The 72,089-nt window shown below is 36.4% G+C and overlaps 1 protein-coding gene across 1 annotated transcript; it reads left to right on the top strand.

Moving 5' to 3' along the window:
* Positions 1-34,391: 34,391 nt before the first annotated feature.
* On the top strand, positions 34,392-64,004 carry Frzb (frizzled related protein). Its single transcript, XM_047545389.1, has 6 exons — positions 34,392-35,593; positions 42,519-42,566; positions 54,165-54,230; positions 58,952-59,156; positions 59,549-59,612; positions 63,055-64,004. Exons 1-6 carry the CDS (start codon positions 35,113-35,115, stop codon positions 63,169-63,171), a joined length of 981 nt encoding a protein of 326 aa, XP_047401345.1. The 5' UTR covers positions 34,392-35,112; the 3' UTR covers positions 63,172-64,004.
* Positions 64,005-72,089: the final 8,085 nt, after the last annotated feature.

Here is a 72,089-nt window from a genome sequence, read left to right as displayed (position 1 = left end):
CTTTGATGTTATAGTTTTAGATAACGTAAAATTTAACAAGTGAGTTGGTTTTTTTTTTTTTTTTTTTTTTTTCCCTTAAGAAAGCTCACAATCATTTTTTTTAAAGACAAAATGATTAAATGTCGACTCAGAAATACAAACCAGAGATTTCACAATACACAGAAGGTAATGGTAGTTATAAGCAAAACCAAAGTAAAACAACAACAAAATATCCCCAACTAAAAAAAAAATACTATTCCCCTTTCCTTTCTTTTGTCTAAATTCAGTTCAAGCAATTATTAAAGGAAGTCAAAATTCCCTTGTGTTTTGTCTACCTGTGGGAACTATAACAAGAATTTAGCGGAAACAGGAAATGTACAATAAATCCCATTTTTATTACTGTAAGTGAATATGTTTTATGGTGTTTGCAATAGTCACATAATTTTGTGGAGAGAATAAGTAAATTAAATTGTAAGTTATGTATTACTAAATAGCCTCTGCGGAATAATAACCTGTTTTGTTCATTTACCCCTCCCCCCCTTTGTAATAGTAGCATGTGTCTGCACTGGAGTAGCAGTTAATCACTGTGATATTGAAATGAAGAGAAAGCAGGCATTTGACAGGGAGTATGTGAAAGGTTAAATGCAATAGGGTGTCCCTAGTGAGCAGATTAAACAACAATGACATTTTATATTTTATTAGTTGGAAAGCAAAAAGGTGACTTAAAAACTAGGAAAGCTTTCAGAAATATGGTTTATTAGCTCAGCAGTTTTTCAAGATGTCTCTAATCCATGGAGTTGGACATTAGGGAGAGGAGAGGGACATCCACTGCCCTAAATAATGTCCTCTTCCGTCTTTTGTAATCCATGCAAGAGAAAGTCGTCAGAGTTATCCTTTAATTACAGTCATCAGAAAGCTACCTTTTAAAAAAGAACAGAACGAGGAAACAGTCTTATTTTCTGGGCCACAAACCAAATTCAAGAAAATTAAAGAACAAAGAAGGATCTCCTCCCATGAGCCCTCATGTTGAAATCCTCAGCTCTGTGCATTTCTAATCCACGTGCTGTTTTCTAAAGACTCTCATGTGGCTTGAGTAAGAATGCAAACAAGGACTCAGGAATAGTTTCTGCCTGTATTTTTCAGGTATAACGTCTATGTCTTGTGTCATCTATCTGGTTGAATCCCAATCTTCTTGAACTGAAAAAGAATTTCCATATTTATTTCTTTAAAACATTTTACATAAGAGCTGGCTTTCTACAGAGAGCGTATTATACCAGAAATATTCAGCTCTAAGGTGATATTCCCTAGAGGAGGCAACCATATTTCCTTCTTTGTTATTAAACTGAGAAGGCAGCCCCAGAAGGATAAAGCAAGAAGCAATTGGATGCCAAAACAAATTTTCCTGTTCCCTGTGCTACCCAGCCTTTAGCATTTGGCCTGATAGATTGGATCCCATTTCGCTTGCCATATAAAAGGTACTGTCTAAAATTGGATTCCTGTTTACTTTGAAAATCTGAAAATCTGAAGATGTTTCCAAAAAGAATACATTAAAGTGACCTTTAAGTGACTTTTTAATCATATTTCTGATGATGGGTGGCTTCAAGCCCTAGAATTGGTGTGAAAAGTCAGATATACCCCAAGGGAGCCTAGGAGAGCAAAGCTGCTAGTGCAGTTGTCCCCAAGTAATTTTCAGGCCAAGACTGTAATCATCAGCTCGTGTGGCACTGGAGATTCAGCTCTGCTTGCAACAAAACCCAAAGGGCACCTTTGTAAAATTGTGGTCTGAAAAGCATAAGCACATAAAATATCTATAATGATTTGCTTTTTTCTATAGTCTACTAATTGGTTTATATGTGCTATTTTTTCTTAGAGATAGGAAAAAATGAAAATGATATTTTCATATTAAGAAGTAATTTATTGTAAAAAGCTGCATATTTATTAAGGAAAATACAAGTTTAGTCAGGAAAAATACAGAAAAGCATAAAACATACAAATGTTAAAATTATCCCAAATCTCATCACTCAGTCATTTTTAACTTTGCTTTCCACATCTATGCATGATGGTATACTATATGGGATGTTATACATTTAACCATATACATATACGTAGTTAAACCTACACTTATTTATCCTCTATCATCTGTCTCAGTAGCTATTTCCATATGTACTTACCTGAGATCATATAGTACCCACTGCTTGATGACTTTTTAAAAAAATTTATCTTGAATATTTTCTCATGTCATTCCTTTTCCTACTGTATGCTCTATTCATCTTTAATGGTTTAATGCATTGTAGCCCATATAGTGTATTTCAAACTCCGACTGTTTATCTGGGCAAGTTCTTGAAGGTGGAGTCATGAGTTAAGACTGCAAACTTCTCTCATAGTGACACTGTGTCCTCCAGACAGTCTGTTCCTGTTTCTACCTCCTCCAGCAGGGTGTGACAGGGCCTGCTACCCTGCCTCATGCCAAACATTGCTTTCAGTTTTTATAGGCTGTTTTTTATCTGAAAAGTTCAAAGTGCCACACAGACAGGCACTTAACCATGTCTTCTATATTAGGAAGGGGAGTGAAAAAGGTCGTTTATGCTTGGTTTATTGTAGAATCCTCAATATTTGAAGAAAGAAACTAAGATTAGATGAGTGAAGAACAAGAATAGATTCCTGGTCATAAGACTTCCCAATTAGTTTTATTTCCTTTGGTTATATTGCCGACATTTCATTTAACTATATAATCAGAAAAACTGTTATTTTAGTTAAGGGTGGCATGGTTAATTTTATCCCATTGTTCGGGAATTTCATTAGTTCAGGATTTCAAAACAAATTCTAATATATGAGAGTTTAGTGCAGGACAACTTCTTGTTACCAGGAGAAAATGGGTTTTAGAAGAGACTTGTAAAAAGAAAATAAAATAAAGCCAGGCCCAGTGGTGCACATCTGTAATCCCAGCAACTAGAGAGGTTGAGGCAGGAAGAGCGCAATTTCAAAGCCAACCTCTGCAAAAGCGAGGTGCTAAGCAGTTCAGGGAGACCCTGTCTCTAAATAAAATACAAAATTGGGCTGGGGATGTGGCTCAGTTGTTGAGTACCCTGAGTTCAATTCCTGGTACTCTCCTAAAGAAAAAAGAAGCTAAAATAAATTTTTCAACATCAAACTATTCTTTAAAATAGAATTAGTGATTACTAATAAAAATATAGATGAAAATTTTTGAGAATACTCATTGACTTAAGGGAATTACACTGGTTTGTAGTTATAAAATGAATTCTGCTAAACACAAAATATGGGGAAAAAATAGTTTTAAGTTTTGCCAAGTCTATAATAAGTCAGAATTTACCCCTGAACTTTGTTACATTTGCATGAAATAATGTGACATAATAAAAATATAGATTTCTCTTTGGTCCTAGTTCCTGATACAGAGCTCCTAAATCCCTTGAAAGTTCCTGAGAGACAGGGAGGTCTTTTGTTGTAAAGAGGTAACTCTTGGTGGCCTCCTGGATGGGGTGGTCACCAGAAAGACCAAGCCGTGACGCAAAGATTAGAACTCTCAGCCCCAGACCCCAGCTTCCAAGAATGAAAGGGACTAGAGTTTGAGTTAATTATCAATCATGCCTATGTGAGGAAGTTGTTTCCATAAAAGTCCCTGAAGTTCAGGGTACAAGGGAGAGCTTCTGGATGGTGAACACATCTGCATGTTGGGAGGGTGGTCATCCCCAACTCCATGGGGACTGAAGTCACCATGTTCAGGACCCCATGTACCTCTTCATCTGTCTGTTCATCTGTACACTTTAGAGTATCCTTCATATGTAGTAAAACAGTAAAAATTTCCCTCTGAGTCCAGTGAGCCATTCTAGCAAATGATTGACTTGAGGAGATGGGCGTGGGAACCTGTGATTTTAGCCAGGTCAGACAGAAGTTGTGTGTAACTGGAGGACCCAACAATTGTGATTGGCATCTGAAGAAGGGGTCAGTTTCTAAAAGGTCTGGGATAACTCCAGGTAGATAGTGTCAGAAGTGAATTGAATTGTAGTTCACTCAGTTAGTGTCTGCAGAGAATTGGAGAATTGATTGTTATGGGAAAATACCTCCATATATTTAGTGGCCAGAAATGTTGATATTAGTAGCAAAAGAAAAGACAGTTTTGTTTTCAAATAACCTGTGTTATTTAATAGCATCTTAAAACATTAACTATCTGCATGTAAGAGGTACTAGGACAAAAGGATTGCTATATAAACTATGTGATACCAATGCCACAGGATTAAAGATAGATTTGCTTCAGGAATTATTATAAAATGGGATAATCTGCATTGGACTGATGCAGAACACCAATGGCATATGGAAATGTAGTATGTAAAGAGAGCATTTATGATAGGGTTGGCTTGGTCTGGGCAGGGACTAGCTTCTTAAGGTCTCCTCACCCGGAAGTGACACCTGCCATTGTTGCATATGCACTTTCTCTGTTCACTGTCTTCTTTAACATTCTTTTCTATGTTCCTTCCTTTATGTTCTCTTTTCTATAAATTTTAATACTTTCTTGCTCTATCTCTCTTCTTTTGGTTTGGGCTCATAGAAATTTCCTTATCCTGGTCCCATGGGGGATAAAGATTCTACTTATAATTATAATTTCTTATATTGACTTACTTTATCTCCAGTGAAATGTTGCTGTGAACAGGTTAATACACAATGAAGGGAAGTCTTTAGCTGTAGGTGGTGAAAGAGAATGTTGCACCTAGATCTGGTGCTATTGAATGAACTGGGTCAGGGGTCTGAAAGCCCTGGATTCATATGCAGCTCCACTATTTACCAGATTTTTGTCATTGCTGACTTACAACTGTTTTCATGAGTATTAAATAAGACAACGTATCTTGAGCACTTGACACATATTGAAAAAAAAAAAGGTAGCTGTTTTTAGTATGATGTTGGGATAGGAGATTATTTGGGACTCCATTAAGTAGGTTAATTCTTCTAGGTGTTACTGGAGGTTACTTTGCATCCTTAAGAGTCAAATATCAGGTGGACACATGTGCACAGGCCTGTGATCCTAGCTACTAAGATAGGAGGCTGAAGCAGGAAAATTGCAAGTTTACATCCAGTTGGTAACTCACAATAAAAAATGAAAAGGGCTGGGATGTAGCTCAGTGGTGGAGTGCTAGCATAGCATGTATGTGAACTTCAGTTCAATCCCTAGTACTAAAAAGAAAAGAAAAAAAGTCATTCTACCAACACCATTCTACTCACTGTGGAAATCCAACACCCTTCCAAACAATGTTATAGATTCCTGAGAAGCTTAAGTTTGGAATCATCTATCACTCCAGTCTCTTACTTCTGCCAAATTATCTTTGTTAAGAGATTTTTTTTTATTTGTTCTTTTTTTGTTATACATGACAGTAGAAAGTATTTTGACATATCATACATAGATGGAGTATAACTTCCCATTGTACACGATATGGAGTTACACAGGTCATGTGTTCATATATGAACGTAGGAAAGTTATTTCATATTAATTCTACTGTCTTTCTCATTACCATCCCCTTCTCTTTACCCCATTTCACCCTGTCCAATCCAGTGAACCTCCACTCTTCCCTCACTCCTGCCAATTGTTAGTCAGCATCCACATATCAGAGAAAAAGATGTGGTCTTTGGTTTTTTGGATTGACTTTTTTCACTTAGTATGATATCCTCTGGTTTTATCCATTAACCGGCAAATGCCATAATTTCTTTCTTCTTTAAGACTGAGTAATATTCCATTGTGTATATGTGTCACTTTTTCTTTATACCATTTATCTATTAAAGGGTACCTACGTGGATTTCGTAGCTGAGCTATTGTAAATTAAGCTTCTATGAACATAGATGTGGCTGCATCAATATAGTATGCTGATTTTCAGTCTTTTGGGTATAAACTGAGGAGTGGGACAACTGGGTTAAATAGTGGATCCATTCCAAGTTTTCTGAGGAATCTCCAGTGTGGTCACACCAATTTGCAGTCCCACCAGTGATGTATGAGTGTACCTTTTTCCCCACGTCTTCACCAACATTTATTGTTGGTTGTATTTTTGATGATTGCCATTCTGACTGGAGTTAGATGAAATCTCAGTGTGGTTTTATTTTGCATTTCTCTAATTGATAGAACTGTTGAACATTTTTCATATATTTGTTGACCATTCATATTACTTCTTCTGTGAAGTATCTAGTCAGTGCCTTTGACATTTATTGATTGGGTTATTTTCGTGTGCGTGTTAAGTTTTTTGAGTTCTTTATATATCCTGGAGATTAATGCTCTATCTGAGGCGCAGGTGGCAAAGATTTTCTTCCATTCTGTAGGATCGCTCTTCATGTTCTCTATTGTTTTCTTTGCTGTGAAGAAGATTTTAGTTTGATACCATCCCATTTATTGATTCTTGATTTTACTTATTGAGCTTTAGGAGTCTTGTTGAGGAATTTCATTCCTGAGCCAACATGATAGAGATTTGGACCTACTTTTTCTTTTTTTCTTCTAGCAGGTGTAAGGTCTCTGGTCTACTGCCTAGATCCTTGATCCACTTTGAGTTGACTTTTGTGCAGGATGAGAGATAGAGGTCTAATTTCATTTTATTACATAAGGATTTCCAGCTTTCCTAACACCATTTGTTGAAGACACTATGTTTTCTCCAATATATGTATATGGTGCTTTTGTCTAGTATGAGATAACTGTATGTACATGAATTTGTCTCTGTGTCTTTTATTCTGTACCATTGGTTTTCATCTCTGTTTTGGTGCCAATACCATGCCATTTTGTTACTGTAGCTCTGTAGTATAATTTAAAGTCTGATATTTTGATGCCCTCTGCTACACTTTTCTTGCTGAGGATTATTTTGGCAATTATGGGCCTCTTATTTTTTCAAATGAATTTCATGACTGCTTTTACTATTTCTATGAAGAACATCATCAGAACCTTAAGAGGAAATGCATTAAATCTGTATGCGTCTTTGATAGTATGCCCATTTTGACAATATTAATAGTGCCTATCCGATCCAAGATGGTGGACTAGAGAGTGAATGCATCTCCTGTCTCTCCAGAATTCAGGATTCAAGAAGGGGAGGCATTGAGAGACTCAGACTAACATAGAGCTGCGGGGTGAGTCTCTCTCACTGAGTGAAGCTCGGCCCAGGCGGCAGGCCTGGACAGGGGCAGCTTCTCAGAGCAGGGCAGGGCCACCAGAGACTTCCCCAAGCAGCTCTGCTCCCTCCGGGGGCAGGCACAATCTACAACCAGCTCCTTGGAGCAGACCTGCCCAGTAAGAGCTCTTCTGCACAGAGCCAGCTCCCAGCCCTGGAACTAATAGGGGGCTAGGGGCAGCTTTCTTCGAAAGCACTGCATTATCAAGTTCCTCCAAGACTTCAGGCTACTGAAGGATGAGAGGTGATATACTGGAAATCTACAGGGACACTATAAGCCAAAGAGGAAATCTGCAATATCTCAGAGTCCCACTGATATCTGACCAATATGAGAAAACAAGGGAAGAAAATGTCCTAAACAAACTTAGATACTATATCAATAAAACCCAATGACAGCACAGCAGAAGAAATGTCAGAAAGGGAGTTCAGAATGTACATAATTAAAACAATCAGGGAAGCAAATGAGGAGATGAAAGAGCAAATGCAGGCACTGAAGGAGGAGATGAAAGAGCAAATGCAGGCATTAAATGATCACACCAATCAACAGTTAAAAGAGCAAATACGGGAAGCAAGAGATCATTACAATAAAGAGTTAGAGATACTGAAAAAAAAAAAAAAAACGGAAATCCTTGAAATGAAGGAAACAATAAACCAAGTTAAAAACTCCATAAAAAGCATAACCAATAGGATAGAACACCTGGAAGACAGAACCTCAGACATTGAAGAAAAAATATTTAATCTTGAAAACAAAGTTGACCAAACAGAGAAGGTGGTAAGAAATTATAAACAGAATCTACAAGAATTATGGGATATCATGAAAAGGCCAAATTTAAGAATTATTGGGATTGAGGAAGGCTTAGCGAAACAAACCAAAGGAATGAACAATCTATTCAATGATATAATATCAGAAAATTTCCCAAATCTGAAGAATGAAATGGAAAACCAAGTACTAGAGGCTTATAGGACTCCAAATATACAAAATTACAACAGATCCACACCAAGGCACATTATAATGAAAATACCTAACATACAAAATAAAGACAGAATTTTAAAGGCCGCAAGAGAAAAGAATCAAATTACATTTAGGGGGAAACCAATACGGATATCAGCAGATTTTTCAATCCAGACCCTAAAAGCTAGAAGGGCCTGGAACAACATTTTTCAAGCCCTGAAAGAAAATGGATGCCAACCAAGAATCTTATGCCCAGCAAAATTTACCTTCAAATTTGACAATGATATAAAATCCTTCCATGATAAACAAAAGCTAAAAGAATTTACAAAAAGAAAGCCGGCATTACAGAACATTCTCAGCAAAATATTCCATGAGGAAGAGATGAAAAACAATGATGCAAATCAGCAACAGGAGGAACTAGCCTAAAGGAATAGCCAAATAAAGGAGAAACCAAATCATGTCAAAAAACAAAAATGAGTCAAATGACTGGGAATACAAATCATATTACAATAATAACCCTGAATGTTAATGGCCTAAACTCATCAATCAAAAGACATAGACTGGCAGATTGGATTAAAAAGAAAAATACAACAATATGCTGCCTGCAAGAGACTCATCTCATAGAAAGAGATACCCATAGACTAAATGTGAAAGGATGGGGAAAAACATACCATGCACACGGACACAGCAAAAAAGCTGGAGTATCGATCCTCATTTCAGATAATGTGGACTTCAAGCCAAAACTAGTCAGAAGGGATAAAGAAGGACATTACATACTGCTTAAGGAAAGCATAAATCAGCAAGACATAACAATCATAAATATCTACGCCCCAAACATTGGCTCATCCATGTATGTCAAACAAATCCTTCTCAATTCCAGAAAGCAAATAGACCACAACACAATAATACTAGGCGATTTTAACACACCTCTCTCACCACTGGATAGATCTTCCAAACAAAAATTGAACAAAGAAACCATAGATCTCAATAACACAATCAACAATTTAGACTTAACCAACATATACAGAATATACCATCCAACAAAGAACGAATACACTTTCTTCTCAGCAGTACATGGATCTTTCTCTTAAAAAGATCATATTTTATTGCACAAAGCTACTGTTAGCAAATACAAGAAGATAGAGATACTACCTTGTACTCTATCAGATCATAATGGATTGAAATTAGAAATAAATGACAGAATAAAAAACAGAAATTTCTCCAATACCTGGAGATTAAATAATATGCTATTATATGATGAATGAATAACAGAAGCCATCAGGAGGGAAATAAAAAAAATTCTTAGAAGTAAATAAGAGCAAAGACACATCATATCAAAATCTCTGGGACACTGTGAAAGCAGTACTTAGAGGAAGATTTATTTCATGGGGCGCATTCAACAAGAGAAGTAGAAATCAACAAATAAACGACTTAACACTACAGCTCAAAGCCCTAGAAAAAGAAGAGCAGACCAACACCAAAAGTAGTAGAAGACAGGAAATAGTTAAAATCAGAGCCAAAATCAGCGAAATTGAAACAAAAGAAACAATCAGAAAAATTAACAAAATAAATAGTTTGTTCTTTGAAAAAATAAACAAAATTGATAAAACCTTAGCCACACTAACAACGAGAAAGTGGGAGAAAATTCAAATTACTAAAATTCGGAATGAACAAGGAAATATCACAATAGACATGAGTGAAATACAAAACATAATTAGAAGCTATTTTGAAAATCTATACTCCAACAAAACAGAAAACCTCGAAGACATCAATAAGTTCCTAGAGACATATGAATTACCTAAACTGAACAAGGAGGACATACACAACTTAAATAAATCGATTTCAAGCAATGAAATAGAAGAGGTCATCAAAAACCTACCAAAAAATAAAAGTCTGGGACCAGATGGGTTCTCAGCCGAGTTCTACAAAACCTTTAAAAAAGAGCTCATTCCAATACTCCTCAAAGTATTCCATGAAATAGAAGAGGAGGGAACCCTCCCAAACTCATTCTATGAAGCCAATATCACCCTGATACCTAAACCAGAAAGAAACACATCGAGGAAAGAAAATTTCAGACCAATATCCTTAATGAACATCGACGCAAAAATTCTCAACAAAATTTTAGCAAATCACATACAAAAATATATTAAAAAGATAGTGCACCACGATCAAGTGGGTTTTATCCCAGGGATACAAGGTTGGTTCAACATCCAGAAATCAATAAATGTCATTCACCATATCAACAGACTTAAAGTCAAGAATCACATGATTATTTTGATCGATGCAGAAAAAACATTCGATAAAATACAGCATGCTCAAAACACTAGAAAAAATTGGGGTAGTGGGAACATTCCTTAACATTGTAAAGGCCATCTATGCTAAGCCCATGGCCAATATCATTCTAAATGGTGAAGAACTGAAAGCATTCCCCCTAAAAACTGAAACAAGGAAGGGATGCCCTCTTTCACCACTTCTATTCAACATCGTCCTTGAAACTCTAGCCAGAGCAATTAGACAAACCAAAGAAATTAAAGGGATACGAATAGGAAAAGAAGAACTCAAACTATCCCTGTTCACTGATGACATGATTATATATCTAGAGAAACCTGGAAATTCTACCAGAGAGCTTTTAGAACTCATAAGTGAATTCAGTAAAGTAGCAGGTTACAAGATCAATATTCATAAATCCAGTGCATTTTTATACATAAGTGGTGAATCTTCAGAAAGAGAAGTTAGGAAAACTACCCCATTCAAAATAGCCTCCAAAAAAAATAAAATACTTGGGAATCAATCTCACAAAAGAGGTGAAAGACCTCTACAATGCGAACTACAGAACACTAAAGAAAGAAATTAAAGAAAACCTTAGAGGATGGAAAGATCTCCCATGTTCTTGGATAGGAAGAATTAATATTGTCAAAATGGCCATACTACCAAAAGTGCTATACAAATTCAATGCAATTCCAATTAAAATCCCAATGATGTACCTTACAGAAATAGAGCAAGCAATTATGAAATATATCTGGAAGAATAAGAAACCCAGAATAGCTAAAGCAATCCTTAGCAGGAAGAGCGAAGCAGAGGGTATCACAATGCCAGATCTTCAACTCTACTACAAAGCAATAGTAACAAAAACGGCATGGTATTGGTACCAAAATAGACAGGTAGATCAATGGTAGAGAATAGAGGACATGGACACAAACCCAAATAAATACAATTTTCTCATACTAGACAAAGGGGCCAAAAATATGCAATGGAGAAAAGATAGCCTCTTCAACAAATGGTGCTGGGAAAACTGGAAAACCATATGTAACAGAATGAAACTAAACCCCTATCTCTCACCCTGCACAAAACTCAATTCAAAATGGATCAAGGACCTCGGAATCAGACCAGAGACCCTGCATCTTATAGAAGAAAAAGTAGGTCCAAACCTTCAACATGTCAGCTTAGGATCAGACTTCCTTAACAGGAGTCCCATAGCACAAGAAATAAAAGCAAGAACCAACAACTGGGATAGATTCAAACTAAAAAACTTTCTCTCAGCAAAGGAAACTATCAGTAATGTGAAGAGAGAGCCTACAGAGTGGGAGAATATCTTTGCCAGTCATACTTCAGATAGAGTGATAATTTCCAGAATATATAAAGAATTCAAAAAACTCTACACCAAGAATACAAATAATCCAATCAACAAATGGGCTAAGGAAATGAACAGACACTTCACAGAGGAAGATCTACAAGCAATCAACATATATATGAAAAAATGTTCAACATCTCTAGTCATAAGAGGAATGCAAATCAAAACTACCCTAAAATTCCATCTCACCCCAATTAGAATGGCGATTAGCAAGAACACAAGCAACACTAAGTGTTGGCGAGGATGTGGGGAAAAAGGTGCACTCATACATTGCTGGTGGGGTTGCAAATGAGTGCAACCACTCTGGAAAGCAGTATGGAGATTCCTCAGAATGCTTGGAATGGAACCACCATTTGACCCAGCTATCCCACTCCTTGGCCTATACCCAAAGGTCTTAAAATCAGCATACTACAGAGATACATCCACATCAATGTTCATTGCTGCTCAATTCACCATAGCCAGATTGTGGAAGCAACCTAGATGTCCTTCAATTGAAGAATGGATAAAGAAAATGTGGTATATATATATACAATGGAATACTACTCAGCTATAAAGAATGATAAAATTATGACATTTGAAGGCAAATGGATGAAATTGGAGAATATCATGCTAAGTGAGATAAGCCAATCTCAATAAACCAAAGGACGAATGATCTCGCTGATAAGCGGATGATGACATATAATGGGGGGTGGGAGGGGTTAGCGTTAGGGTTAGGGTTAGGTTTAGGGTTAGGGTTAAGGAGGGTGGCCAGAATGGAGGAAGGAAGGACTGTGTAGAGTGAAAAGAGGGCTGGGAGGGGTGGGGGGGACGGAAAAAAATAACAAAATGAACCAAATAACATTATCCTATGTAAATTTATGATTACAGAAATGGTATGCCTTACTCCACGTACAAACAGAGAAACAACATGTATCCCATTTGTTTACAAAAAAAAAAAAAAAATTAGTGCCTATCCAAGATCATGGGAGGTCTTTCCATCATCTAAGATCTTCTTCAATTTCTTTCTATAGTGTTCTGTAGTTTTCATTGTAGAGGTCTTTCACCTCTTTTGTTAGATTGATTCCCAGATATTTTATTTTCTTTGAGGCTATGGTGAATGAGATAATTTTCCTAATTTCTCTTCTGGTTGATTCATCACTGATGTATAGGAATGCAATTTATTTATTTGTATTAATTTTATATTCTGTGACTTTGCTGAATTCATTTATGAGTTCTAAAAGTTTTCTGGTAGAGTTTTTTAGATCTTCTAAATATAGAATCATTTCATCAGCAAATAGGGATAGTTTGAGTTCTTCTTCTCCTAGTTTTTTGCCTTTAATTTCTTTCTTCTGTCTAATTGCTCTGGCTAGTGTTTCTAGGACTATGTTGAATAGAAGTGGTGAAAGAAACCGTCTCGTTCCATTTTTTAGAGGGAATGCATTCAGAATCATGTTGCCCTTGGATTTAGCATATATAGCTTTTGGAATGTTGAGGTATGTTCCTACTATCCCTGATTTTTCTAGTGTTTTGAACATGATTGGATGCTGTATTTTGTCAAATGCTTTTTCTGCATCTATTGAGCTAATCATGTGATTCTTGTGTTTAAGTCTATTAATGATGAATTACTTTTATTGATCTCTGTATGTTGAACCACCCTGGTATCCCTGGGATGAACCCTGCTTGATCATAGTGCATTATTTTTTATTATGTTTTTGTATGTAATTTGCCAATATTTTCTTAAGAATTTTTTCATTTATGTTCCTCAGGGATATTAGTCTAAAATTTTCTTTCCTTGATGCATCTTTGTCTGGTTTACTAGCTTCATAGAATGAGTTTGGAAGTGTTCATTAAGGAATTTTTTTTGCCCTTCCATGAATTTGTTCATGTTTTGTACTACTTCAACACTGTCATGTCTCCCAGTGATTTTTGTTTAATTTACATATAAACAAAAATTTACTCACAAAAATACACTTATTTGTATGTGAACATTTGACAGGAGTTTTAGAAAGATGGCATGATTTATATCATTGAAAAGTCAAATGTCATGTATTTCCAATGTTGAAAGCCCTTGCTGAAAAGTGAATGCTAGTTTCTATAAAATGCTATTGAATAATAAAACTTAACTCATAGTGTTGTTGTGAGGGTTAAGTGAGATAAACCATGAAAATCACTTAACAAAGCCTAGCATGAAATAGCTAGCCCTTACTCTTACTCCATCACAGTTTAGTTATCTGGCCTGTCACTGGTAGTTTGGCCCTCCTCTCTTCCTTGTCTCTTCTCTTTCTTCTGCCACCTAAATTCCTGTTTTTTTTTTTTCTTGGTGACCACACACCTTTAGCTTTGGCGTCTATCTGACGCTAAACAGAAAGTTTCCTTTCCAAGAGTTATGGTGCCAGGTGTTAAGATAAAACATCTTGTTGTTTTATTCTATATATTTCAAGCTCATTTGATAAGTTTATTTAAGACTTATGTGTACTTGCAGACACATAACCTGAATTGGGATTAGTGTTCAACCCTTTGTCCTAGATGTTCTATCTCTGCTAACTACTACCTGGTTTGCTTGTTGGCCAAGTAGTATGTTTCTTATCCCTGTTACAAAAGAATATACTCCTCAGTGGCAAGACTGTTCTAATACATTTTGCTCTGACAAAGGGACTTGCATGTAAATGGATGAATTAAATAAAAACTGATTTACTCTCTTCTATTCTCCACCATCGTGGTGTGTGGTCGAGTCCTTTACTCTTTCTGCCATGTCTCTTCTTTTAAGATTCTCAGGATCAAATGACTTCTGATCAATAAACAAGCAGAATCATCCCATACTCTGGTGAATTCAAATGAAAACTGGTAATAAAATCAGATATAACTCCAAGAAGAGACAATGGAGAAGAACCAAGCTAGGTTTATAAGGAATTGTACATGTAATGGCACATGTATTTAGGCTGTATCAAGGTCACTTGAATTTATCCTCTTAAGTTGAAAACATTGCCACTATTAGGAAAATTGATCTGTTTTATCAGAAAATAATTGTTTTCCTTATGCTTCTTCACTATTAGGTTGTTTTAGTAATAAATATGTGACATCAATTGGAAGAAAAATCAATTGAATTAATAGATTGAATGATATTAGTATATACAGTTCCCAGGAAGGTAAATATGTATAAATATATATGCAACATATATATGAGGTAAATATTAATGAATGACAGTCTTCTTAAGGTGGTGGAAGAGGTGATAACAGTTAATGGAGACCACCTGCCTGTCTCAATTTACTCTGCTGGAATGGAAGAAGGGCATTCTGGGAATGCTTCACTGAGGTTCAGCAAGCAGCAATTCAAATGCCAAAGAGACCACTGTGGGAGTACGAGCTCTGGAAGGCATGCAAATGTGTGTGCATGTGTGTGTGTATGCATAGAATGTGCACCTGCATAGCAGGAGAGGCTACCTGTGTATGGCAGAGGCAGGGTGGGCTGGAGGAAGCATGCTCTTGTCTTTCTTGTGTCTACCTGAGCCACCTTCTGTAAGGTCAGGTGTATTTGGCATTCTATTATTGTTATTGTTGTTGTTATTATTGCTGGGGATTGGACTCAGGGATGCTTTGCCACTGAGCTACTTCCCTGGCTCCTTTTTCTTTTTTATCTTGAGACAGGGTCTCATCAAGTTGCCAAGGCTGGCCTCAAATTTGGAATCCTCCTGCCTTGGCCTTCCGAGTCACTGGGATTATAGGCGTGTGCCACTGTACCCAGCTTGTTTGGCATTCTAAACAATCTTATACATGTCCATCCTTGAACATACTACAATTTAGGGCATTTCATATGAAATGGGCATTTATAGAATTTTTAGATCTTAAAGATCAATCTTCACTATTGGTAGAACCTATGGATTCAACATCTATTCTACTTTTCATTATGTTCATAAAGACAGATAACTTTATCTGTGTTTTCCATATTTTAAAACAGATGCAAAATTCTTTCCATCCAGAATGGTAACATATTGGGGCTGGGGAGATAGCTCAGTTGGTAGAGTGCTTGCCTTGCAGGCACAAGGCCCAGGGTTCGATCCCCAGCACTCAAAAAAAAAAAAAAAAAGAACTTGCAGAATGGTAACATATGACTGAAAGGACTGAACTGACAGGGCTTTTCTGGAATCTCATACCAAGGTGGGTAACCAGAACTCACTTGATCTCCACTTAGATGGAGCATAGGTCATGGATCTGCCTATACTTTCCAGTCCAGAGAAGCAAACAACAAAAAGTCAAGAATGAATATAAATGCATTCTACTGTCATATACAATAAATTAGAATGAATTAAAAAATTTACAACAAAAAGAGTGAGAATTTCTAACATAGCTGTGCAAATCCCTCTACACACCATAGGTAGAAACTATGGTGATAGTCTCCCTAGGAAAGGTGCCACCAGGCAAGCTGTCTTATTCAAAGGCAGAATTGCCTCTCTGGCACCCACCAGAACTATTATTATGTGGGAAAAACCTGTAGGTGTGTCCCTGAATTTCAAGGGGAGGTAAGAAGCTCTTCTACAGAGAAAGATGGCAATTATTAATTTTCTATTTCTTTGATGAGAAAATATAAGTAATAAGGGGGAATACCTAGGTTGTGTCTGGGTGGAGCAGAGGCCTTGTGCATTGGGTACCAAGAAACTTGGAATGCTTAGACCAGCCACATGCCCATGTGCAAAGGAACATAGGGTTGTTCTTTAGCATGGGAGTAGATGCTTTCAAGAACAAATAACAACAGTAGCTAATATTCATTAGGCTTTACTACGTGCCAGGCACTGTTTTAAGGGTTTACACATATTAACTTATTTAATCTTCACAATATCCATGAAGGTCAAGTACTGTTATCATTGTCTTTTGTGGGGTGAGGAAATACAGGCTGACAAAGAAGACCCTTGCTCAAGGTCACACAGAGAACTGGTATCTTCTCATATGATGGGAAGAGACAACAGCAGACAAATGGAAGGCCAAAATCCTAGCAGACCTACTGCCATTCCAGAGGTGAGTCAGAAGTGTAAATCTCAGAGTACAAATCTGAGTAGTTTACTAACTTTGTAAGCTCTTCATGTTGGCTATCCAGGTTTGTTTCTCCTAATATTCCTGTAAAAATTCTCCTTATAACATTTTAGGGGAAAATAATTTTAGGTTCTTATCTTCAAAGATGGTGGATGGAATTGAGTTTGTTAGCAAAAAATAGTTAGGAAAACATTGACTTGTTGCAAAAAGGAAAACACAAGACACAGGTTTGGGTATGCACAGAGGCCTTGGTGATGACCAGAGTATTTCAAGAAATGCAGATTATGTAAATTGTAAATTGAGGAAATGAACTCAAGTCTTTACTGAGGGAAGTTATGGGATATTATTTTCTGAAGGTGTTCAGATTTTGGAAGTTCCTAAGCTTTGTTTCCTAGATCTATTTTTATGCTACCATAAAAAGGTGATGCATTTTCTTGACTCATCACCACATCGCCCAAAAGATTACATGCCCACCCCTGCCAGTCACTGCCAACCTTGGCAGTTTGGCCTACAGCAGATTTCACAGAATAGAAAATTATTGATTTTCATTTAAATTACAAATACTAATCATTTACTATGGGAACAGCATACTGAAAAGGATGAGACAGTCAGATGGGTGTGGAGGTGCATGCCTGTAATCCCAAATACTCAGGAGTCTGAGGCAGGAGGATCATAATTGAAGACAACTTTGGCAACTTACTGAGAACTTGTCTCAAAATTTGAGAAAAAAAAAAAAAAGAAAAGAAAAAAAATTTTGGAGGGGCTTGGAATGTAGCTCAGTGGTAGAGAACTTGCTGGCATGTACAATGCCCTGGGTTCAATCCCCAGTGCTGGAAAAAAATAGAAGAAGATGGAGGGGGAGGGAGAAGAAGAAAGAATGATGAGGCATACAAAAAATTATAGCTGGGTGTGGTGGTGCCCACCTGTAATCTCAGTGACTTGGCAGTGACTTGGCAGTGACTTGGCAGTCTGAGTCAGGAGGATCACAAGTTCAAGGCCAGTCTCATCTACTTAGGTCTTAAGCAACTTAGTGAGACCCTATCTCAAAATTTAAAAAGAAGATCTGGGGATGTGTCTCAGTGGCAAAATATCCCTGGGTTCAGTCCCTAGTATGAAAAAAAAAATTACAACATGTCTCTTGACCTGAGTTACCAGAGATCTACACAGGCAGATACTAGAAAAGGTGATCTAATTAAGTGATAAAGTACTGGAAAGGTATAGTCACTGCAGGAAGCCAAGGCTAGGAAAGATTCCTGAAGTTTATTCTTATGTATCAACCTGGTTGGAGCAGAGACTATATATTGGGAAACCCTTCCTGTTGCCTTGGAGAGAAGAATGGTGGGCTCTGTGGGAGGGAATGGCCAGCCCAAGACCAGGGGAAGCCCTGAGCCGTCGTGGTTGTGGAGGGAAACATGGCCTAAGTGGTTGGTGGGACAATGTCAGGGGTCTAGTGAGCGTGGGACCAATCCTCAGAGGGCTGTTACTAAGTCTCCAAAAGGTAAGTCTCAGCCCCAACCCACTTCTTGTATATCTTGGAAGAAAAGTATTTGGGAAGGTTGGGCACCAGGCCTCTGAGAACCTTCTCATGCTGGGGATTAAGAATGAACAATCTTCCTCCCTGAAGCACTGGATGTGAGGGGCATGGTGGATTACTTCTAAGGTCTGACTTCTTTTTCCTTTCATCCCATTAGAGTTGAATTTAATCTTACTAGGAAAATGTGAAATTTTAAAAATATTATTTTTATATTAAAACATTATTTTTTAAAAAATAACTATTTTTTGTGGTGCTGAGGATCAAACTCAGTGCCTCCCACATGGTAAGCAAATGCTCTACCACAAAGCCACAACCCCGGCCCTGAAAATGCTCTTAAACAACAGTTGTTATACTAAGATAAAAAGGAAAAATAGTTTATTTAATTTTTCATTCACTCATTAATTGATTCATTCCCATAATTCACATTTTCGAACATCAAGTATATGTATGGGCCCATGTACCCATTATTCAGCCTCCTTCTTCCTGTGTCTGATTTATTTCACTTAAATGTCCTCCATGTCCATCCACTTTGCCACAAATGACAGGATTTCATTATTTTTAAATGGCAGAATAATATTCCTTTGTGAATATACACCACATTTTCTTTATCCATTCATCTGTCAGCCCCTAGGTTGATTCTATATCTTAGCTATTGTGAATAATGCTGCAACAAACTTGGGAGTACAGGTGTCTCCAGTATGCTGATTTCATTTCCTCTGAATATGTAGACTCAGAAGTAGGGTACCTAGATCATATGGTAGAACTTTTGTTTTTATTCAGTACTGGGAATTGAACCTGGTGTATTCTACCACTGAACTACAACCCCAGTTCTTTTTATTTCTAGACAGGGTCTTGCTAAATTGCCCAGGCTGGTCTCAAATATGTGACCCTCCTGCCTCAGTCTCCCAAATTGCTGGGATTACAGGGGCACACCACAGTGCCTGGCTTGTCTTTAGATTTTTGAGGAACCTGCTTAGTGTTTTCCATTAATGGGTGTACTAATTTACATCCTGTCACCAGTGTATGAGTTTCCTTTTCTCCACAACTTCTCTAGTATTTGATATTTTATGCCTTTTTTTATAATAGCTATTCTAACTGGAATGAGGGTCAAAGTGCAGTTAGATAGAAGAACAAGTTCTGATGGTCTATGGCACAGTAGGGATACCATAGTTCACAATGACCTAATATATACCTTAAGAAGAACTAGAAGAGAGGACCTCAAAGTCTAGAAACACAAAGAAATGAGAAAGAGAAGGAAATGTTGCTCATTCTGATTTGGTCATACATTGCATACATGTATAGAAATATTACACTGGATCCCATAAATGTGTGCAGTTACTCAAAGTTTCCACACTGAGGACACAGGATGGATGAAACTTGGTTCTGGCCTTCTCCAGAGGTCATTGACTTGTGCTTACATCATGTTATGCTATGATTGGAACACCTTCTGGTAGGAAAAAGTCATTTAAGTGTGTGTAGCATCACATGCACTCTTCATAACCTCAAAGCGTGGGTTTAACTTTATTTAGCTGTTCCCTTGCACCGGTGTGCCTCAGAGCAGAAAGGAATGTCCAAACACTTTGTTAAATAAGGTCAAACTGTTCTCCTTGCAGTCACAGGGCTGAAATTGTCCATGTGCTCATTCTCCCAGAGAGTGGCTTACAGAAAAGGCTAGTGCTAAAGTGAATTAGTTTTATAATTTTATTCCAATAACAAGTGATGGTTTGCACTGGGCAGGAAAGAAGCATAAGGCATTTAGTGGGATAGTCAGTTTTATGACTTTTCTGGTCAAACCAATTTTATTTCATTATTAACAACATTAGATTTTCCTTGGAAAAGTCGAACATCAGAATGTATCTGAAGTGTTATGATCACTCGAATAAAAATAGATAAACCCTGTGACTGTTTACACACATTTTAATGTTTGCTTCATATCTTTGCTGCCCCACAAAGCCAAAATGGAAAGAATGAGCTCCAGAACTTTTGCTATAATTTATCTAAATTTTTTATTTTTTTGTTTCCTTAATGTTTAGGACTATAATCCCTAAATTATCCATTTCATATTGGGTAAGTACAGCAACTTGCATTTGGTTTAAAATAAAACTCACTTTTTTAGGAAAGTTGAAATTTCTGGAACATTTTCAAAACATTACACTAAGGATCATCTTCTCCTCCTTTTTTTTTTTTTTTTTTTAGTGCTGGGGAATCAAACTCAGGGCCTTATGTGTGCTGCACAAGTGCTCTGCCTCTGAGCTACATCCTCAGCCCCTACACTAAGGAATCTTTAATTTTGGTAGCCATAAGGTTTTGAGTTTAGCCATTCATTTGATACTTAACTTTTGGGAAAAAACCAACACTGCTTAATATGCTTCTATCAAAGAGCATCAAATATACAAAATAAACTAAATTTGTGGCTCCATATGCCTGTTGAAACAAAATGATAGTATAGGAGAATTTCCAAGTCAATGTAATGTTTTGTGGGTTTCCGGGCAATACTTCACATGAATCAGTTATTATAAATTTATAATATATTTATAAATCTCAAATTATAAATTTAAGATTAGAAAAGTATCAACTTGCAAAGGAAAACCTGATTCTTTAAAGTTTTTCTTAGTTTACTTTATAACAATAAAAATAGATTTGAAATTTGTTGCTGGATCTTTTTCTTTAGAATAGAATGCCTTACTGAAGAGTTGGTCTTTTGCTGACGTTTTAATCCAAATTCAGTTGCAAAGCCTTCTTCTGTCTGGCAAGCTGTGCCGCAGGGATAAAGGCTAAGGTCAGATCTTAGCTAGAGTTGATTGCATTATTCACAAGTATGGATGAGCTTGTCTCTTCTAGAGGCTACGTTAATGAAACTAGGAATCTAATTTGAACCTTATAGTGATATGTTTGTCAGATCAGGATCATTTCATCAAGAGCTAGAAGGAGGAGAGAGGCAGTGTTGACAAACAGTTGATGACATAGCCTGGGAAGGCTAGCTCCTTCTCCCTGCTGCTCCTGCAAACTGGTTCCCAGCCCTAGGTAGTTTCTATACATTTCTCCATATCCTGCTTTTATTTCTCCTTCCTCTTTATCACTAAATTATTATTATTATCAATGAAGAATTTAATATTCTGATCAAATAGAGTGATTTAAGCTACAAATATTTCATTGGATGTTAGTTTATCATGTAAAATAGTTTTGGAAAACCCCAACATTTCCAGCAAATAACTGGCAAGTCAAAATTCAGCTATATTCAATCTGACTTTTTGTTCTTAACTAGTCTAATTTATTTATTAACATATTAATTCAGTAATAAAATTGGGTGGTTTCTGTCTTTTAATGGTTTAATATGCATATATAGCATTGATCTAAGAATAGAGAACATAAAATAGTGAGTTTATGTATCTTTCTACATATATAGGAAAAGAAAAAGATGAGGGGGATGAAAGAGAGACACAGAAGGAGGGAGACAGCGTGAGCAAGAAACTTGGTGAGAGAAGGAAGTTTAAAGGTCACAGATGTGAAAGGATTTTGCATCCTTTGGATTATCTGCAAATGGGATTCATTTCTAGGGCATGTTTACTCTCAAATGTAGAGATATATTTGAAGATCCTAGTTTCATTTTTTCTCTGCTGCTCTTATATGTTCTTCTAAAATTTATTAGTTTAAATGTATGTGATATGCTCTATTGCTATTTTTGAGGTGGCTACTTTTAGACACTTTTTTTGTTAAAGGACACATTTAACCTAACACAGTCTAATGTCAATAATTAGACAAGCAAATAATCCTTCCTAACAATATAGGATTTTAAAATGCCTTAATGCTAATCACTACCTTCTTTGGAGTTGGATATTATTTTTGTCTAATGAGTACATATGTTTTAAAATAAAATAGAAATTTCAAGAGCTCAATTAAGGATCCATTGGATATATATTATTATGAAGAATTTATAAACTAATTAATGAAAATGTATATAAAATTTGACTCTTGAAAGCATCACTATTTTGTGACTATTCCATGTCACCAGGAAACATATTTATGACCTGATTTGTTGTTGGTCCGCAGGCCTATGCGAACATGCTCCAAACCCATTAATTTTATCAGTGGGGAGTTGCAAGTAAAGCAGGCAGGAGAGTCTAGGTGACAGCAGATGATAAACCTGGTAAGACACACGTTGAATTACAAGCAGATTCACACAGGAGCTTAGCAGTTTCCAAGGATCTTGCCTCAGAATCTTATACTATTGTATGGCGTTAACCACAGTACAGATTAGGTTCCTGAATAATATTCATATTATAAAAACATGTAACACAACTTTGGCTTTATAAAAACATATAGTATGTGAAAAGCACCTTCAGATCTGAATTTTCTTGGGGGAAGGGGGTATTCAGCCCATCATCCTTCTGTTCCATCTTAAATTTATGTAGTGTTTAATCTTCAGGATATTTTTATTTATAGATAGGCAAAGAACATGCAATTTGAGAGGAAAATTGGTTGGGGGGGGTCATGGCATATATGAGAAAAATAAAAATTGTGAGTTGAAGCCCTGTGAACAATATATATATTCTGTCATTCTGTGACTTATTCATTCTTTGTGATTTAATTGATAAAAATAACCAGTAATATTGTTAAGAATAGTACATTGGGTTAGGCATAGTGATACATGCCTGTAATCCCAGCAACTTCAGAGGTTGAGGCAGGAGAATTGCAAGTTTGAGGCTAATCTGGGCAATTTAGCAAGACCCTGTGCCAAATTTTTTTTTAATTAAATTTAATTTTTAAAAAAGAGAGAGAAAAAAGAAAGAAAAAACAATGACTGGAAATTTAACTTAGTGGCAGTGTGCCCATGGGTTCAACCCCAGTACAAGAAAAATAGAAAAAGAAGGAGGGAGAGAGGGAGAGAGGGAGGAAAAAAAGAAAGAGAGAGAGAGAGAGAGAGAGAGAGAGAGAGAGAGAGAGAGAGAGAGAGAGAAAGAAAGAAGAGGAAGAGAAGAGAAGAAGAGAAGAGAAGGGAAGAGAAGGGAAAAGAAGAGAAGGGAAGAGAAGGGAAGAAGAGAAGAGAAGAGAAAGAAGAGAAGAAGAGAAAAAAGAAAAGAAAAGGAAGGAAGGAAGAAAGAATAGTACTTTAGGATCCATCTATCCTTTTGGGATTATACCCTTTCTGGTAATGAATTGCCAAGAAGCCCTGCACAGAGTTCTCACTACTATCCGTGTCATAGAGAAACTAGACCCTAGGGACTCTAGTGGTCCCTGAGGCCAACCAGACAAAATTAGATTCCTGGTAAATTTTGAAAGAATCCAATAACTAAATTTACCAAACTGAATTAGAAACTAATTGGAAAATAAGTTACAAAAGACAAACTGATGAATATCACTAATATAAAGTCATTGGAGAATATGGTTTTAGATATATGCCTGGCAGGTTTTACTAGTTTTTGACCTCAGGATTAATAAGAATTAAATACACAGGCAGGAGAGTGCTAGACCACTGTGGACCCTCCCTGCAGGGTGAGCCACTCCTAGACAGGAACACATGGGACACCTGAGAAATCTTAGCATTTTAAAGGAGAGGGCAAAGCCCAGAGAACTTTCTGCACTCAGATTCTCAGGTCAGAAAAATTGCTCCTCCATTTAGGCTTCTCCCATGTTGCTCGTCATGAGGAAAGAGTGGGCGTTTTGTCCTCTCAGAGGAAATGCATTCTTCCCCATTGACATTAAGTTCATCCCCAGCATCCTTCCTGCATTTCCCCTGCTTCACCTCTTCCTATTTTCTTTGTTCTTTCCACATCTCTGTCTCTCTGCCTGGGGGCTTCATGTTGTATTGCTCATGGGTAGTCATCAGTTTTCTCTGTACTTTCTCCTAATAATTTATTGCAATCATATCTAATAAACTTAGTAATATAATAGTAATATTAGTTGCAAAACTTTACAAATGGAACTGTGTGATTTACATATTTTGGAATCTATATATGAAACAACACAAATTTTCATTCTCTATATTCAGGAAAGAAAAAGTATGTTTGCATTTAGGTTGAGAACTTGAAATGTATGAATACCTAAGGAATATAACATGTGTTAAAAAACAAAACAAAACAAAACCAAGTTCATTCATCAACAGAACCTAGGAATTCGTGTTTCCTCAAGAGATAGTTAGATAGGAACAATCTTTTGGCTATTTGGATAATTTTTTTCTTCTCTAAATGTGGTTGAACTCTTTTCTTTATAGTTACTTGATTGCCTTTTTCATAGTCTTACTATGAATTGAATATTTCGATTTTATGGTTTTTCTGATTGGTTCTTCTTGAATACTTTCAGGAAAATCTTAGGCCATTGTGGGCTTGACCATATTTTTTAGAGAGAAACAGGCTTGAAAACAAAATACACAATAGATATAAAGCTTTGCAAAGATCCCTGCCTATCCTTTCACCATACATGGTATTCTTAACACTGGACTCTATCTGCTGAATTGTTGATGTGGCCCAGAGTGACAGGGAGTTCTGTGAGGGCTGCACAAACCTGGCAATTGTGGTCTTACACATACTTCTAGTTAAAACTGTTTATATCTAGAGGAGGAAATGCAATTTTCTGAAAAAAGCTTGTCCATGGATGATGTGGGTGGAGAAACAAAAATAAAATAAAAATATGGACCTCTAATTTGTTGAAATGAAATATCAACTGTGTCACCTGCAGGACAAATAGTTACTTCAAATGTACACAGGCTCTTACTAGATGAAGACTGACTAAATAAATGTACACTAACATTGAAAAATGTCAGTGAAATGTAAGCAGTTTTTCAAAGCAGTTTATATGTACCTTGGAGAATGCCAAGTTAATCATTTTCCACTTGCCAGTTCTATAGAAACCTTACTTTCCACATTACATTTAGAGCCTGTCTGAAGAAAACAGGGAGGTATATGGCCTGGGTTGTAGGGCAGTGTCATCTAAACCCTTTGGAAAGAAAAGGAAAGTATTCTTTCTACATAACTAAATTTTAAGTGACCCAGTCAAGGCTCTACCAAACTCTACATTAGAATGTTCTTCAGATTCAGTTTAAATATTCTTGCTGCAACATTAACAAAGGCTGAGTAAGTTAGTCTTCCCTCTGTTAAGATGCCAAACCAATCATTATACAGATTTTTCCATATTGTAGAGAAAACTTATTAGAACTTAAGGTTTAAGATGGTCCAGACCCAGCTTTGCTTACGGCATTTTCTCTGAAACCTGAAATTATCTGGTTTTTAGGAGGTAAGGAGTGTTCACTGAGTGAATGAATGGATGAATTGTCTTTTCTAGATGAAAATACTCTTTCAAGTCTTCAGAAATTACATCCTACCTTTCTCCAGAAGAAATTTCATTGTTTCCTCCATATCCTGTTCAGTTTGTTTGGTCCTATTAGATACAACATTCTGGACCTGAATAGCTATATGGTCATGGGTCAGTCACCACCATTGTCACCATAACCCAAACATTAAAATAGAATCATACAAACGGACTCTAATGGACACTCCACATCAAGTTCTTCTAGAAAAACATATACTCCTTTTAATTCAAAGCAGATTATATTTTATATAAAAATTAAAATTGTTTTAGTTTCAAAATTGGGAAGAAAGGAAACCTACCATATTCTTTACTCTTACAAAATATTTAAGGAATTATAATTATTTCTGTTGTCATTTATTAGAGAAATGTCAAAATGTGAACCTCTATGAAAAGAGGATCAAAGAGTTTATGGAGATTCTGTACTTAACTTGAAACTTATGTGTTGTTGTTTTAATTCCTTCAGGTTTTATCTTTTTCAAGCTAATTTTTTGTCTCCATCTCCCTTCCCAACTCAGTAGAATGACTGAGTGATGTCAGTACATGTGACTCCTTTTCCTAGTTCTTTCTCTGGGATCCAAACAAATATTATTTGTTATAAATTATAATTTTCTAAAGAGTCTTGGAAACTATCCCTTATAGAAGAAATAAATAAAAGAAAGTTTTAGAAATAGTACATTTCTCCCCTTGATGTATTCCAGAAATTTTTGTGTATCATGAGATTGTGGTAATTATGGAACTTGACTAGATCTTTTTATTTTAGGCTCAAGAAATTACTTATTTTTGTGTTCACTTAATAGTATTTCCCAGCAACTCCAGAGGTTAAGGCAGGAGAATCACAAGTTCAAGACCAGCCTGGACAACTTAGGGAGACCCTGTCTCAAAATAAAAAAAATTAAAAGGGGTTGAGTTGTGGCTCAGTAGTAAAACACTGTCGGGTTTAATCCCCAGTGCCAAAAATATGTGTGTGTGCACATGCGCAGGTGTGTGTGTGTGTTTAAAATAAAAATGCAAAAAATAAAAAGGTCGTGGGGTGTAGCTCAGTGATAGAACATCCCTTGTTTCAGTTCCCAGTACCACCAAATAATAATAATAATAATAGTAATAATAATAGTAATCATATTGCATCAGTCACATATCTGTCATATATTCAAGATAGGATCTGGAAATTATGGTCTTCCTGTCTTTTCTAACCATTTCTGAGAGCTTACTCAAGGAAGATAGGCTTTACAAGACAAATTTCCTACGACAGAACTAACCTAGTTGTCAAGTTCTTTATAAATTATTATCAGATTGAATTATGGTGTCAAGGGAATCAAGGGCTGAGGTAAAACTCAAGGGTAGAGTATGTACTTAGCATTCATAGGCCTGGTTCAGTCTCCAGCACCAGTAAACAAACAAAACAACAAAGAAAAAAAAATCAGGACATAGATGGACTAGAAACTATCTTTTAACAAATAGTGCTGAGACAGCTAGACAACAAGAATGAACTTGAACCCCTTCATGAAGCCATGTCTAAAAGTTAACTCAAAGCAGACCACAGTCTTAAATATAAGAGAGAAAATTGTAAAATTTTTAGAAGAAAACACAGAAGTAAATCTTTAAGACTTTGGGTTTTTCAAGGACTTCTTAGGTATGACCCTTAAAGTATAAAAACAAGAAATACAGGTAAATTGGACTTTACCAACAGTAAAAACATTTGCACGTCAATGGACACGAGAAAATGAAAGACAATCCACAGAATGAGAAAATATACTTACAAATCATATATCTGAAACCATACTTGTATTTACAACGTATACAGAATTCCTAACCCTCCTCTGCAAATACAAGACAACCCAATTAAAAAGTGGTAAATGATCTGAATACACATTTGCCCCCAAAGTTACAGAAACAGCCAACAAGCACTTGAAAAGATGTTCAACATCATCCATAATTAAGAAAATGCAAATCAATATCAATAAGCTGTGACTTCAGACCCTCTAATATGGTGACAATAGAAAAAAACTATAATAAATGTTGTATATGTAAGTGCTGTGAGGATGTGGAGAAATTAGAACCCTTATATATTATCTGTAGGATTGTAAAATGGTGCTGCTGCTTTAAATAGTTCAACAGTTTCTAAAAATGTTCAGAGTTACCACATGACCCAGCAATTCTACTCTGGTATATAACTAAGAGAAATGAAAATGTACACAAATGTTCATAGCAGTATTATTCATAATAGCCAAAAAGTAGAAATAACCAAAATGTTCATGAATTGATACATGGATAAGCAAATGAATTATGTTCATACAATGGAATATTATTCAGCAATACAAAGGAATGAAGTTTTGATGCCTGCTATGACATAGATGAACCTAGAAACTTTATGTAAAGTGAAAGAAGCCAAAGACCAGAGATTATCTAAGTCCATTGACATGAACAGGCATATCTATGTCCGGAAGAGGCAAATCCAGTGAGAAAGAAAGTAGATTAGTGGCTGTCTAGGGCTGGAGGTATTGGGAAATGGAAAGTGACTGCAAATGGGTCCAGGGTTTGTTTTTTAGGGTAACAAGAATATTCTAAAATAATTGCGATGACTGCAATAACTATGTGACTAAGCTAGGAGTCTGAATTGTGCAGTTTAACAGGGTAAACTTAATGGTTTGCAAATTGTTTCTCAATACAGCTATTATTTTAAAAGCTATCTAAGAACTTGGCATGCAGTTTAATAGGTGTTCATATTAAACATACAAAACTTTTCCTAAAGGAACTGGTTCAAGGTTAGAGGTGTGTGCTTTCATGCAGTCATGTAGTGCTAGATGAAGAGCATAGGACTTGCCGTGGGATTGTTTGGGACTTGAATCCTGACGTGACCTCTTAGTCAGTGGATCTTGGGAAGATTATTTCTTTATTTTGTAATCTACTTTCTTTGTTCAAAAAATTGCGATAATCATGTCACTATGTAATAGGGGTGTTGTGGAAGTTTTATTAGGACCTGGTACAAAATAAATCCATAGTAAATGTACATAAGTATCTGATATTATTATATAGGGTCCCACAATCAAAGAAAGCATAACTCTCTGGTGCTGACTGAATTCCAATGCTTTTTGCTCCCAAATTAGTGAGTAACTGACATGAAAAAATGAGTTAAAATGTCAGTAATGAAAATAGATTTCTAAAGGATGAATTTCAGAGAGATTTCCCTCCTCATGCTGCTACCTTCTTCAAAATGCTATCTTGTGTGTGTGAAATATGATTAAATATACCTTAAGAAAGAGGCAAGATGTCTGCATTCACATTTTCAGACTTATGATTAGGAAATTCTCTAGCTACTAACTCAACTATTCACTTACTAAAGTTGTTAGCATTGAGTGGATCCCCCTTTTCTGGCCTGAGTAGCATGGTGATCCAGTTCTTTGTGATGTAAGAATGAAGAGAAAGATGGAAAGAGTATTATTAGTCAGAGGTGAAATTATTATCCAGTGATGGGGAATGGAAAATGGTTGAGGGCCACCTTGAGGATCAAGGTCTCAATTAGAAAGGACTCTGGGGAAAACACTGCATAAGATGGTTAATACTCTTAGATTAGCTAAAAGGTCAGCAGGTCAGGATTCCTAGATGGGTACAATTAGTTGATTGGTGATAGAGAGGTACTAAAGCTAGTCCTAAAAAAGGTTCTGTTAGTAATGGGAGGATCCATATTAAGATTTAATCCCTTTACATTGGATATTTAATTAATTAATTAATTAATTAATTAATTATTTTTGGAGTGCTGGGGATTGAACCCAGGGACTTGTGCTTACAAGACAAGCACTCTACCAACTGAGCTATCTCCCCAGCCCAGTTAATTTATTTTGAAACATCTCACTTTTGATCCTAGAAAATTTTCAATATCCATTTCCAACATTATTAGGTTTATTCTTCAAAACTGAGAGAAAAAATCTTACATTTAAAAAATAATTTCCTAAATTTAATGAACAATATAGTTGCCATTGATTGACTTCCTGATTCTGGGTAAGTGGTTTCTTGTCTCTGAGTTTTCCTTTAAATTAAGATATAGAGACTGGGAGATTGAGGAGGGACATGGGTGGACTAGCTGGTGGAGTTTCATTCCATCACTAAGATATGAAGGCCTCTGCTGGAACTTCTTTGAAGCTGGATCTATTCTTTTGTTGCAATGGGGTTAGAGTGGAGCTATGATCCATTAAGAAAGTACAGTAAGGTCAGAAGGTCAACTAATTGTATGGTGAGTGTTATTGAGGCCATTAGTACCAACTTTGAATGACTGATAGGGATATCTAGACCTCTCCCCACCCCCCCCAAGTACTGTTTAGCTGTTAGGTTACTTTATTATAAATTTTGTTTCCAGTAAAGAGAAAAGAAGATCAAAATTATGAAATCTTTGTTGCACAGGAAGAGTTTACTGAGGGTAAATCAAAGTTTAATATCGAGTTCAAAAGGATGATTGTTAAAGTGTTGTACTTGGACTTCAGTATAAGGATCACCCAGGAAATGTTAGAAGTGCAGACTCTCAGGCCTTACCCCATTTCACTGTTCAGAAATTCCGGATGGGTTCTGGAAATCCGTTTTTACGGACGCCCTCCTGCAGGCGTGTTTGAGAATCACTGCCTTAATGCTGCTGCAGCTAACAGGTGAGGTGCTTTCATTGAATTGCTTCAAGACTGAAAAGGACAAGATCTTCCTAACTTGAGGAAATTACTAGATCTACAGAGCATCTCAGCCAGAGATCACAAGTCTCCCCACTTGAAGTCTAAAGCTTCTCATTGGGCTTGACACCTCGACAATGTTCTATTCTTGGCAAGGCAGGGTTAATACCAGACCACTGGTATGGTTAGGATGCAGGCTGAGACCCAGGTTCACAGAAAACTTGGTGCTTCCCTTTCACAACTCCTTCCTGCCCATGAAGCAGCATGATTATTGGAATTGTAAAAAGAGCATGGGTTCAAATATCACTTCTGACAAACCCTTATCTATCTGTGAGAACTTTGGGAAACCTCCTTCCTCAGAGCCTCAGTTTCCTCATCTTTAGAACTTATATGGTCTGCAAATTTGTGTGGTTTATGTGCCTTACATGAGGTATGTATTTAGTAACACAAGTTCCCTTGCTCCCTGGATACCTAGGACTGATACTTACTATAGAATGACAGACCTTCTGACTGGTAGATATCTATTGCTGTAGTTTGGATCTAGGATGTCCCCCAAAGTCCCTTGTGAATCTTGGTCCCAGTCTGTGAAGTTATTGGGCAGTAATGGAAACTTTTAGAGAGTAAGTCCTACTAGATGGAAGTCAGGTCCTTAGAGGCATGCCCTGAAGGGAATATTGGGTTCTAGGTCCCTTCTCTTCTTCTCTCTTTGCTTCTGGGCTGCCATGAGTTGAACAGGACTCCTCGGCTACGTGCTACTGCCATGATGCACTGTGTTGTCACAGGCCCAGAGTAACAGGGCCAAGTGACAGTGACAGTGACCATGGGCTGAAAACAGTGAGCCCAAATAAGCATTTCCTTTTTTTATTTTTTAAAGTTTATTATCTTCAGGTATTCTGTCAGTGATTGGAAACTGACCAATACATCCAGACCCTACCATTTGTTATTTTACATGTAAGCCCTGTTTACAGGGATATAAGCACATTTTATTTCTCTATTTTATTTTTAATTGAAAAATAATAAATGTATATTGTAAACACATTTGTGTGTGTATGTGTGTGTGTGTGTGTGTGTGTGTGTGTGTGCTGTGTTGGGAGTCAAACCCAAGGTTTCATGCATGCTAAACATGTATTCTACCACTGAGTTATACCCTCAGGTCCAACACATTTCCCTATGGGAAAGATGTGGGTAGTCTTAAAACACAAACCTAGAGTAAGTTTAAAATCTACTAAAACAGATGAAGAAATATTAAATTATTTAACATTAAAGGTTTAGATTATTGACAAAATAAAACATTGACATTTTGGAGGGGAAGGGGAAATCAGTCAAATTTAAATTTTGGTAATACAGTATGGTTATTTCAAAGTGATAACCCCTAGCAATATCTTTTTTTGATATTGCCACAAGATCCCTTGTCAGCAATGCAAATAAAATGCTAATGGTCATGGGCATGACTCAGTCTAAGGAGACTGTCCATGACTGGGTCTGGTTATACTTTCTAAGCTTCTATAAAGCCCAAATTGATCCATAGTCTCAACTAGGTTCTAGGGGGCACTGTGCTACAGCTCTCAGAGATCCAGGAGTACTCATTCCTTGAGAAGACATGGATATGTCTTGTGAAGTCCCTTGCAGAGCCTTGGAATTCAGTCTCCATGAGATTTTTTTTTCCCCCAAGCAGGGTATTAGTACATTAATAATTTGAGCTTGACATCTTTCTCAAAAGTCTGATTTGCATCCTTAAATTTAAAGAGTTCTAAAAGACTTCTAATTGCTCTGTCCATGAAAAATATCATTTAAAACTCCAATTTTCTAGTCCCTTGCCTATTATCTGCAGATATATCTAGTTGGAAATTTCAGTGGTTATAAGAAAATGTCTAAAGCAGTCACCTGTCTTTTCTGTAGTCAGGTACAGTTTTATACAGTGATTAGTATACTGTCAGCTAAATTCTGGCTACATAAAACTGCATAAAATAAAGCATAAGAAAATTATCTATAACACATTTCTCCAAAGTACCCAAGCTTCAGGTGTTCTCCTGAATATCTCTAAATTTAGGCCTTGAAGGCACTCCCTTTTGGGGATGCAGTTTATCTGTTTCTGGCAACTCCATGCCATATCTAACTCATGTTTCCTTCATGATCATAGAGTCCACTTTTCAAACTTAGGTGTAACTATTAACCCCAATTGTATATTATATCTTTAAGACATTTATTTCTTAATATTTAAGATATCGCATTTCAAATTCTGTCATTCCACATTTTTCAAATGCTTTATTCAAAACAAATAAGAGATGAATTGTCTTCTTTCAAAAATTGTACGTGCCCTTTAAGAAGGTAGAGCACATCTGGTTAAATAATGAACGATAATTTTTTGAAGTAACACATTGATGTGCTAAAGAACAGTTTGTAAACATGAACATTATTCAAGGAGAAATAAACAGAAAAATGAACAGAATCAGGGTACTCAGAAAAGGTACTTCACTTCCTGAAGACAATGTAGTTTATTTTAGGTTTAGAGAAAGGCAAATTTGGATTAAAGAAAAGTTGCAAAAGGCCATGTTAGACAAAAGGGAGAGTTGACTTTCGCTCAGGGGAAAGACACTAGACTTTATTTCAGATAGTGATAGAACCACTAAAACAATGGACTCATTTCTTGCACTGTAAAATTTAAGATAGACAGGAAAACATATCTGGCAATATTATATTTACCTCTCACTTCTTCCTTCTAATTTATCACAAATCAGTGCCATATTTTTTTTAATTTGGAATAACTCCCAAATAATCTAGCATTGATTCTTAAAATTTTGCTTTTTCCACTAAATTTTATGAGCTCAGTCATTTTCCTTCTAATTTATCTATATAATTGGCTTTGTTTTCTTATGTGACAGTAATGGTAGGCCAGGCAAAGCTTTCATATTAACTAAATACTCCCTATATAGGCTGTTTTTGTTTTTGTTTTCCTCTCAAGTGGAACAAACTTCCTTTTAACACATTTACCGCAGTCACAAACTGCTGTTAATGGTCATTTTAGAGATAAAAATTCCATATACTAATGTTAACAGTCTATAAGTGCTGTTAAGGCAGTGCTGGGAAATGGAAACTGACATCTCACTGTGTACTGGGAAGTGGGGACTTATTTTCTCTGCTTGTTCTTGACAGAGAGAAATGGCTGACTGAATTAAGACCGAGAAATATTTCAATGATACCCAGCAAAGGTGACTTCCTGTTTTGTTTTGGGTTCTGTTGCCTTCCCTTCTTAACGCTGGGTTTTCTGACACCTGCAATCCTTTCGCTCCCTGATTTCCCATTGAAAGGGCATAGTGCTGGGGTTTCCGCAGGTCATTCCGTGTACAATGTGCTGAAAGGAAGTGGGTGGCCGGACAGGGAGGGAAAGAAGAGACTTGTTAGTGCTTGGAGCAGACCAGGAGAGACCTGTTTTCTATTTTCTCCTCCGGATTAAACTCATCTGAATGGAAAGTGTTATCACCATAGTTATTACCTATTATATGGGGTAGTTTTCCTAGACATTTCTTTCAAGTGTTAGGAGAAATTGCTGTTGAGAAGAGTTAGGTAGTAAATGACATTTTATTTCAGTGAACGCAGAAAGGGGGGAAAAAACCTGTTTTTGAAGCTGTTAGTTTCCGTTCCTAAAAAACAAAACTCAAAAATTCTCATTCTACAGAGTAAAGAAAGAAGAACACAAACAGCGGTTCTTTGCTCCTGGTGATCTATTTATAATCACCCACAGCATTTCTGCTCTTTATGAAAGGCAATTTCCCTTCAGCTATTCAAAACGCAGACCTCTGTGGTCATTAGCTCTGGGCTGATAAGGCTCCGTTACTGCTCGCAGGGGGCTGTTTTCTGCGACGTGGGCATTTAGTGACTGCTACAGCCTTCCTTCCTCAGGTCTGATCTCAGAAGAAAAGCGGCGTCGCAGTTTGCTGAAAGGAAATACCTCCAGGGAGTGAGGGGCCCCGGTGGGGGTGCGGGAACGAGTGGACTCCTCCCTGGGGAACTGGGGTGGGCTCTTCAGTCAGGGGCAGGAGCTCATTGTTGGGGTCAAAGACAGGTTTCCCAGCGCGGGAGTGGGGAAGAGGTGCCCGGCTTCGGCGGGCGCTGCTTGGGGTTACAGCACCTTCACCGCTTGACAAGGCTTCGCTGAGCATCGCCTGCAACTCAGAGACCTCTCTCCCCCAACACCCACTCCCTTCCTGTGAAGAGGAGCAGGCGTCCGAGACTGGGACTGCCCCTCGGGCGGAGCTCCCTCTCCCGTTCGGAGGTGGAAGAGTGGAGAGCTGCGGGTCCCAGCCACAGACCTCCGGGCTAGGCTCTTCCCTCCAGTCCCTCCGGCTGGTGGCAGTCGCAGCGCATGCCGAAAATTGATCTTTCTCAGACTACTGGACGTGGCAAACTCTTACTGTACCCTCTTCTCCCATTGGTTTCCCCCTATTTTTCTCCTTCCTCCCCACCCTGCCCTCCGTCTTCTATCCTCGCTTTTAGAGCATTTAATGCTGCTTCTAGCACCTTTTTGGTATCCACTGGACGTGACACTCCAAAGCTCCAGCTACCTTAGCTGAATGTACTTTTTATTTCTCCCTCTCTCTCTTCCTCTTGTGTTCCTCTCATCTGATTGATGTGCAAAGTCTGATACTTCTGCCAGAGGGAGAGGAATAAATAGATGCTGCTGCGCTCGAAGGCTTAGATGTTTGGAAAGAGCAGCCAAAGCGGCGGGAGCAGAGCTCGGTGAAGCTCGTGGGACCCCATTGGGGGAATTTGATCCAAGGAAGCTGTGAGATTGCCGGGGGAGGAGAAGCTCCCAGATCATTGTGTCCACTTCCAAGCAAGAAGAGAAGACGGCAGAGCGGACCTCTCTGCGTCCAAGGCAGTACTACTCCCTGCCCCATTCTGCTGGAATCATGCTCTGCGGCGGCCCAGGAGGGATGCTGCTGGTGCTGCGGGCTGGGCTGCTCACCCTGTTTGCTCTCTGTCTGCTCCAGATGCCCGGAGCTTGGGCAGCAGCCTGTGAGCCGGTCCGCATCCCCATGTGCAAGTCCCTGCCCTGGAACATGACCAAGATGCCCAACCACCTGCACCATAGCACCCAGGCCAATGCCATACTGGCCATCGAGCAATTCGAAGGTCTGCTGGGCACACACTGCAGCCCGGATCTGCTCTTCTTCCTCTGCGCCATGTACGCACCCATCTGCACCATTGACTTCCAGCACGAGCCCATCAAGCCCTGCAAGTCTGTGTGTGAGCGGGCCAGGCAGGGCTGCGAGCCCATCCTTTTCAAGTACCGACACTCATGGCCGGAGAGCTTGGCCTGCGAGGAATTGCCGGTGTACGACCGGGGCGTGTGCATCTCTCCAGAGGCCATTGTCACAGCGGATGGAGCAGGTGAGTCTGGACAATGCCCACCCTACCCCTGCCCTCTCCTTGCAGTCCTTATTATTCCTCTTTATCTTCTAGCTCCTTTCCCCCCCCCCCTCTCTCTTGGGATCTCTTAATCTCACCCTTAATCACTCCTCTAGCCAGCACTATTCTTCTTTTCAAATTTCACCCCATCACTCTTCCAAACTGTTGCACTTTCTTCTAATATTTATCTGCCTTTCTAAAGCTCTCCATTCATTCCGCTCCTATCTCAGTTCTAATCCACATTGACCCTTTGCTTTCTACTCTTTCCATGTGGAAGCAACCACTTTTTGTATACTCATGCTCTTTTCTTACTTTCTTGTCTATAATTACAGAGTTTTCTTCCCTGATTCTTTTTGTAATCTCAGTCATCAGATTTCTCTATCTAACTGCTTAAGATTGTATGGAGAAAATAGAAAACTGATACCTTCATTTTCTTTTAATCATTAAAAATACAAGATAATCTCAGCAACCTTGCTCCAATCCACTGATGTTAGTGGTATGTGTTTGCTCAAAATCCAATTTGAGCAATTACCTTCACCTTAAATATCCCCCTCCTTCAATTAGATGAATTATAATTTCATTCCAGACTAAAACAGTTCTGAAACATTGCTATGCACTGCTAATTAGCTTCTGTGGCTTTCTCCAGCCATAGAGTTGGCCGACTGAATTTATTGGACTCTTTTCACAGGCCCACACAATTTCAAGTTATTCTATAAAGGGCTTATGGATCAAAGGAGTTATATTTTAAGTGAGCTATCTTCATATACTTGTGTGATGTTATTTTAATCTCACCCTTATCCCACTCTTATACTCTGCAAATTATTTGTCTTTAATACCTTATTCATGCTTTGCATGTGCATCATCCACACATTGATTTCACTCTTTATCCACCATAAAACTTCATTGTATTTTTTAATGGAATCAACCACGAGTTTGTTTCTCACTAGCTTTTGGTCTAATTGTGACTTTCATAACTCTAAAACCCCCAACTAAGCCTCGTTCATTAGGATTCATTTAATTCTAATTCAATATTACTCCCACCAGCTAATCCAAAACTCAGATTTTACTCTTCATATGCTTTAAGAATGAAAAAAAAAATTCACGCAAGTGGTCCTCTTTCATATCCTCCCCGGATTAATCTTGTTCTTAGAGGTGTTGACTCAGTTGTTCCATCCACATTTGTTTTTTGGGCATCAACTTTCCCTCCTTATGTCTTTTAACTTGCTCAGCCTGGGCTCATGTCCCCAGTTCATTTCTGGGTAGTAGTTATTAGTTATCAGGGAACTGATTCAGAAAATTACTTACTGTGCACATTAACATAAAGTCAGAGGGGAAGGGAAATATTTGTAGGAATAGCTGAAAAACTGAAGCTGAACAGAAAGATTTCAAGAACTTATTGATGGTCACCTCACTTAGTTAATCACTCTTTGAATATACATATTGTGTTCTTAATGTTAATCAAGAACCAAGAATTGGTTGTATAAAAAAATCAGAAGAAACTTATTTCTTGTTACTCTTTGGGGTAAAAGAGCTCCCTTGAGCCTTTGTACTCAGTAAAGTCAGGGGCTCTACAGACTCTGGCAGAACTCAGGGCAGTTGCTGCCCGTGGTTTGCCAGGCACTTAGAATCAGTTAAATGCTGGCGCTCCCCTCAGGCCCAGGACTAGGAATGGACCTGGAATGAGTGAGGTTTGGCAAGGTTAATGGCTCTCAAAAAGTCATGGTCAATATGGATGGGAAGCAGTTTCATTAAATGTCCCTGAGTTACCTATCACCATGGACCCAATGTGGAACAATTGCCTCATTGAAGCACTCAAATAGGACATGCATGGAAACAATTTGTCAGTCTAGGGGACCTGATTTTGGAGCTGCTTTAAAATGCCATAATATTAGTTTTGCTGTCAGCATGCTTGCTAGAAAAATAAGTAGGGGTAGGTGATAGCTGGAATCATATTTTAGTAATGATCTCCACCCTGCCCAACCTTCAGTGTGAATAAGAGACTGTGGTGGCAAGAGGAAACTAAAGGGAAATTAGGGTCTGGGAGTGGAGGGGTAGATGCTAGCCTGAAGGGTCCCCTGGCTTCCAGGGCCAGTATGTTGAAAATTACATTCCCTATGTTGGGTCAAACTGTCAGACACCTGGAACTACTTAGGAACCATCATATGTGGCCGGTTTTATCTATGATGCAATATACTCTTTGGTTTAGTGGAATATGATAATTCAAGAAGCAGATTTTTTTCTTCCTGCAGATATAAATAGAGCCTTGTGTCTTATGACTAGAGTCTCTCCAGTCAGATATAAAAATGAGGTCTCTGAATACAATACTTTTTACATTCCTTTAACTCCAAGAGGATTTTCAGATCCTGCCATTCACAGAGATCTGGTTCCTCATTGTATATTGTGACTCCACAAATAATCTTAGGGAACTTTATAAAGCAAAGCCTTACTGAAATGAAACAATGCTTCTTTGCTTTCAAAACACTAAGGGCAAGCATATTTTTACAAAGAATAGATTACATGTTAACTATTACTAATAAATTCATATTGTTTTTTTCTTCCTAGTATTTTATATTTATTGTAGAGTATGGCTACATATACTTCTTTTCATCCTCTATTTGAGAACTCAGTTCAATTTAGCTATTCAGCTAGTTAGGTTCACTGTTTAGTTAAATCTTTACTATTGCACAGTGAATATGGGGTTACAGTCAGGCTGACCAGGTGTTATATCTCAACTCTGCCCCATATCTACTGTTGTTATAGGAAAATTCTATGACTTCTCTGATTCAGTTTTCTTATCTATAGTTGGGGAAAAAATTGCCCACATCCCAAGGAAATGGTGAAGATTGATTTAAACAGCATGTAAAGCATTGAGCAGGATCTAGTACATAGTAAGCTTAGAACAAGTTGTTGCTACTGTTGCTATTTTTCTATGATTATCACTGTTATATCAAATTGACTTGATTTTTTTTCTTTGTTTTTGAAATCATTATGTTGATAAATGCAGATATTGCATAGAATTTTTAACAGTATATCTCTAGGAGGCAAGTATTACATTGGGACCTAACTGGAGAAGATCTTATTTCTTCTGTATATATGAAGTGAATATTTCATTTTATTCAAAAGGACCTGGACCTCAGGTTCAAGAGCAAATCCCTTTGGGAATAACAAGAAAGAAGAATGAGTCTGATGGATATCTGTTAATTATAAATAATTTATCTCAGAAATCAAGTATTTAAGAAAATTTATGGTATGATATTTCACAGCTTTTTCTGCAGCACCTACAGTTGGTCATGCCAAGGGTTTTATAATCAGTCCTCAGTTATTGCTGGATCCTGTGTGGTGCTAACTTGTCCCCTAGCTCTTGCTCAACACAGTCTGCAGGCCCTCTTGCCTGGTAGGGCTGTGCCAGCTTTTGCACGCAGGAACTGCTGTTTAATCATTTCTCCACTCTCTGAGAAACAGTCAGCCTTTTCTTTAGCTCTAGTCTACAAATATTTGAGGGGCCAAATACCAAGAAGGAAGGATATGAGGAGGAATATGGAATGGAAAGGAGAAATGGAAATTTTAGATTAGAACTAGAGAAAAAAACATGATTCTAAAGATCCTTCATCATGGGAAAGATTCCAAGGCACCCTGGGTGGAAAAGTATCTAAGTTTTATGGCATGAGTTTTATTTAGAGCTAACTCTATTAGCAGTGATAATGAAATCTTACACAGTCCCTAAATCATATTTTAATAACTGAATTTTTTATATCCTTCCCACCAAACTTTTAAAAAGTTGTTCAAAGAGCTAAATTGGCTAAGTTATATTTGGTCTTTTTCTTTCTGCTAGGTGTCTACACAGAGGAGACAAAGAGGAACCATATAAATATATAGTTTTAAATAATTAAGAATTGGCTATATTTCCTCAAGCTAGGATTTCAGGCCCTTAGTTGGAATTTCAGACTTTCCATTCATTTTGTCCTTTAAGCAAGTTCCTGACATTAGCATTGATTGGGGATTGTGAAGAAGAAAAGAAATATTTATGTGAGGTGATTGGTAAATGGTAATGCACACTATACATGTTTCACAACATTATCACTGTGAGAAGATGGGCCATCTCAGGATAGGGATCATTAGCAGCAACTCATGCTCTAGGCCCTGTCCTCATTGAGTGGTGATTAAGTGGCAATGTTCCCTAAATTCTCATAACTAATACTCCCATTTTGCAGAAAAGAAAGCCAAGGCATATGGAGAAGTGAAGTGACACATTAAGAAAAAGAGGGTTCAAGCCAGAACATGCATGTTCTATACTGTACTTTCTCACCTATTAAGAAATGTGGTTGCTAACTTTACAGAGAACTTGTGCTTTTGTTCATCAGTTGAAGGAACAAAGTTTTTTTAATTGTATTTTGAAAGCCCATTTGTACATGGCTTAAGAGAAGAAAAGGCAACCCAGGGACAACAGATTCCAACACAGAAAAGATTATCACTTTGCTGCCTTGTTGAGATAGCAGAACACACATTTCAGGTTCTCTCCTCAAACCCAAGTCCCTTCAGCTCAGCTTGTATCAGAGTGATATCATCATTTCCTCACCCTCCCCAATTTTTCTTTCCTAGTATTTCCCTTATAATTGAGAGCACCACCGTACCCTCATTGTCTAGCTTGTGAATCAGCCTTGATTCTATCCTTTTCCTCATCCCCCCATTTATTAAGTATCGAATGCTATTGGATCTACTCTGAGTCGAATTTCCCTCCCTTCCTCTCTAATGTCATTTTCTTAGTTTGGACCTCATCATTTCTCATGTGGATTATGGCCCATAGGATGGTAATTGGCTCCCTTATCTCCAATATGCCTCCTCCCTATTCCAACAGGATTTACCTTTCTGAAATGAAAATGTGTTCCTTGAAGTCCTTTGGCCCACCATAGCCTTCATGATCTGACCCCTCCAGTTTCATATCTCTCTGCTTACCCTGCTCTTTGCTTTGGCCACACCAGAGGACGTTCAGAGATCCTGAGGAGCACTGTAGTGTCCTACCTCAGTACCTTTGCAGTACTATTTATCTGGAAAACCTTCTCCACCTTCCTTGGTTCCTAAGGACACTTCTGGAAAACTCTGTGGCCTCCACTAGAAATCCTTAGGCCATAAAATCTACTAATGATACAATATCTACTATTTTAATTCAGGATAATTTTAATGGTAGACTTCCTAAATTTAACTTCCTAAAAGCAATGTTTACAATTTATGATCAGAAAAATGCTGGTGTTTCTCTTTACAATTCTAACAATTGACTTCTAAGCATTTTTATTTATTTATCTATTTATTTGTGGTACTGAGGATCAAACCCAGGTCCTCTTACATGCTAGGCAAGTATACTGCCATCCTCTAAGTATAATTAAATGCCTAGAAATATTTCATTATGACTATGAATATAAAAGAGGGAAAACATTTCTCCTTGACTCAACTTTTTCAAAAGATTTTCTTTTTCCAAGGGAAGAGTTATTTTTCATTTTTATATAGATCTTTGTACACTAACCATTTTAAATATGAACCAATATTTTAATCTATACAATAATTTTTATGAAGATTATTTTTCTATAAGCCATATTCATTTTATCACATTATTATTCAGGAATAGAAAAATATCTGCACATTATCCTAAAACTTGCATATATTTACTGAAGTTTAAATAGAATTAAAATCATTAAGTTAGTGGTTTATGCCCAAGTTGAGCCAAATGTTTTAGAACTAGTGTTTTCAGCTGTTTATCTATTTATTTATTTGCAGACTGCTATCTTTCCTTGGATATAGCTTTTTAAATACCAACAGAGAGGTGGGAGTGTAGCTCAGCAGTAGAGCATATGTTAGCATATACCAGGCACTGGTTTTATTCTCCAGCACCAGAAAAATAAAGAAACAAAACCAGCTCCCTAGTGCCAAAACAAACAAACAAATAAACAAAAACAGCTAATAACTACTAAAGCTGAGAAAATAAGTCGTTAATCGTAATTGTGGTTCTCATTGTCCAAAGATAGCTTAAACCCCTCCTTGTTTAATTTATGATATGACCTATGAAGAAAAACAACAAAGAAAGAATGCTATTTTCTGTCAGGATAAATAGAGGCATTGAACTCATGCAGCAGAGTGTTAGCACAGGGGTAATTCTGTCCTATGCAAGTGTGAGTTGCAGTGTCTGAGAATCCATGGCTAGGTACACATCCCTCAACAGGTGCTCCATTGGCAGTGAAATTCATCAGAGACTGCTTTCTTAATTATTATTAGTTAGAAGAACTTTATCTTAATTCAAAGACCTTTACCATTACTATTTTCAAGGATTATGGCATCATGAAAAAAAATCAATGGCAATATCTAATTATTGTCCCATTGCCCTGGCTTTGAACAGGTAGAGCCTAGGCAGTAGATTTCCTTTCTGCTGAATAACTATTTGATCTGCAGTTAACAGAAGTGCTGAGTACACTTTCTGAATGTTTTTCTCAGGCACTAAAGATTTCAGTTTGTGCCAGCACATTGTGACACACTATTGATCAGGTGTGTTGAATTCTTATTGTCATCAAGTCCCAGTGTTGGGTGAACACCTTATATTTGCAAAGACTTTATTGTAATAGGATGCTCATCGTTTACAACTTTTGTGAAATTCAACCACAAATTATTTATTAAATCCTGAAATTTTATGCACAATTAAGGATTCAAGAGTATCACCTTTCAGTCACATCACAGAATAGATTTCATCCATATTCAACCCACAAATAAAAAAGCCAGCCATGCAACACTAATAAGGATCCATTTCCTTGAAACAACTGGCTTTTATGCAAATCAAACTTGCCACTGAATTAGATTTTCATATAGGAATTCTCGAAGTAATAACAAATATGTTATGACTCTTTCTTTATTCTGTCACTTTCAGATTTTCCTATGGATTCTAGTAATGGCAACTGTAGAGGTGCAAGCAGTGGTGAGTACATCAGGATCTTCCTAGGTTTCATTTGTGGTCAAGCTAAATATCAATACTTAAACTTATGGAAGTTTGTGTCCTAACATTTTAACAGTTTTTAAAAATTAAAAAAAAATTTGTGTATATGAATTTTATTTTTAGTATGAGTATATAATTAAATTGACTTTTTGGTTTACAACGTGGTATACGGATTTTTTAAATGAATGCATAGATTCATGACCCAACAATACAATCCAAATACAAACCAACTCCATGACTCCCAGACTCCTTCATGCTGTATAATTAGGTTTTCCCCTAACCACTGTCAATCAGTGATAAAGTCACTATCATTTTTGTAATGTCTTTTTGAGCTTGTCATATAAATGGAATGATAGACTTTATAACTTTTCGAAATTGAATTTTTTCACTTAGCACAATGCTTTTGAGAATTATCCATCTTGTTCCATGTATTAATCATCCATTCCATTTTGTTGCTGAATATTTTATTACTTTGGATCTATTACCATTTGTTTATCCAGTTATTCCTTGAAGGTTATTTAGATGTTTCCAGTTATTGGTAATCATAAATAGAGCTACTATATGCATGCATGTACAGGTTTTTGTGTGAATATACGTTTTCATTTCTTCAGGGTAAATATCTAGGAATAAGATATCTGTGTTATATGGTAAGTATATGTTTAACTTTATAATAAACTGCCACACTGTTTCCAAAATGACTGTTCAGTTTTGCACTGTAGGATTCCAGTTGCCCCATGTCCTCACTAGCATTTGGTATTGTCAGGTTTTTTGTAATCCATTTTTTATTGTAAACATTCAATTTGCCATTCCCTAATGGTAAATGATGTTGAGTATCTTTTCATTGGCTTATTTTCTGTTCACTTTTTTTCTGGCAAAGTGTCTGTTCAATTCTTTTACCCATTTTAAGTTGTGTTTTCTAAACATCAAGTTTTAAGAGGTTGTTATTGTATTATTAAATTATCTTTTGGTTTCTTCATTTTCTCTACTGTTTTTCTATTTTCAGTTTTATTGATTTCTATTTCTTTCCTTCTATTTGCTTTGAATTTAAGGTAGAAGCTAATATTTTATATTTCATGGCACCTTTCTTCTTTTTCTAGCATAATATAATGCATATCTAAGAATGACTTTAGGTGTAGCCTATAAATATTGATAGTTTTTTTCACTTTTCTTCAGATCAAAATATTTTATAATTCTTTGAGACTTCCTCTGACTCATGCATTATCTAGGATTGTGTTGCTTAATTTACTGTTATTTGGGAATTTTCCTGTTATCTTTATTTTACTTTTTAAAAATTTTTGTGGTATTTTAAAATTCTACTATGGTTAGAGAACATGCTTTATATGATTTAGAGTCTTCTAAATTTGTTAAATTTTATTCTAAGAATGAGGATATGATCTATCTTGGTGAATGTGTACTTGAAAAAAGTATATTTTGCTGTTTGGTGAAATATTCTTTAAATGTCAATTCCAGTCAGTTGATTGATACCTTTGTTTAATTCTTTTTTATTACTAGTCTCCTGTCTGCTAGATTTATTGATCACTGAGAGAGGAGTATTTAAGTCTCTAATATTTTCATGTATATTTATATTTTTAGTTCTGTCAGTTTTGCTTCATGTATTTTGAAATTCTGTTATTTGGTATACACACATTTAGTATTTCTTATGTCTTATGATGAATTGATATTTTTAAAACAAAGTGTTTCCCACCTCTGATAATTGTCTCTGCTTTAAAGCCTATTTTTGTTTGATAATATTATAAACACACCATCTTTCTTTTGATTAGTGTTTGCAATGTATATCTCTATCATTCTTTTAACATACCTGCACATTGTTTTTTGATGAATTTTTTATCATTATTTAAAAAATAAATTTAAATAAATTTCGTGTAGACCTCATATAGTTGAACTGTAGTTTTTGTTGTTGATTTTTTTTAGTCCATTCTGTTAGTCTGTCTTTTGATTGATGTAATTTGACCAATTAACCTAATGTAATTATTAATGTTTGTATTCAGAACTATCATTTTAATTGTTTCCAATTTGTTCATTTTCTTTTTCATTCCAATTTCCTTCTGTATTTGGGGTTATTTCAATGTATCTCCCTCTTTTCCTCTTCCACACACACTCTTGGGGGTGTATTTGTGTATAAAATCGCGTGGGGATATATATCCCCAGGAAATAATTTCATATATTTTTCTTTTGACCATTAAGAGAACTTTCACCAATTCAAGAAGAGAGCAATAGTTTACTATCTCTTATTTCCCTACGTTCCAGGCTTCTTTCTGGTGTCTCTTCTGTCTGGGGCACTTCTTTAGTACTTCTTTTAGAACAGACCTGGTGGCAACAAGCTCTCTGTTTTCCTTCACCTGAAAATGACTTCATCTCACCTTCACTTCTGAAAGATATTTTCATTGGATGTAGAATTCTGGGCTGACAGTTCATTTAGCACTTAAAAATATTCTACTCACTTCTGGCTTCAGTGTTTCTTATGGGAAACTGGCAATGGATTGAATCATTGTTCCTCTGTAAGTAATACATCTATTTTCTCTGGTTGTTTTCAAGATTTTTTTCTTTCTCTTTAATTTTTAGCAGTTTGATTATGACATGCTTGGGCATTGATTTCTTTGAGTTAATCTTGTTCGGGATTAAACAAGAGTGTGATTCCTGAATTTACGAATTTATAATTTTTGCCAAATTTGCAAAGTATTAATTATTTCTTCAAATACCTACTTTTTACACCACACTGTGAAAGAAAGAAGACATTAACAACACTGTAAACAATGTACAAAAATAGTACAACATGCAAAACTACCTAGAATGATTGCAGTGTTCCTAGGTTCAGTGTTTACTCTTCCTTTTTTAAACTGTTTTCCTGTTCCCTGGTATAATGCGGGTGAGGAAAACAAACAGGCAGAATCAAAACTCATTCTGTTTGTAAAAAACACTAATATAGTCACATGTTCTGAAAAGAAAATGTAATTTGTTCACACTCAGAATTTTATACTTTGGAGAAATGTAACAGCTGAGACGGATCATGATAAAGCAGGAAGTGAAGAAGGCACAAAAACGCTGTAACCCACATACTGACCTCTTTCCAAAGTGTCAAGCTGTTTTTGTCTGGAATTTGGAAAAGAAATTCTTTCACTCCAATTAATTTATTCTTTGCCTCAAAGCTTAACAATTTTTTGTTTTCTTTTCGGAGATAATTACTTTGAGCAGCTTCCAATTTGTGAGGGTTTTACTATTGTAAATTCACTGTCATAATAAGGAATAGTTCCTCTTTACTTGCATGTTATGAAATATGGGGAAAAAAATTTAGTTCATTCCCCTGAGTCTCTTTGTCAAAGCAGTACAGAAAATTTAGGCAGACATTGAAAATGATTTGATGAAAAGGTATATTTATTAAAACAATTTTTAAAAATTCCCCCAGGAATTTTTTGTGATGACAATTAATTTATGAGTGCTTACATTTAAAAATGCAAAAATTTCTCCAGAGGAGATATAGTTAAATTCTGACACTTATCAACTACACAAACACAACACAATTTTTTCTCTGAGTCTGTTTCCCAACATAAAATCAGATTGTATTGACCCCTGAGCTTCCTTCTGCAAATGTTTACTAACTTTAGAGGCTGAATTAACTTGGGATGGCTTCTATGCTTTATTGGAAAAGAATTAGGATAGATAAATGGTATTTTTGTAATTGTACAGTAGCTCGTAACTGCAGGCTCTTCTTCATGACTTTGTAGCAATTGGCACTTCTGACCAATTCTCTTTCCTCAGCATTCTCCTCCCTGTCCCAGTTTTGTCCCCATGTCCTGAATCTGTGGGCACGTCCAGAAGCTCCTGTGCTTGGCCTCTCTCCCACTCTCCTCATGATGATTTCTTGCTGTTAGAGTTTATCCAACTACACAGATCATTGTCACTTTTGTGACTATAGTTCTGATCAACCTCCGAGGTAGCATACCACATTTTTCCTCCAATAAACATTTCTATCCAGTTATCCTATTCATATTTTAAGTACAACATATTTAATAGCTAGAATAAAATTTTCATTAAAAATGTACTCATTGCAGCTCTCTTAGTGTGTGGCACCATTGTTGTACAGGTCTCCCATTCTGAATCGTCATAGCTTATTTCAGTCTGTCCATTCCACCATTCATCAAAATGTAGTGAACACTTGGACCAGACACACTGTACACCAAGACCCTGAAATGAAGGAGTGGATAGGTGGCCGACACTTCCTTTTCCTCTACCTCTTTTTTCTATGCTTGGCATTGATTAAGCATAGGATGTCCTAAAGATTGTGGAACTCATTTTGTCTTTTTGCTCACTGATCTCTTTAGAGTATATCACAAAACGCAACATTTCAGAAGCCATAATGGAAAACAGTCAGAATTGCATAGACTCTGATTATGTTTTGAATATTCTGAATATCTCTTAGATCAGGAAACCTTGTGTTAGGTAGTTTATTTAAAAATTTCCAAAAATGTGAATCCTAAAGGAATAAATTAACTTTCCTTTTCTTATTAATACTGTGTTAGTCCTTTCAATCTTAAGCAATTCCCTTTTATAACATGCAAATTACTATGAATTGAGTTCTTTATTACAATATTTGAGGTTTGTTTTTATGGCTAAGTTGAGCTAATATTACTTCTGCTTTTTAGAGCCTTATTATATTACCTAGGTTCACCAACTTCATCACACTTTCAATATACTGCCCTAACCCAAAATAAAATTTAATATGATATTTTTTGCCCTATGTATATGTTTAGGAAATAATATTATTTTAAGCATGTAATGAATGACTTCTTAGTCATGAAACACTTCATTTTATAGAAAAATGAAAGGAATATCATATGAATTTTTATGTTAATGGTACTGCATTAGGTTTAATTTACTTACTATAAAGTACATAAATCTCTAGTGTATGCTACGAAGAATTTTGACAAATGTATAGACCCAGATCAATATAAAGAACATGTACATTGCCCTTTGAAATTTTCTTGTACTCACCCTACACAAGGCAGTTCTAATTTTTATTACTATAGGTTAGTGTTATCTGATCTTTGACTTCAAGTAAATGGAATAATATGGTACATGTTTTGCTTTTGACTGGCTTCTTTTGCTTACCATAATTTTCTTGAGATTTATCCAGCTAGTTATGTGCATAATTTCATTATGTTTATTGCATAATAATACAGTCTTTTATGAGCAAAATGCCAATGTGATTTTTAGATTCTAGCCCTTTTAATCATGTTCCTGGTTTAATATAGTTCTTGTTTTTTGGCTGTGTAGAAATAGCATTGTTTTTATTCCCTATCTCCACTTCTTCATAGTGATCAGTATACTAGGATTCTGGTGTTTTGTTTTTTAATGTCCTAAGAGTAAAAATCCCTATAGATTTTCCATAAAGTGTCCATTTGATGACTTCTAATTCTGGGACAAGGGAATGTGGTTGGTCCTAGGGGTGTAATCTACAAATGTTTTTCCATCTCCTTGTTTCTAGAAGGATAGTGAAACTAACCTTCTAGGAGGCCAAATGGTAAACCCATGCTCCATTTAATATCTATCTGAACACTCCGAACTTTTTCATTTAGTCTTCTGCTAACTTTGTAATCTTAATTTCAAGCATCCCACTTTTAGCCTACCTCTTTTCATTCCAGCTCCTTGACTCTGATACCATCACTACTATTTTTCTCCCAACTTCATTAAGATGATCTATCCACTTACTACCTGTTCAACTCTTGGTCTTCTAATGATGTCATGGTCATTAGAAGTTAGCATTGCACCCTCTTCTCGGTAGCATCAGTTGGTCCCTCTTCCCATTGCCTCACTGCTATTCTTCTATTATAGCACCTGAGATTTTACTATCTATGGTAATAATCATCCTCTTGAAAACACCATCAACTCCCTTTCTTCTCTTCTGTTATACTTACCTGGCAAATTTCCAACTGTAGTTGCTGGAGAAGATCACTCAGCTGGGATGACTGACAACCAACATTGCCTAACAATCCTATCTACTGGAAAATTGGCCGTTCCAAATAACTGCTTCATACGTTGTCCCTTCACATTACCACACCCTGCCTCTCAGTCTCACATTCTTCCTGGCTGATGGCTTCACTTCATCTTGCAATGAGAAAGGACTAGCTGCTGGGAGAAACTGTCTTATTCTCCACTAACAAGTTTACAGCCCTGTAAGCATCAGTGCCTTTTCTCCTTTTTATTCTTGTGTAGTGGATGAAGTGTCCTGGCTTTCAAAGTCCTATTGTCCCTTTTGTTCAGAATCCTGTCATCTCCTTGCCAATTAAGCTCAATGGGCCCTTTTGTTTCTGAACTAATTTGAGCTATGAGGGTCATTTGACACAGAGGATTGCCCTCCTTTTTCCTTAGAACTCTCTTTTTTTCAGCTTTCCACACCCTCTCTTATTTCCTCCCACATCACTGGATGCTCCTTCTCAGTCTCCTTTTTGGACTTTTCCTCCTCTATCTCATGTATGTATCAAGATGTACTTCCTGTCTGGATGATTATAACTCATCTTTTAAGGTTAAATATCATTTCCTCAGAGGCCAGGTTAGGTCATTTGTTCTCATTACACATATACATTTTACTCTTCTTCATAGCACATATCATCCATGACAGTAAGTTTTTTGTGTGTAATTAGTTGTTTCATGTTCGTATCGTCTTCTGGATTGTCTGTGTTGCCCATTATGTGTCCCATATGACTATTACAGAATCCAGAATGTAGCACATGCCCCATAAATATTGGTAGAGGGCATGAATGAATGTGCACCTGACTGAGAGGGTTCAAAAAATGTGAGTTCTTTTTCCCTTTTCCATCTTACATTTACAGAATCTTGAATATTCCAAGATGACAGAGTCAGAGGACATTTAAAAAATTTCTTTTGTAGTTATAGATGTACAGCATGCCTTTATTATTATTATTATTTCTAATGCAGTGCTAAGGATGGAACCCAGTGCCCCACACGTGCTAGGCAAGCTCTCTGCCACTACTGTCCCAGCCGGAGGACATTTCTATAGAAGAGAGACAATTTCATGGTGTGAAGATGTTGATCGATGTTTAAAATTACCTAAGGACATGGTCACAGACACCCCTTGTAAGCAGGTGAAAATATAAATCTGAATCTCAATAGGGTCAGAGTTAAGGATATAGATCTTCAAATGAGAAAATGTATTTTCTATATCATTTAAAATTTGCTGTGGTCTGCCCCTAAGTTCTTAAAATGGAGGAAGAGAGGACAAGTGGGTCTCAGGAGTCATATGTCAGGATATAAAACATACAATGTATTTGACACAATTTAATATTACCTGAACTCTGATCTGATTATAAAGATTAGGGGCTGGGGATACAGCTCAGTCAGTAGAGTGCTTGCCTTGCAAGCATCAAGGCCCTGGGTTCAATCCCCAGCACCGCAACAAAACAAAACAAAACAAAACAACAACAACAACAAAAATCTGATCTGATTATAAAGATTAATCTTGGGAATTAAAATGGAAAATTAACACAAATACAATAGTATCCACCCCCTACTTTTAAAAAAACGAATCCTGAGTTCAGATTTCAGATCATTTCCTAGAAAAATAAAAAAAAAATTATCCACTTACAGATAGTTTTTCTGAAGTCAGGGTACATGAAAGATTATAGGACTTTTGGAATCTGGTAAAGTTAATTAAAGTCTTACAGCTTGGAATGAGACCCAAAAGAGTTCAATTCCAAACAAAGGTCAGGGCTTGTTAGAAAGTTGTATCATACTTAAGCCTAACTCAAACAAGGTTGTATTCAACAGTGAAGATACAGTGAATATCAAACTCCATAATTTCTTCAGATACTTGTAATTCTTTAGATCTCATAAAACTGTCAAAAATACTACTATTCTCATGCCTTTTCAATTCTATTATATAATCAAAAACTAAAAAATGAAGGAAATGATCATTTCCATCTCTGAACTATGATTATTAGAAACTCACTTTGAAGAGGGAGGCTGCTCATTGCTCACACACCACAGGATGCTGGGGGCACTTCCTGAGTTGCAAAGCAAGTTCTAGGAGGCCGTGGGTATGTTAACTTTTCAACTTTGTACTAGGGGCATAAAGCTGTGTTTATACTAGAATAATAAGTAGGCCTCAGGTTCAATAGTAGAGAAATAGCAGAGCATTAATTCTAGGAGAGTGACTGAACAAATCAAATGAGAGGAGTGTGGGAACGTGAGGAAGAACTGCCAGGACAATGACCCACCATGGCCCATGGCTGCTCTTGATATGTAGCACTGCACACTGTCCCATGATTCACAGTATCGCATTTAATTCGGGGCTTCAAGGTAAATGAACTGCTGATATTAACACTTTCCTCAAATTTGAAGATTTTTTTCTGCACTTAGTCTATTTTTATCAAAGCTGCTTCTTCAACTTTTTAAATATTTTTTTCTCTTAAATAAAGCACCAAGGTAGATTCTAATTCCTTCATAAGCTTTCTTCTCAACAGTGAACTATAAGAAAATCAATGTCTAATGGTTTTGTGCAAAGTTCAGTAAATATTAGATTTCATTTGTCACTAGAAAAACCAAAATTTAAAAACCTTATGTCATTGGGAAGCTAGGAGAGGAAGACAGCTAGCAATTAAACTAGTGATGAGGGTGATGCTGTTGGCCCAATAAAATGTCCAACTATCAGGAAATCAGCTATTGGTAGTAAAGAAAAATAAACCATTGCTCTGATTTAGGATGGTTGTTACAAAAAATATACTAAATATCACATGCAATGTCTCTCTCCATGACTTTGCAATTTCCTAGTTCTAAGGATTTTGTAAATATATATGGATGTTTGTAAGCATAATTAAGAAAAGGGATAATGCTCTGTATCCATTGATCTAAGATGGACTTTTCATGCATATGTGTTTGTGTTGATTAAGCATAAATAATGAAAGGAAGTTTTTCCACATGTGAAGCTTATGAATATAAAATTCCACTTCTCCTTATTACTCTGTTAATTTATTGAGTTATTAGTTAATTTTGACTAGACAGATATTTGCTTATAGCAATAGCTAGGAATTGGGGCATACAAAGGGCCCCATATCTTTATGCACTAAAGTGTGTCCCCTTCACAGACCAGCTGGGGTAATAAGTACATTGCAGATGAGCAATTTTGGTCCGAAGAATACAATTGCTTAACTCATCAACTATTAGGTAATAGTCTACCTATGTATATGTAATTGCATACATAGCTCCTTGAAATCTTCCAAAATCAGTTATAATTATAATATAATTAAAATTCTTTTTCTGCCTGGGAAGTTTTATGAAATATATTTATTTATGCTTTAAGCAAAGTTATATGGATGACAATATCAAATTAGATTCAATTCAGTGATAGTTGCTATTTTTTTGCCAAATATTTTTTTATTAGAGCATTGGCAAATTTCTGAATTACAAATGTGTAGATAATTTATCTACATGTATTATTATTGTTTTATTAATTTATTTTTTGTGTGCTGGGGATTGCACTTGGATTACATTCAGGGCCTTGCACTTGCTAGGTAAGTGCTCTGTCATTAAGCTGCACCCCCAGCTACTATAATACTATAGGCATTATTTTTTATAGATATTTATTTTTAAATAAAAAAAAGTTTATATAAGTATGAGGATAATTTGTAAATCAAAGACAAGAGCACTTATTTCTTCAGAAATATTCCTATATTAAGAATCTCTCTTTAAAAATGTATAAAGCATAACATTTTATATGAAATAAATCAACTGTATAAGAAATCAAGAGCTAGATAGACTTCCATTTTCTTTTAAATGGGAATAGTTTTCTAATAAGAAAGTTATTTTGAAGTAGTCTTCTCAAAATAGCAACAAGCACTGATATCAAACAATGTTTATTGGGCTGAGGTTGTTATGTCACAGAAATCTCGTGTTAAAAATTCCCTACCTCAGTGGTAGAGCACTTGCCTGGCATGCGTGAGGCATTGGGTTAGATCCTCAGCACCCCATAAAAATAAATAAATAAAAATAAAGGTAATGTGTCCATCTACAACTAAAAATATTTTTTAAAATTCCCTACAGAACAAGGCAGGAAGGTGCCTGTTGTAGCACTGAGAAATTCCCAGTCTTCTTGTGGAAGAACAATGGTTGCTGCTGTGACCTGTCTCTGGGGAAGAAGCTTATTTCTATGACTTAAAAATAGCAGAAATCATGCTACTCTTCTGGTGCCTGCTGTCACATACTTACAGATTCAAAGGACATAATATTTGTTTTATAAAATAACAATAGCCAGCAGTCAACAAAAGTGTCAGCCTTCCATTGTTCTCATGCTAACATAAATACTTTTAGAATTAAATTAAATAAAATAATTAATTAATTTTTGGAACTGGGGATCAAACCCATGGGCTCTTTACCCCTGAGCTCTATCCACGGACCTTTTTGTTTTTTTATTTTGAGACAGGGTCTTGCTAAATTTCTGAGGCTGGGCTTGAACTTGCAATCTTCCTGCCTCAGCTCCTGAGTCAGTGGGATTATAGGGGTATACCACCACACCTGGTCATAAAACATGTTTTAAACCAAACTTTTTCATTAAGTTCTTTTCTCTGATTCATGTGTTCTTTTTTCCCTTTTCTGTGTCAAAATAGAGGAAACTTAAACCATTTAATTTTTAATGGAGCTTTCTCTGTGGTGCTATTTTAGAGAAGACTACATATAATCAAATATTTTCTGAGGTAATTGTGTATTATTTTCCATTTTTATATTGATGTTATCGATAATACCGTGCTTATGATGTACGTTCCTTAGCTAAGTAATTTGATAGTGCAGCTCTTCTATAAAAGGTATAAAAATCTATACTGCAAGATGTTAAATGATCTATAGGTAAAACATTTTTATACAATTAGAACTTTTCTTTCATTCATCTGTCCAACATAAAGTGTGTTTGGGTCACTATGTGCCAGATATTTTTAAAACATGGAATTTCTGTTTTCAAGATATGTGCATAGTGATTTCTTCCAAAAACTATAAAAAAATAAACCATTGCATGTAATGGCAGCTGTTCTACCTATGCAAGGGGCTCACTTTCATTCTTCAGAACTTCATTAAGTTCAGTGAGTTGTAGCAATGCCTGCTTATCTTCCTAAGGTGTTTCAGATCTGGGAGGAAATATTTGGAGGCGTGCTGTGTAATCTGTAAAATATGTATGAACATCAGGTGATATTCCACAGGCATAGGCAGCATCCTAAGTGTATGTAGAGACTTGCTCTCAGTGGGCATTCATTCTACTCCCATAAGCCCTGAACATGCCTTTTTCAGGATTTGGGGGTCCTGTTTATCTCATGCATGGGGATGAACAGTGTTTTCTCAGGATCTGGATAGTTGGTTAGAGAGTGGTAACTTAAGACTCTATAGACACTGAAGAAGAGGCTATGTAGATAGAAGAAACAGGAGTATAGTTCCAGGAGAAAGAGATCAGACAAAATTGCAAAGGGTCTTCTCACCACCAAAGTCATATGTAGTCTTACCAAAAAATATGCATAAGTAAAGCTAATAAGGAACATTTGGTTATAATTAAAATATATTTTTCAGAACGCTGCAAATGTAAGCCTATTAGAGCTACACAGAAGACCTATTTCCGGAACAATTACAACTATGGTAAGGCTAACTTCATGGTTGACTCATAGCAGCTTTCTATATGTGTGTGTGTGTGTGTGTGTGTGTGTGTGTGTTGTGTAAGTAGAGTGGTTTAAAAAATAAGGTTTAAAAGCAAAGTAAGAAAGACAACTTTTTAAAATTAATGTTTTAATTTGTTCTAATTTGTTTTACATCATGTACATATATGATTGCATGACTGATGTGATCCTACAATATGTATAATCGGAAAAATGAGAGATTACCCTCCATTTATGTATGATCTATCGATATGTATAAATGCGTTCTACTGTCAAGAAAGATAACTTTAAGAGCACAGTCTCCCTGCTTCAACCAAAAAGATGTCTCATGTAGGCAAAGTTTTTTAACAAATGCTCAATTTTGAGCATATCAGACAGTGTTGTTGGAACCTTGCTGCCAGTATGCAGAAATTTTAAAATAGATGGGTTCTTCTGTGTCTGGGAAGTGGAGGAGGATCTGAGCACCTGTTTGGAGTTGCATGGGCTGTCAGTTGTTCTCCACAGGGGTGAACAGAAGAGTATTTTGATGCACCAGGAAGGGTTAAAGTCAAATGCGGTTTGTCAGTCTATCCCATGGAAAACATTGGCAATTGGAAATTAACTCTTAATAGATGTTGTTGGTATTCAGTAACTTCTATGTTTTGTTATCCAGTTTGACCTAAAAATGTGACATTCAGTTAAACTAATAATAAAGAGCTACCAACACAAATGTAGCTAACTACCTTTTCTTTATTTAATTTTTAAATTTGTTCTAATTAGTTACACGTGACAGTAGAATGCATTTATGCATTTTGACTTTTGAAGGTTGAAAAAACCTGCTGTCTCTGTACCAGGGTCTGTGCTAGGTGGTTTCCAAATACTTACTTATCTATTTTTCTCAATGTGAAATCAAAAACACTATTTTTCTCATTTTGTCAATGACTAGTGCACCTAAGTTGTTCCTCATCAATTGTTTGTAAAGGATTTTTGAATATATGTGTTCTCATAAGGTATTTTTGAACATGTTTTTTGTACTGATATGCTTTGTTGTCATAAATATCAATTACCAACATATTTACAAGGGGGAAATTACTAGAGTTTTCCAGTTGATAAAGTATGGGACTAATTAATATTTACTGTATTCCATTAGCGTTGTGTTTTTCTAATACAGCTTGAGTATCCCTTATCCAAAATGCTTGGGACTAGAAATATTTTAGATTTAGATTTTTTTGAGATTTTGGAATACTTGCTTATATTTAATGAGATATCTTGGGAACGGGACCCAAGACTAAACACAAAATTTATTTATGTTTTATATACACCAATATACACTGCCTAAAGGTATTTTTATATATTTTTAATGTACCTGCATTTTGACTGACTTGTTAGATGAGGTCAGGTGTGGACTTTTGAACTTGTAGTGTTGCATTGATGCTCAAAAAGTTTTAGGTGTTAGATTATTGGATGAGTGATACTCAGCCTGTATCTGTAAGACCAATAAAGTTCAAGTTACTTAATCTCTTTGCTGTCAACTATTGATACTGAGTCAATGAGTAACCATAGTAATTAAACAGACTTTTAACATGAACTTTATTATTAAAATGAGAGTTGTATTGTGTTTATATGTCCTGTTTTAGAGGACATAGGATATATACAGCAGATTTACTTCTATACTTTTGCAAATTGGAAAGAGGGAAATGGGTAAGACTCAAATTATGTTTGATATCTTCAGGAATACTATGTGTTAAGAATAAAAAATTCTCAGTCTGATTAAATCTCTTTAAAATAAATGCACCTAGCTTATGAAAATTTCCCTTAGTGGAATCAATTTTTTTACTTTTTTGTTTTATTACTCATCTTAAGTGACTGGTTTTTCCTAGTTGGTGATAATTTCCAAGGTCAAAAGGTCATATTTAACTAAGAAGTCAAATGTCTGGCTGCTTATCTGAAGACCTGTTCCCTGTGTGAATTGATGTGAAAAGCCTAAAGGAACAGGGACATCTTAATTTTTAGATTAGCTTTTTAAGATTGAAAAATGCTATATGAACTTTTAAGTATAGTTACAACAAAAACAAAAATATAATTTTATATCAGGGAAGCTTAGTTCCATTTTACTTATAATTTTACTTTATCCAGCTTCTTGTTGTGGCAGCATTTGGTGCTACCATCTTTGTTAAAAGTTAAAATACTAGTCATTGGGCTGGGGAGATAGCTCAGTTGGTAGAGTGCTTGCCTCACAAGCACATGGCCCTGGGTTCAATCCCCAGCACTGGGAAAAAAAAAAAAAAAAAATAGTAGTTGTTACAAATCCCTGAAAAGAGAAGATCCTTAACCAGGTAGCCACACGAATTTGGTAAGATGAACTGAGATATTGATCATAATTTTAAAAGATGAAGTAACTTTTTTCAGAGGCAAGCACTAACTAGAACACCATAGTATAAGGATTTGTCATTTTGGGACTTATGAATTCTTTGGGGAAAGGCAGGTGCTCCAATGATTGAACAGAAGGAAAAACTCTGAAAAGAAAATATACATTTACTTTCAAAATATGGTGATTTTTATTTTGTATATTTGCATATGTCCAAGTAGGGGTAGGAGCAATTGATAATTCAGACAAAACTGCTGCTTCATTCAGATTAATTCAGTTACAAACTCTTGAGTTTTAACAAAATTACTTGAATAATAAAGTAGGTCTTGTAGAAAGATATTTATTTTGGAGAGAGTACATGTGCTAAAAATTTCTAATGAAAATAGTAGACACACTAGGTAAATAAATCATTAGTTTGAGAACATTTGCACAGTTCCCTAATATGTAATGGTTGATGGATGCTATGAAGCACATTCATATAAACCAGGACACAAAAACATGTCTGCGAGCTGGGGTTAAGAATTTATCATCTGATTCTCTCAAACAACATTTCAAAAAGGACATTCTTATCTCATGTTAAAATTCAGAATCAAGAGGACAGGAATAGAAAGGTACTTGCAAATCAAACCAGGCAGAAGCAGTTAGACAGTTTTATTTTGTTTGCTGCAAGTTCTCATACTTAAGACAACTTAGTTCTCTGAAGATTGAAATAAGATTTTATCTTAAAGTATTTTAGAAACTAATCAGTACCTTAATTTCTATCAGATGTATGTTGTATTGGTAGAATATTAAGTTTCTGTGATGGAGTTGGAACATTGATGGAGAAATGGTTTATTAGCTGGCTTTATATCTTTGTGGATTATTTTTTCCAATCCTTTATAATCTTGAGCCTTTAAAACCCATGGGAAGGTTCTCAGATGAAAGTAGTTTGCAGATTGGTTGCAGACCAAGAAGCTTTCAAAATGTGTATTATTTGGATAGATTCTGTTTTCCACTGTAAAACATCCATGGACATTGGAGTAATGAGGGCCTCTGAGCAAAGGCTACTGACCCCTTACTAATTAACATTTTTACCTTTTTCTTGCTTTATTTATTTATTTATTTTGGTACCAGAGATTGAACTCAGAGGTATTTAACCACTGAACTATATCCACAGTCTATTTTTTTTATGTTGAGACAGGGTCTTGCTAAGTTGCTTGTGGCCTTGTTAAATTTAGGAGGCTGGCTTTGAACTTATGATTCTCCTGCCTCAGACTCCTGAGTCTCTGGGTAAGGCATGTGCCACTGTGCCCAATTTTTTCTTGCCTTTTTTTAAAAACTTCTTTTTAAAAACCTTATTTACCAGAAGTAGGAATCTAAAGAATTTGGCTCTTTCAAAGGAGAACTACTGAAAGGTAACAGATCTGTGCTTTCTAAATTTTTTTTTTTTTTTTTTTTTTTTTTTTTTTTTTTTTTTTTTTTTTGGTGCTAGGGACAAAACCCTGAGCCTCATACATGTTAGGCAAGTGCTCTACCACTGAGCTCCATCCCCAGCCCCTGTGCTTTCTAGGTTCTGAGTCACTACTTTGACTTTAGTTCTGAAGGCAATTTGTCTTTACATTGAGAAGTGAAGCTGACTGAAGGTACAGTGCCTGTACCTCCATTGTGAGAGGTAGATTCATGCAATTGGCATATTAGAACAGACCCCACAACATGCTGTGGAAGGAGTACTGACGCATCTGAACTCAGAGCAGATGCAAGCAACAAGGTCTAACTGTGATGACTTTTTATTTAGGAAGAAAATTTAGTATGCCTAAAGGGGAGCATAAAAAACAATATGTACTGAAACAAAGAAAGAGTGAGCTAAGATGAGGAAGGTGAAAAGATTGATGAACCAGTTTGGGAACACCATTAAACAGGACAGTTTATAACGCTAAAGAGACCCTCAATAAGAAACCTGTTAATAGGCCCTGTGGAAGAAGCAAAGCATGTGTGAGTATAGGTCTTTACATATAGTGAAATTAATATAGTTTAGATTCTTGTTGACAGCATTTGGGACTGCATATATATATACATACACATCTAAAATTAAATTTTGGAGGAAAATTGTGTAAGATTATTCACTCAACCTTTAATTATCTAAATGGATTTCTCAAAATGAAACACATACATGCAAATATACAGGTACACACAAATTGAAAGGGGATCAGGACTGAGCACTAAAAGGGTAAGCATGATATCTAGTTTGTCATTCATTACAGGCTAAGGCAAAAATATCTCTCCTGAGCATCAGGTGGAAGGAAGATGCCTTGTCTGTTTTGAAATGGGTAATTGTGTGTCATATAACAGCACATCAGCTTTGTTGTCCTCTATCGCAGTCATCCGGGCTAAAGTCAAAGAGGTAAAGACCAAGTGCCACGATGTGACTGCAGTAGTGGAAGTGAAGGAGATTCTCAAGGCGTCTCTGGTGAACATCCCAAGGGACACCATCAACCTTCACACCAGCTCCGGCTGCCTGTGTCCTCCACTTACTGTCAATGAGGAGTACATCATCATGGGCTATGAAGACGAGGAGCGCTCCAGGTAACTCACACCTTAGGGTTCGGAACCATGCCTTTGCCAGCCCTATCCTCGGAGTTCCTCTTTACAGATCTTACTGTGGCATTCTTACCTTAGAATCTTTCCATCTTCTTGGGCATTACAGATAGGTTTTAACTGTATCCTTGAATTTCATATTTTGGATGGCAAAGTTTGTGCATGCAATTTATGGGTGGGCATTTTTTCTGGAGAGAAGAATCATAACTTCGTTTTTTAAAGGGGTCCATGACTCCCAAATGGTTAACAATTACTATTCTCAAATTGGGCTCTCCTATTCTAGAATAAACATATGTAGTCATTCTTGGCATTAGATTCCATATATTTTTCAACAAAATGCTTTACTTTTTCAAAATTGGTTGCTTGTTTGAAAAATGCAGATTACTCTTGGTGGAAGGCTCTATAGCTGAGAAATGGAAGGATCGACTTGGCAAAAAAGTTAAGGTAAGCCTATATTTTGTTCAAAGTAATACAGTACACAGAAAATAAAAGTAGAAAACCAGCCACCTGTCACTTACATCCACATGAGAATATTAAAACTTTAAAATATAAATATATATACATGTGTATATGTTTGTGTGCGTATTATTTCCAACAACTAAGTTTGTCAGTTTATCTTTAATATCTTTCATTTAAGGAATGAGCTCCCTGTATATCAGAGATCCAACTACAGTTGCAATAACTTCTCATGAGTCTAGTTTTAGTCAATTTGTGGTAGGGTGGCTCCACATTATCATTAGGGTCCAAGGCTACTGATAGCTTAATGCTTTGCCATTTTTTAGGGTGTTGCTTTCATCCTCATATTTATCTGGAGATCACAAGATCGTTGCTGTGCCTCCAGAATCACATTTCAGCTCAGGTAGAAAGAAAGGAGAGGTAAAAGGGACTTCCAAGAGCTTCAGCAACTTTTTTTAGAACTTTTGGTCAGAAGTGAATGTATGTCCATTTCCTAGCTGCAAGAGAGGCTAGGACTTTTCCCTCTCTATGTATAAAGCTTCCTTGAACAAATTATGGCTCTGTAAGAAGGGAAAATAAATGGTGGTAGGAAAATACCAAAGTTGTCCAATGCACAGACAATAATTCCTATACACAAGGTGTAGCCAGAATCATCTGCCTATAAGAGATCTGACCAAATTTGGTCCTTACAATAATAGTACTGTAGCTTCATTTTTAATCCAATGAGTCTTAGATTCTGGGATTGATACATTAACAAAAGTCAAGTAGTAAATTACTTCATTACAGAAGGTTTCATTTCTTATTACAGTACTAAGTAAATCTGTTTCAAAGAAAGGAATGTGGGGAGTGATACCTAGGGGGCCAAAGAATCTCAAAGGATATGTGTTGGAGTGGGGGTGGGGTGTGGGAACTGTACCAAACATAATACATCCTCTTCCTTCTGCAAGTCTGAAGGCTTGGGAAACATTTACAGAGTAAGTTAAACACCCCTGGGCAGTTGATCTTATACATCTGGCACTCGACATAGCAGACACATTTGAATTTAAGTGACCTACTAAAAATGTAGAGGGCACTTTTTTGCAGGGAGAAACTATCACCACTTAGGTTCTTTTTTTTTTCCAGATAATGGTTAAAAGAGAGCTGCACTTTAAGTGCAGACTTGTCACCATTCGAGACTTGCATCTCTCCTAAATTGCTTTGGTGTTTACTGAAGAAATGACTCTTTTTCAGCATGTTGGAATTTCTTACTGTCCTTTTAATTTGGTTTTCTGCCTGCTAATGCAGAGCAGGAATTTGTCCTAAATTCCTGTACCAGTTGGAAGGGCTTTCGACATCTCCGCTGCAGGGAGGGTAAGGAGCCTCACTGCTGGCGTTGTCCACGGGACACCAGGCTTGTTTGTCCCTTCCCTTCATAAGGCGACATGCATTTACACCTTGCTTGCCATGGGGAACTCACAGAGTTATTGTGAGATCATGTACATTCACAATCTGGATTTAAACATACTAATGGAAAAAATAAACTAACTTGAATCTTTTTTATTCATATGTACCTAGTCAGGGCCAAAGGGTTTGAGTGGAAATTCTCTTTGACCAGAATTATTGAAATTCTTATTTTAGTTGTCCAGTCAACTTGAGACTATACAAAATAATCTTAAGGAGGATATTAGTTTTTTATTTAATCGAAGTTGCCCTTTTCAGTTGATTTTTGCTTTCTAAGGGGGTGGATCAGGTATTTTTAAAAGATCTTTTTAGGGTTTTTCCATACAAATGATTGTTTTACCTAAGTCTCTGTTATAGCAGATTGTTCAAATCAAGATATTTGGAATGCCTTGGGGAGTTGTGATCAGAATGTTTTTTTTTTTTTTTAATATGCTAACTATAAGTGGAGCAAAGTATGCTGAAATGAAGATTTACTTTCAGTAATAGAAGAACAGTAATAGCTGAGTATGTGCAATCACTAGATATTTTTCATCAATTTTCAGAACAATCATCATAAGTAGGTTTCGTTATTAATTCCAATGTAGAAATGATGAAAACAAGGTTCATTAAATTCAACTTTACATTGTCAGTAAGTGGGGGAGAGAGGATTTGAACGTAAGCCATCTTGACCATTAACTTCTTGCTGCTTAATATGTGATCCTTAGATCAGCAACACACGCATCACCTGGGAGCTTGTTAGAGATGATGATCTTGAGCCCCATCCCATACCTACTAAATAAGAATGTACTTTGTGTGTGTGCATGTGTGTGTGTAGTGCTGAGTCTGGACCTCTGGGCCTCACTCATACTAGGCAAGCACTGTACTGCCCAAGATCCTGAGGTGATTTCTATGTTCATTGAGATATATGTCTGTAGTTTTAATTCACTACCTACATTCTCAAATATAACTTCCATTTCATTTCTTACATTACATGTAAACATTTTTGGCATTGTTAATATGTACTGTTGGTAAATGTGAATATGGTTATTAAAAACATTGCAATGCTTGCTTTATAAAACATGAAAACTGGCACAGTGACTCCAGCTACTTGGGAGACTACAGACAGAAGATCACAAGTTCAAAGACAGCCTGGGAAACTGTCTCAAAATAAAAAGAAATTTTTGAAGAGTTAGGGCTGTCGTTTGTGAAACAGTACACCAGGTTCAATCCCTTGTACCCCAAAACAATCCAAAGAACTTAAAACAAGAGCAGGATCCTACCCATTTGATATTTTGCACTTGGTAAATATTGCTTAGAAAAACATTTTAGAGACACCATCCCTCCATATTTTTCATTGCTCAAATCAAACAGGTTTTATTTATTTATTTATTTTGGTATTGAACCCAGGAGCACCTAACCACTGAGCAATATCCCCCAATCATTATTTTTTTAATTTTGAGACAGAGTCTCTCTAAAGTGTTTAGAGCCTCCATAACTTGATGAGGCTAGCTCTGAACTTGGGAGCCTCCTGTCTCAGCCTCCTGAGTCACTGGAATCAAAGGCATGTGCCATCATGCCCAGTTCAAACAGGTTTGAAAAGTTTATACTGTTAAGAGGAAGATGAAAACTAACCCCTCCTTTAATTCTCCATGTAAATCTTCCATTTGTATGTTACCTCAGGAAATACAAATATTGGTAGATATTTTTATCTCCACTTATAAACATGGAAATTTTAATTTCCAGCTTTGACATGAAAGTATTATTAAACATATTATCAATGCCCAACTTTATGCTTTTTAAAACCTGAGTGCTATATTCATATAGTATCATTGATACAATTCATATGGTATAGTTCCATTGTTACCCTGGGATATGGATTTTATACTTTTGAGAAAGTAGCAAAGTTCTTTAGAGATTGGACTTGGCAGTCTTATCCAGTTGCTAAAATTCATAGAAATGGTGACCCTGGTGATATGTGCATGTGACTTATTTTCACTTTTAAATTTCACAGCGCTGGGATATGAAGCTCCGTCATCTTGGACTGAGTAAAACTGACTCTAGCATTAGTGATTCCACTCAGAATCAGAAGTCTGGCAGGAACTCTAACCCCCGGCAAGCTCGCAACTAAATCCTGAAATGCAAAGAGTAACATCAGTGGACTTCCTATTAAGACTCCCATTGCTGGATTAGCAAAGGAAAATTGCACTATTGCACATCACATTCTATTGTTTACTACAAAAATCATGTGGTAACTGATATTACTTCTATTTTCTGTTTTTTTCCCCACCCCACCCCCATTTTTTTTAATGCCCTGGGGTTAGATCCTTAAATATATTACATGTTTTCTATTTCAATAATTACAAAAAACTCTTCTTTGGCAATAATAATAAATTAAACATGTTGATACCAGGGTCCCTTTGTTGGAGTCCCCAGATGTTAACTTCATGTTCTGCACCCACACTGGAAAAGCAAAATTGGATGTAAGGAGAGATTTCTGCTATATGTGGAAAGCTAGAAATGCTGAAAACATTCTCTGCTGATCTAATTACAGCCTTATTTTTGTCTGCCGTTTGGGCATTCTCTTCATGCTTAAAAAGTTCTAAATGTTTATAAAGGTAAAATGGCAGTTTGAAATCAAATGCCACACAAGTACAGGCAAAGCAATCAAGCACCAGGAAGCATTTATGAGAAAATGACACACAGATGAATTATTTCCAAGATTGACAGGAAGCAAAATAAATAGTTCTAGGAGCCAAGGAAAGAACATTTTGCCTGATTAAGAAGCACAATTGAAACCAGTAGCCATTGGGGCATTAACATTTTTGGCAATACATTTGAGTTGTTCGTGGATATATTAATCAGCATTAGGGAAGTGAATTATAAATAGGCATCTGCTGTTATCACTATAGTTTTGTTTAATTTGCTTTCTTCTAAATAAACCTGTTGGTGGATGTTTCCTCACCCTTCATTCATAATAAATTGGACTTACTCTATTGATCAGGAAAAGAAAGTATGTACACATGTGCACCAGGATATTCTTTTAAAAAGGCATGTAGCTCTATAAAATGCTGTGGTTTATAGGATAGTGAAATGTGCAAAAATTTCTTTCTTTTTTTTCTTGGTGTATGTGTGTGTGTATGCACTCACATACCCAAGTTGGACTAAAGTACAGGTCTGCGTACTGACTTGGACATTATTGTTTAGATTTGTGCTGTTTAATGCTCAATCAAAAATGTTTAATAAAAGGAATTATGGTTGTCAGGAAAGGTTATTCTGACTTTGGAACCAAGTCTACATTCTCATTACCCAAGCTGCAGTGAGACCCCAGGGACCATAGGAAACGAATGACGTTTTTAACTTCCTTCCTCCAGCAGGGTTCCTTAGAGGATATGCCAATCACATGAAAGTCTCATTGCTTGCAATTTACTTGTGTGATATTAGTAGAACCAAATTTCTAAGCTATGGTGTGCTGAAAATAAAACTTATGAAGCAAATGGTGCTGTCTTTCCTTCCATAAGGACTATCAAGCCAGGATGAGATTTGCTCCTGAACGAATGTTTCTAAATTGGTAAATAATTCATCTAAATTCTCTCTTTTATAAGCACTAGAACATTCCACCTTCTGATTGACTCCAACCACCAACGACTTTCCAACCCCAAAAGGAAGAATTCTCATCATTGCCTATAGGAGGACTGAGTAGGCCTTTTGGCTATCATATGGTTGCTTTCAGCTAATTTTGCTGTCTGCTCTTTGGACTATATTCTCTGATGCTAGGACAGGGGTATCTCTTTCTAGATGCTGCTGTCATAACCTTAAGATGAGTTTGGGTGTCACAGGGTAGTGATGGAATCCACAGTGGGGAGCTGCACTCAGAATCACTCTTCCTGGTATTTGTGCCTCAACCAGAGTTTCTAAGACTGAAGAGTTCTTTCTTCCTTTCCCCTTTCCTTTCTTTCTTCCTTCCTTCTTTTCTTTTCTTTTCTTTTTTTTTTTTTTTTTTGTGCTGGGGATGAACCCAGAACCTTGAACATACTAGGCAAGTAAAGCTACACCCACAGCCCAATGATGAAGTATTTTAATGTGCAATGAATATTTGAGACATTTCCAGCCTCTGCAGTCCTTTCTTTCTTTTTCTTTCTTTCTTTCTTTCTTTCTTTCTTTCTTTCTTTCTTTCTTTCTTTCTTTCTATCTTTGATGAGGGAGGGTTATAATTAGTTTTTATGTAGGAATTTGACACAATTGATGCTTAATAAATATGCACTTATATATAAACAAAAGAGGGCCAGATTCTTAGGCAGCAGTGCTTTTACCATCTCTATTTTAATGTATATTGGTGATATTTGGTTTTGCCCATCTATGTGAGGCTTCTGTCAGTTAGTGTAAAATTTCTAATGGGTTACAGCCTGAATAAAGAACATGTGGTTTTTTAGTGTGATAGCACAGTGTCTTCAGTAATAAACTACATGCAGATCTCTTTGGGGGATAGCATGATTTTATCCTGAAAGTCACATTCTCATCAGACCGCAAAGTCAGGCCTACTCCATAGCTGCTGTAGTGCAAAGACATCTTGTTAGCACCTCTCTACAGGCTTCTCCTGCAGATACTCACTTTGAAAGTCATTAAATATTTAATATACGTATATTCTTCTCAGTAATCTTGAGGTCTATAAAGCCAATTTAAAGTTTTTTAGAAAATCTTGTTTATCTTCAGAATTTCAATTTTCTTAGTCAAATAACAACAATAATAAGGACAGACGCATGCTGATAAACTAATAAAAATTAGCAGCAAACATGGATTCTCTTTTCCTCTGATGTGAGTATTTAACTGTGTCACATGCAGTGTAGTCTGATTCTCTGCCATATGTTTCACTGAGCATTTGGGGGTGGAGCAGGACAAACCCATGTCTTTCCACATCTGTTATCTGTTAAGAAGGCAAATACAAACTTACAATCACTGTGAGTAAATAGTACTATTTATTGCCTTCTCTAAGAAATTACTTGCTATTAAATTTCAATAAGTAAAATGTTTTTTTATAAAAAGTATTTCAAGGCTGATATTTATTTAGCTCTATGAATTTTAATATTTCGACACACACAGCATTCAAGAAGATAGTAAAAATGAAGTAGAGATTTCTAATACTGTGTTACTGAAATCCAGTCTATAGAATTAAAAATATTGTTTCCAACTGTATCAATATTAACAAAAACAATATAGTCATACCTTTGATAATGATTTCTTGGGGGTAATAACATCTAACAGTGGCTACTCCACACAAAACACTTGCATATGTATTATTTATTCCTTGAAAGTTTGTGAAGTATATATTATTATTACCATGCTATAGATGAAAAAATTGAGGATTCAGAACTTCAGAGATATGTAAGTAGCTGATCTGGACCTTAGACTCTCTTAATCTTATTTCCCAAGTTATATGTTTTCTATCATTGCAATTGCTGATAAAAAGATAAATGCAGTGGGCTGCAACATAGCACAGTGGAAGAGCCCTTGCCTAGCATACCTGAGGCCCTTAGTACGATTGCCAGCACCACAAAACAACAACCCAAATAAACAACAACAAAAAATAAATAAAGGAAAGAAAATGTGTCCTAACATTGTAACATAGTGTAAGTCATGTAGCACCTACTTAAGTTTATTTCTTAAGCTGATATCCATTGACTGTATGTCAGAGAGTCTACATGACAGAGTTATGACTCTTAACCCCAAATACAGTAACTTCACTTCTTCAGTTGTCCTCCCCTACAAAATCAAATTTTCCCTGGAATTATTATAGAAAAGGATGGTCAGATGAGCAAACAAAGTAATTCTTTTGACATTAATAGTTTAAAGATATGTGAGTCTCAGTTGAAAAAAAAAAGTATGTTCTAATTTCTGTTTTCCCTTGAATTTGGAGAAAACTATGAAGTGCTTAACAAGACCTGGAGGGAAGTTGAAATTTGCTACAAATAAAAGCAGAATGGCTACTTTCCAGTGGAACTCCCATTTCTCACCTTCAGATCATTCTCTCTATCCCTCGCACCAGAGTCCTCCATGGATTCCATAATCTAGAAAGAAAGCCCTTTACATGATCTAATTCCCCTTGTTTTTCTTTCAGTAAGTATTTTTATTATGACAGGAATTCAACACATTGCAAGATAACTAAAGATATTTTCCTTTGGGTAAAGTGAAAACGTCATCATGTGTCTACTCTGGTGGGTGTTGAGAACTCAGATGGTCCATGAAGAAGGAAAGGATGTGATGTGCTCAAGAAGTTTGTCCAGAAGGAAAGGATGTGTGGACTGTTCAGGAGGTTGATGCAGAAATGAAAGAAAATGCACAAAAGAGCTTCCCACTAACCACAGGGATGTGGAAGGTGTGACCACTCATTATGTAGTGTGGCATTGCAGTCACACTCCAAAGTAGCTGTCACCACAACCCCACATGCTCAGCAGCATGAAATCAGTGTTAGAAGGGTAGGGCTGGACTTGGGGCATCAGCAAGTGCAGGTCAGGAGTAATGTGTAAAGCACAGGATAGTTCTGTGAAACAGGGAACAAAGTGTTTCCTGTTCATACCGAATGACAAAGCTAATAAGTAGAGCTGATTGAATTTTCTCTAAAGTCTATTTCTACATTATTTTGGTGATTCTGGGGGAATCATCAAAGATCAGAATTTGAAGTGAGTAATTATAACCCTTGGAGAACTTGGCAAAGGAAGAGATCAAGAGGAACAAAACCCTCATTGAAAAACTTTCCCTATGACCTTAAGTCATATACAAAGCTTTAAACAGGACCATGAAGCTCAGAAAATGTACCCACAAAGATGGTATTTTCCTGTCTTCAGGCATTCATTTCTTTTTAAAAATTTTTTGAAAATTTTATTTGTTCTAATTAGTTGTGCGTGACAGTAGAATGCATTTATACATTTTGATAGATCATACATAAATAGAGTATAATCTCTCATTTTTATGATTATACATATTTCAGGATCTATCAGTTCATTTCTTTCTTACCTGACTATTCACACCTGTTCTGCTAATTAAATCAAATACAGCTTGAAGTAACTATATACAGAATTACTTGAAGATCAAGCATGAAGAAAATAGAAGAAACTGTCTAATATTCTTTTAATCCATCAATCAACATCATGAAGCTCATTTTTATTTCTTTTAAATTCCCAGTTCAGGTAGTCTCACGGCAAGTTCTCATCTTTCAAAACCTGGAACTCCAATTGCCCACACTCCTTTTTCCTTGGAGACAACACTTTAAGACATTCAATCATTAAGACCCTTCTACCACACATTGAAAAGGACTTCAGAGGTGAGACACCTGGATTCAAATTTCCACTATGTGACTGACTATTTAGTCTCCTCTCTGAGTTTCAGTATGAGAAGAAATAAGCTGAGTGGAGGCTGTTGATCAGAGTCTGGAGCAAGATAGATGCTTAGAATCAGAATTATTTCACCCATTACTCCAGAACACTCTCTGTGAGGTACACAGTTCCTCAACAGGGCTCTTCAGATGCTGACCAAGCCTGGAAGGAAATGTGGCTTCCAAGAAATGCTCCTCTCTGCCCTGTCCTCTTTCCTTCCATCTTTAAGGAGGCCAGACTCAAATCATCCTCAAGCTGAAGACTGAACTTCATACTTTTCTGTTAGTGAGACAGATGTGCTTAGAAAGTAGCATGACCAGGAGACTGGATGAATACTCATTCAATTTTTAAAAAGATAAAATTATGAAAAGTGACATTCAATTCTACAAATATTTCTATCACTGATACAAATTGGTGTTTTATTCTAATGTTTTGATTTATCTTGGAAACCAAAGAACCAAAAGACTTCTACAACCACTTTAAAATACAGAGGATGGTAAACCTATAGGAAGTTTAATACTTCATGTTGGTTATGTCTATAGAGATATCCACTTAGAGTAATTCACTTAATATTTGAGCTTTTAAGTGGAATGGAGTTTTTGTATTTTACTATCACTCCTTATAAGTAATAGATTGTTTTGCTTGCTTTGCTTTTTCATGTGAAAAAAATTTCTCTTCATTTTATTTGTAAATGTTTGGCTACCCAGAAAGGTTGTCATTTGTAGTTTAGGTCAGCAAGGACAGGCCACTTGGAAAGATGTGTGTTCTCAATAAGAGCTGAATTTTTGTTAGAGGAGCTTCTTGGCGTTTTTCATTTCCTAGGGAGTTGCTGAAGTACTAAAATTATATTGAAACAAAGTGTTTATGTTTCAAAAGTGCAGGTCCTGCATTCCAGGCTATACACTGAGGGTTCTCAAAACAGAGGCAGATTTTACTGAAACTAGGAAGTAAGGTTAACTCATAAAGGGCTTGGATTAGTCTATATTGGAAAAACAGACAATAACCAAGGAGCCAGCTGAAAAGGAACAACCTAATCTAGGAGTTGGCAAACTGTGCTATAGGGTCTCAGAGTAAATATTAAAGGTTTTATGGGCCATACAGTCTGTTGCAACTACTCAGCTCTGAGTAGCTGAGGCTCAAAACTAGACATTGATAATATGTACATGAATGAGCTTGGCTGTGTTATAACAAAACTTTACAGAAACAGGTGGTGGGCTGGCTTTGGCAGATTAGCTATAGTTTTCCTCCCTTAAGCCTAATTGAATGCTTACTTTTTGAATGATTTTATTTTTTGGATTTAATGAAATTGGTGGTTTTGGTGGCATAGAAACTTTACTACTAAACAAGGTTAGGTTTGTGCTGATATAGGACTTTGAAGTCTTACCTTTAAAGATTCAATCTTTTTAATCAAACATTGTTCATTACACAAGTCTGCTTACACTTAGGTCCTATGAAATTTATCAAGTCACCACTTCCTTAGTATCTATTAGCTTATTAAGAAACTGGGGCTGAAAGGAGGCCTGGAAGCTTCATAAGGGTACCTGGTACCTAGAGAAAAGAGGATTAAAAAGGGAGAAAGTACAAAAGTGAGATTACTTGAACCATTATTCATGGGACCCACTATCTACCGAATCATCTGTTTTTTTTGTTTTTCCTGAAAAGGCATATTCCTTAGGAATAAGGTCCACTTGGTTTATGTACATGCATTCAAAAAATACCTGTTTTGTCACAAGTCTTAGTACTAAGAATTGAAGGAAAGAAGTGGAATAGGATGCTCCATTAGCAAAAATCCACAAATGGTAGAATCTACAAAGAAACAAAGACAAAGAATAATTCTTTGAAAGTCTGGTCTCATTTCAGTCTTTTCCTCCCTCCCATTATTCTAATCTATTGAAATGTAGCTCTAGTGCTCATTATCATTTATTTTTAAAGCTGGCTTGCCAGGGGTGGTGAGAAATTATCAATATAGTTGGAAGATTTTATTTTTAAAAAGATTTTTTACTTTTTGCTGTTTCCTTAAAATTTTTCATTTAAGTTACTAAAACTAAAAACAAAACAGAAAGAACCAAAAACTTCCAGAAGTGTTGGTCGAGCACTAAAACCCTCTTGTGTGTTTAACCCATTCACCATGAGCTTGATTTACAACTGCTTTTCTTGCTTGATGAATCCCATATGCCCTGTAATTTAAACATCTTAATGTGCTCTCACTGGAGTACCTTCTTATTTGAATGTGAATTGATTCCGAAACTGCTCCCAATCAGAAGTTTGATATACTGTAGCTCGGAGTTGAATATGGTCACAATAAGGTTCAGTCTACTAGGGATGGCATTGAAGTTCAACTGCTATCATAATTAACCTAGCTCAAGTTAATTTAAGCATAAAATATTCATTTAAGCTCACTGTTCACAAATGAATGGCATAAACTCTGAGTCACTCAACAAATGAAATGACGTTTGTTCATACAAATGCAAAAGAAACTTGAGTTTATTCCTGAATTTGTCTAGCTTTTCTGTTTCATCATCATTATTATTATTGTTTTGATGAATTTTTAATGAAAGGCAAACAAATTTTTTGTGGCATTCTAGACCTGAAACTGCACTGATTCTTACCTATTCCAGGTAAAAACAAATACAAATCATGTAAGTGGTTTATCTATCCCATTCAAAAAGAGTACACTTGAAAACATCTAATGTTCTCCATTTGTATCTAATTCTAGGGTTTAATAACAATTCCTGCCATTAAATTTACACCTCAGATTTTAGAATAAGAAAATGTCAAATTACACAAAATATTTGGCTACAGATAGGAAGGCTATTTTCTCCAGTAACTTTTTCAACACTTTACTCTTAAAAACCAAATTTGAAAGTGTTTCACACTTAGCTGAATATTATCTTAGTAAGTCGTACTAAAATTTCAAGTTGTAGTTTTCTTCTTCACATTCAGGAAGGAGCAAGTTAGTTGCAAATGTGCCAAGGTGCAGGTGCCAGCTTTCCTTGGAAGAGGGGGTGGGCTCTTTGCCAGAGAGTGGGGAATGCCTTGCAGTGATGAGACCAGGCTGACTTACAAACACATGAATAAGCAAGGGAACAGGTGCATGAACATGCAGGAAAGGTTCGGTCTGAACAGGGGAGAGCCCAGGGTTTCACAGAGGATGCTGGCATCCTGGTCCAGTCTGTGTCACTACAGTCAGGAGTCATGTTAAAGAAGAGCTCTACCTCTGAATCAGAGGATGGTGATTTTGAGCCAGGTCACTAGGCTCAACCCTGCTGGACGACTGTTGTTGTTGTTGTTGTTGTTGTTTTAATCTCAGAAAATAGATGTGAACTTCAAATTCCTGAACCTCGGGGTAGATAGAGAGGGAATAATAATTGTTTCCTCTGTACCAAGAATTTTTCCATGCTGTAGGTTGCTTCTCTCCCTGGGAGAAAGAAAAGGAAAGCAAAACTGCTTTAATGATATACAGATTTCAAACTTTAAAATAGTTCTTTACATGTATCTAGCACTGCTAATTTCAAAGGATGCTTTGTCATTCAGTAATTCTCTGACAAATATTTACCAAATGCTACTGTGCCAGATGCTCTGGTTAGTGATGGGTGGTCCTGCAGTATCTGCCCTGCTGGAATGTACAGACTAATAGAAGAGGCAGACCACATGCAAGTGACAAACTGGGACATACTAG

The sequence above is a fragment of the Sciurus carolinensis genome, chromosome 3 (assembly GCF_902686445.1).
Source record: "Sciurus carolinensis chromosome 3, mSciCar1.2, whole genome shotgun sequence".
Lineage (NCBI taxonomy): Eukaryota > Metazoa > Chordata > Mammalia > Rodentia > Sciuridae > Sciurus > Sciurus carolinensis.
This window is presented reverse-complemented; position numbering and strand designations above follow the sequence as displayed.

Coding starts and splice junctions, on each gene's coding strand:
- Frzb (XM_047545389.1), top strand. CDS start 35,113: ATGCTCTGCGGCGGCCCAGGAGGGATGCTGCTGGTGCTGCGGGCTGGG. Junction 35,594..42,518: donor TGTCACAGCGGATGGAGCAG/GTGAGTCTGGAC, acceptor TGTCACTTTCAG/ATTTTCCTATGGATTCTAGT. Junction 59,613..63,054: donor GACTTGGCAAAAAAGTTAAG/GTAAGCCTATAT, acceptor TAAATTTCACAG/CGCTGGGATATGAAGCTCCG.